General features: G+C 41.8%; 1 protein-coding gene across 1 annotated transcript; it reads left to right on the plus strand.

Annotated features, from left to right (window-relative positions):
- Positions 1-32445: 32445 nt before the first annotated feature.
- On the plus strand, positions 32446-34350 carry LOC147607408 (uncharacterized). The gene has a single exon (XM_086790747.1). The coding sequence runs from the start codon at positions 32446-32448 to the stop codon at positions 34348-34350; it is 1905 nt and encodes a 634-aa protein (XP_086646873.1).
- Positions 34351-72089: the final 37739 nt, after the last annotated feature.

Consider the following 72089-nt stretch of genomic DNA (forward strand, 5'->3'; position numbering starts at 1 on the left):
GTTAACTTCTTGGCTAATGGTTTTCCAAAAGGAATGGAATTGAGGAAAGAGTTAGCAAGGAAGTTTCTAAAGAGAGTGAGCCTTACTAACTTATTGCCAGAACTCTTTATAGAAGAGGTAAGGATGACATTCTTAGATGCTACCAAGGGGAGGAAAAATACCTCATAATCATGGAACAAGCACACCAGGGGGTGGTAGGTGGACATTTTGCGCAACAGAAATCAAAACCATGAAAATACTCCACTCAGGGTATTAGTGGCCTACACTTTTCAAGGATTGTGCTTTAAATTTGTAAACGGGTGTGATGATTGCCAATGTTGTACCAAGCCACAAAGGAAGGATATGATGCCACTGCATCCTATTAGAGTGGACCAACCTTTTGAAAAATTGGATTAAGATTTCATTGGTCCCATTGGTCTCTTTGCCCATGGAACTCAAGCACGCTTCGTCATTGTTTCCACACAGATTATGTTACCAAACGGACCGAAGCAAGAGCCTCAAGAAAATTGAATGTCATGGAAATTGCTAAGTATCTTTATGAGAATGTCATTACACACTTTGGATGTCCATTTGAGCTAGTGAGTGATCAAGGTAAACATTTTATCAACAACGTTATCAAACATCTCATTTTAGCACACTCATGATTGCACACTGCAAGTCAATGCAATATTATCATAGGCAAATGGCTAAGTAGAGAGCACCAACAAGGTTCTTATTTCTATACTAATAAAGACTATTGAGGCTTGATGCACTGACTTAGAGTCTAAGGTCACAACAGCTTTCTGGGCCCATCACACATCATATAAAGTTAGTTGCACACCCTTTAGGATGGTGTATGGACTTGAGGTAGTCATGCCTTGGAAGTTCATGATTCCAAGCTAACCAAGAAGCTTGAGGGGTAATAAATTAACTGAACGATTGTTTGTTCTAGAACAACTTGAGGAGAAATGTGCGCTTTTGCCGCACAGGTCGTAGCTGGGGACTTGCCAGACACCGTATGCGAGCCACGAATGGCTACAAGCATACAACCAGGGAAGGAAGCTCAAACAGAATGCCAAAGGGTGTGTCACTCACCGCTTAACTGCTGCCTTGAAGGATTCCCGCGTCGCAGCCGTGAAGGAGGAGCCGCCGTCGCCGCTCTACCGCCTCTCCGTCGTCTCGCCGTGCCGCTACACAGTGCGCTCGATCGCTCTCTCTCTCTCTCTCTCTCTCTCTCTCACACACACACGCAGGAGAAGGAAACCAAGGAGATAAGGCAAGAACACTCTTCTATTCACAACACATGAGAATGAGGATTTTAGGGTTACATTTGACTCATATAGGTGACTTGGCCGTTCACACTTGGGCGCCCATACATGGCCGGCCGACCCTAACCCTTATCCTACTGATATCCAAGGTGCGCCTCTCATCGGCGATCACCCAATCCCTTCATCCTTAACATATGGTACCGACAAGCCCGGCCCATGACTCAGAATATTTAAATTAATGATGTAAAACATAGTATGTGTCCGTCATGGGTTAACATGCCCCCCTTCCTGATGTAGATTCCGTCCTCGGAAGCTATGGTATGGTAAGCTCGAGAGGGTTGTTGTTGTTGACCGTCTGCAAAACAGGGAAGTAGAGTGAAAGTATGCTGGAATTCAAAAGATATAAAGTGTATAAATTCAAGCATGTTAGACCACAATGGATGTTGTTATGAGAACTTAGTTTAAGGGTCACATGAATGAGCTAGTGTAGCAAATTAACAGGAGTTTAAAATTATTGAAAGTAAATCCAGAGTAAGCAAGGTGTCAAAGGTTAATCAAGGTTTATAACTGGCGTAAGTCAAGGTAAATAACCAAGCTTAATAAATAAACAGATGACCACACTGTGTCTATTCTAAGAACAAGTTAATACCACGAGTCTAGGGACACAAGAAACATTAGAGTTACAGGAGCCTTTTGCCTTTTTTTTTTTAAAAAAATGCACGTGATAATTTTTACACAATGGCGACCTTCCTAAGGCAAAACTAACATCGATCCTGGTACCATGTTTAACACAAGGCATTATCCAGGAATCTATTAGCTCACTTTAGGCAAGGCTACCCCCTACCAACCAAGGCATCGGTTTGGAGTAGAATACTCCTCGCCTACCAAGTGTCAATAAGGCGATAGGCCAACATTGAAGCACATCATAGAGTTGTATTGCCATTTATTGTAGGCTTGTTTTTTTTAAATCTATTTCTTTTGATCCTCGCTCCTGAATTATATTTTGTCTTGCATCTTTTTGACAAAGGGGTAATAGCTATGTCCTAGAGGTCAACACACACATGGCCAGGTGTCAAACATTAAGATGGTTTTACCCTAGACCTAAGACAATCGTATTCCAAGGTTAACTAAAGACGTCATGCTGCCTAGGAATATTTCCAATAAAGTTAAGCTCATTAATGATTTACACTAGCATGCAAGTAACTTCAAAAACTAAGTAGTACATTGACAATTTCCATGTGGTCATGCATTATAGTTTATGCAATTGATTGAACAGTAAAAACGAAAGAGAGTGGGTATGGAAGAATTACACCTGTAATTGGAGATCTCCTTGATTTGACGAGACAGCTTGCAATTTGATGTAGATATATTTTGATGAACGTTGCGGCAGTCTCTGGACTTGGAAGCAAACCCACCTCAAAGTTTTTAACCTGTACAATCAACTAACAAGCACTATACCTCGAAAGGCACATCAGTGTGAAAATTTCAAGACTTGTTTAAGGAATCTGAACTAGAAAAAACTTGGAAACGCTAACCTACCTACCAGTCACCACACTACTACTGAGGATACGGTAAGAGGATGTTGTAGAGTCCTGGCTCTAGCCCTAAGGCTAAGCCTCTATCCGCATCATCCAAACAAATAAAGTCAACCTCAGTAGTGCCATGAGTTTCATCCGTCCATTCATCATTGTCAGATATTTCCTTTTCATTTTCCCATCCACATAAACTCATCAAAAATGTAACCATGCGAGGATAGTCATCTTGTGGAAAAGGAAAGCATTGGGCTATCGGGGATATGTCCTCTACGGAGTAGGGGTCAGTCATGGTCAATAGGCGAATTAGCCATTCTAATTCCTCAACATTTTCTTCTCTGGCTAGTACATCTATATGATCCCATTCAGTTTCAATTACAGGATAGCACATGTGGAATATCTGAGAAAGGTATAGATGATACCTCTCACCAAAGGTAGGAGTGGATGAAGTGTATGATGATCGGGCATCTGCCATATCTGCAAACACAGATATAGCATCAGTAGGTTTAGACAGGTTAATCTAGTTCTTGATTGTATACGGATATTTCTCTTGTTTTGTGCTCTTGCTCTTTTTACTATTTTTTGTTTTTCTTTTCTCTGTTTTTTATGTATGAAGCTATATATATACATCCCCTTGAATTTGGCAATTACATGGTCAGGGGAGAAGGTTAAGGAGGAAGCATTAAAATGTCAAGCGTGAGTACATGCTCCCCCTTTCCTTGGGCAGATCATATTATTTGCAATGATGTTGCAGCCTCTTGGAACCAATTTGCCCAGCGGGTCATAGGTTGTGATGTGGGCAGATAGCTCTTTATGACCCTTGTGGCGACATCCAATTGCAGAGATGGTAGTGTACGCTCCCATTGACGAATGGAGGAAATGGTTTCCGACGATAGTATTACAAGGGGAGACGTAGACTTATCGGTTTTTTGTTGGGTGTTGACAAGAGTAGGTGTAGAGCATGTAGAAACTTCTATATGAGTGTGTGCGTGGCATGAGGAGCTAGAAGCTTCATGTGGCTCCCCCCTTCCTGAGCTAGGTGGTAGTGATCGATATCGTTTGGGAATCCAAACTAACTCTGGAAGAAGTGGTATGGAGCACTCTGTTACCTTTCCCTTACCACGATCTTGAATTATCGTTGGGGTGGCAACAATTGGTTTGCAAGGTTTTACAGGTGATGTAGAGGGATTCAGCTTATGTTTAGGGACCCAAATCTGGTCACTTTCCTCGTAGTACCCTTGGGCTACTAATAATTTTTTAGGGATCCATCGTGATGTTACATTGCCCTTTCTCGGGTGGGTGGCTGCTTTCCTTTTACGAGGCTTCTTGGTGGTGGCTGAACGAGATTGAGCAGGGGAAGTAGCTATTAGCGAAGCTTTGGGGACCCATTTGTATGTACTCTTTGGCATAGTAAGCAAAGCTTTAGGGACCACCTTGCCTGTTTCCACTCTTGGCGTTGAAGCGTTAGAGGGGTGGCCAACAATCGAAGATGGTTTTGCCACTGGACTTTGTGATTTTTCATTATCTAATATTTGAGTGGATGACTTAGGTGCGGGATTTTGAGCGGTCAGACCTAGTGTTGGTTCTTGCGTTGTGACTTGTCTGGTTGCCCAATCGATATTGCACTTGGTGGCCATCATCCATTTGCGCCCTAAGATTACAGTCCCTTCCATGGTACCAGCAGGCATAACCAAAAAGCTTTGAATTATGGTTCCCTTGTCATAAGCAACCGGAGTGTGCAGAATTCCTGAGACAAGGGTTTTCTTCTTGTTGATTCCTTGAACTTGGATAGAACTCTTGGTTAAAGGTGGTTTTCCCAGTTGACACCACACGCCATATGATAGCAAATTATGTTGAGCTCCTGTATCCAATAATGCATTATACAGCACCTCCCCGTAAGGACTCCGTAACTCAATTGGGTATCTTAGAGGTGGGTCAGATTCCAGTGCATCCTCCTCTGCTTCCTCAAAAAATACTTGCGTAATTCCCAAGTTGGCTTCTCGTTGTCTCCTAGCACGCTGTTGACGTTCTTTAGCTTCGACTCTCGCTTGTATCTTTTTAAGCTCAGCTTGTTCTTTAGCTGCCTTCTTTTGATGGATTGCATGTAACTCCTCCTGGCTCAGGGGGTCATAGTATCGTTTGAATTTACTCCCATTAAGGAATCCAATGGTTTCAACTCCGTCGAGAGTCTCCACTCTGATGGTACCTTGCGGGGTAATTTCACATACTCTATATGGTCCCTTACCAGCATATTTGAGCTTCTTCTTTTCGTTTCGCACTCCATACATCAGGACTTTATCCCCAACCTTGATGTCCTTGTCCTTTAGATGGCGATCAAACCATTTTTTCCTTCTATCCTTCTCCACAAGGGCATTGTATACAACCAATTGTCTTTCCTCGTTTAGCCGCTCAAGGATATACAGACGCTCTGCTAAGGGATTACCATCCCATCCCTCTTGAGTAGCAACACGAAGACTAGGAATGACAAATTCCCATGGCATGACTGCTTCTTGGCCATATACCATTTTGAATGGTGTACAATTAATAGCCACTTTGTACGCAGTACGATAGGCCCATAAAGCTGTCGTAAGCTTTAGATCCCAATCCGTGCGATGAGCTTCAACTGTCTTTGTCAAAATAGAGATTAAAGTCTTGTTGGTACTCTCGGCTTGGCCATTCGCTTGCAGATAGTAAGGAGTAGATTTATGATGGGATATCATGAAATTTGTTGTGAGCTCCTTAATCACTTCATTTATAAAATGCGTACCATTGTCGCTCACAAGTTCCAAAGGACAACCGAATCGTGTGATTATATTTTCAAAGAGGAACTTGGCTGTTGTCCTCGCATCTGCCTTACGTGTCGCTTTCGCTTCAGCCCATTTGGTCATATAGTCAGTGGCCACAATAATATAGCGAGATTGTGTGTTTCGGGCCGCTGGACTAATTAGACCTACAAAGTCTAAACCCCACTTTTCAAATGGTTGGTTTACTTTGATCGGATGTAGGGGCATCTGATCTTTCCTCTGCGGTTTCTTGTATCGTTGGCATTCATCGCAACCCTTCACAAAGAGTGATGCATCTTGGAACATAGTGGGCCACCAATACCCTGATTGTAAGATCTTTCGCGCAGTTAAGTCTCCTGAGAAGTGACCACCGGCTACACCCATATGTGCCTCTTGCAAAATGTATAGATACTCATCCTCTCGGGCACAACGCCTAAGAACGTCATCCTTTCCTCTTTTATAAAGAGTCCCAGCTATCAGGCAATAGGGTTCGCATTCTTTGATCAGCTTCCGAGCTAGATCTTTACGAAGCTCCTTGGGTGGAAAGCCATTAACCAAAAAGTTAACAATTTTCTCACTCCATTCAGGCATTGTCTCCACCATGAACAGGGAAGTGTCAGGTAAGTCATCATCAACCCCTGTAGGAGCCTCACCATTGGGTATGCGAGACAAATGATCAGCCATAACATGTTTCTTGCCAGGTCTCACAACAACCGTGAAATCAAACTCAAGAAGAATCAATAGCCATCGTGTGATTCTTCCTGTGGAGCATGGTTTGTTTACCAGATACAACAATGCTTGATGATCCACATAGAAAACAAACTTGGTGGCAAGGAGGTAATAACGAAATTTCCTTACTGCATATATCATTGCCAACCCTTCTCGCTCCGTAGTGGTGTAGTTCATCTCAGCATCGTTCAACTGGCGACTGGCAAAGCTAATGGGGTAGTCTAGCTTGTGTTCTCCAGGTTGAGTTAACACACACCCAATAGCAAAGTTTGATGCATCAATATGTACATGGAAGAGTAAATCCCAGTTAGGCATTCTCAAGATTGGAGCACTCGCCAAGGCCTTCTTTAATAGCTCATAGGCACGGTCACATTCTTCGGTCCAAATAAACTCGATGAGAAGCTTATACAATGGTCGAGCTATCTCGGCGAAGAAGAGAATAAACCTTCGATAATAACCAACGTGGCCCATAAAGCGTTGGACTCCCTTGTAGTTGGTGGGTGGGGGTAATTCCAGAATGACCTTGATTTTACTCTCATCAGTGGAAATCCCATTTTTGGACACTATATGCCCTAAGATAACTCCGTGTTTAACCCAGAATTGGAATTTGAAAGGATTCAAGGAGATGCGATATAATCTACACCTTTCAAATATTTTTCGTAAACACATCAAGTGCTCGTCCCAAGAGGAATGAACACAAAGATCATCTAAGAAAGCTTCACAGAAGTCCCTTAGATATTCCTTAAAGGCCGTGTTTATCAATCGTTGGAATGTTGCAGGTGCATTGGTCAGGCCAAAAGCCATGACGCAAAAGGCAAACACTCCAAACTCCGTGATAAATGCTGTTTTAGCTTGGTCCTCGTCTGCAATTGTGATCTGATTGTAACCCGAGTACCCATCTAAAAAGCTATATGCCTCCTTGCCTGCCACTCTTTCAAGCACATGTTCAGAATATGGCAAGGGGTAATGATCCCTTCTGGTGGCTGCATTAACCTTTTTGAGATCAACGCACACTCTGAGTTTCCCATTCTTCTTTGGTACAATGACTATCGGAGAAACCCATTCTGAGTGCTCAATAGGGTATATGAATCCACATTTTACAAGCTTTTCAATTTCCTCTTGTATAATCTTTGCGTACTTAGGATTCATTGGGTAGGGACGTTGCTGGACTGGTTTAGCAGTGCTAATCATTGGGATCGTGTGTTGCACCACCGAGGGTGGAACACCCTTCATATCATGATATGTCCAGGCAAATATGTCCTTGAATTCTTTAAGAAGCTTCGTAAGTGCAGCTTCTTCTGCCTTGGTGAGGTCTTGAGCAATAAAAACGGGTTTAGACTCCTTACCTGGATCTGCTAAGTCTATCTCCTTAACTACCGCAGGGCCATCGTAGACACCGCTACTCCCATTAGTAGGTGTTCGTTGGGCTTTTGTGTAGACCACTTTACGTTCCCCTGTGGTGAATGATTTGAAATGCTCGGGTGCGGGGTGTAAGTCTACTGGTTCTTGTTGTGCCAGGCTTTTTTCTTTCAATTCCGCTTCCTTTTGCTGTTGAGCCAACTCTTGGTTTTGCCGCCTTCTTGCAGTACGACTTAGTTTTGGATTCTCTTCGATTTCTAATTGGGCAATGTCATGAGGTTGCGGAATACACCACATGACACTTTGGAGGTATTGTCCCCAATTATCCGCTATCTTCCGATGAGCGTCAATGGCTCCTACATAACTAAGCCATTCTGCAGTAGATCTTTCCTTGTTTATTGCAGTGCGTACATTAGCTCGATAGCGTTGGCGCTTATGTCTCGTTTTCTTCTTACCAAGTTTTTGATTTTTGTTTCTATCAGATTCGGACTCACTTGGTCGATCTTCACTTTCGGATGAACTGCAGGAGGTCACTGTCCTAGGCCTTGAGCACCTTGCTTCCACATTTGGGTGAATATTTGATTCATCCCTCCCATCAGGCTCAGGGTCAGTTTCTTCTTGAGATTCATACTCAGAGTCGCGTTGGTCAGAGTCTTCGCTACTTTCAGTGTCAGTGGAGTTGGCCACTTTCTCGCCATCAGGGGTCAAGTGCATAACACCTATCATGTTTATTGGCACTAACGGTGGCATATCTTGCCCCTCAGGTGTTACCCAACTTGTACCTCTATTTCCCCATGTGTCTATGGTTGCCGCTAGGTGTACCCAATCCACGTTATCCGACTCAGTCATACCCGGTAGGACATCCATATAAGGAGAATCTTTCCCATCATCAGTCTCTTTTTTGCATGTATAGCAATACCTTAATGGGGCAGAGTGAACAGTGGTATCCGATCGATTATCGATGATAACCTTGCTTCCTAAAGGATGCGCGCGACCATTCTCAAGATCAACTCGAATGACAGAGTCCTGGAATTGTAGGTAGACATGGTTTTTCGACCAGTCATGCACCATTTGTGCTTCCCTCATGAAAGGACGTCCTAAGATCATTTGATATGACATAGGATGCTTGGAGAAATCCATTACAATGAAGGTATGTTTTACCTTGTATCCCAGGACCTTGATCTTAAGGTCCCTTAACATTCCAATAGGTTTAGCTATGGTTCCGTTTGCCATCTTAACCACTATGTTTGTGACTTCGAGGTGAGGCCTTCCCATAGATTCCCAACAGTTTTTAGTCACAATGCTCACTCCAGCACCACCATCAAGGATTCCCTTTAGAGTTAATCCCTTGGTAGTAATGGGGAGGGTGGCATTAGATTCGTCACCTTCAAAGTACTGTCCCAACTTGTTCACAGGTATTTCCACAACCGAATCTTCATCAAAGTTGGGTTGTAGATCCCAATGCTCCCCTTCATCTTGAAGCGTGTCAGGTCTATCCATATTTGCAAATTGTGGTAGCCCCGCCTTTAGTTCTCCATTGAGAAATGCCCGAAGAGCTAAGAATAGCTCAGGATCTCCGTATAATTTGGATATGATCGTGGTTCTGATCTCGGAGGACATGAAATCCATTAGCTTGGACACATTCAGCGGTACTTTTCGAGACATCGCCCCTTGACTAGGGACTGGTGAAGATGGAATCACTTCCTCCTCGATGGGGTCAGGCATTCCCTCACTAAACATTCGTTCAAGCAAAAAGGGTGTTTGCCCACTTCCTGATGTCCTATCCTCACTTTCTTCCCGAATGATACTAGGTATCGCTAACGGTTTATGGTTCCTGTGAGGTTGAACTTGCGTAGGAAACACTGTGTCTGGAATTTTGATTTTTCTCGGGTTTGGCTCCAGTTCTCTTTGTGTTTCTTCCACCAAACCCCTTAAGTGTTGCACTTGTTCAATCTCCTCAACTGGATTTGGGTAAGTACCAATCTTTTTCTTGAGGGTTTTTGGCCCACGTGGCTTGTCTTGGGAAGTCTCAGTCAGTTTAGGTGGACGAGAGGGCATTAACTGACTTGGTTGTGGGGCCGAGGAAGTTTCCTTCTGTTTCCCTTTATTTATGTACTCGCTTGATTCTCTGTCATTGAGCTCCCGAGTGGGTTCCTCCCTTAGGGTAGTGGCTTTGGTCCCCATGGTTTCTATTGAATCGGAATCATCTTCAGGATCATTCATATACACGGGGTCGTCTCCTGTCCCTATGTTGGTCTTTGAACTGGGCTTGGAGCTCGTGGCATTAAGCGATCTCTTTCGTCGTGTTTTCTTTTTCTTTGCCTGAGCGATTGATGCAGTATCCCTCTCTTCAAGAATGTAGTTTTGATTTTGAAGCATTGACCGTGTAACTACATTCACGGGTACAATGGGTGTGGTTCCTCGTGTTTGGTTGGTGACCTCAACCAAATTCAATGGCGTAATCTTGGGTGCATTAGGATTATGTGGACATTGAGCGATCAAATGATCTATGCCACAACGATTACATGTAAGTACCGGCATTCCCGATGTGCTCCCTTGATTTGGTTGCATCTGAGTAGCGATCTTTTGTAACCTATTAGGGCACTCTGCTACACGATGCGGTCCACCACACTCATAGCATTGAAGAGGTGGTCTCCTCGCCAAGGTATTAAGGTTTTGCCCTCTTGTGGCGAGAGCAGCCGCTTGATATACAGGCTTAACTTGCCCGAAATGATCCTCCATGTAGTACTGGGGAATCATTTCAAACGTATCAATCCCGTATGGAGCAGTAGGGTCTATCTCCTCTTCATAATCCCCACATGCACTATGTGACTCACAACCCATCTGGTTTATTGGGGTAATCCTTGGATGTGGAGGTTGTGGTCCTAGCACTGGCGGTGGTAACGGCACAGACTGGACTACATTCGGATTCCTTGGAACTATGTGCTGTGACGGTTGCTCGATAGGTTGTGCAGGCATTAGCGCGGGTACTTGAGGTGTGTTTGACCAAGCTAGTGGTGCCTGGTTTGCCAACATTCGCTTAAGTGTTAGGCAATCTTTAGATTGATGGCCATACTTACCACATGCATTGCAATTTCCATTGAATTTGACTCTAAATGTGGGACATTCACTCGTGCTATGTGGTCCTAAGCACACCGAACACCATTGTTGCTCTCTTCTTGGGTACATATGGCTATTCTGAGGAGCTCGATTACCCCTAAAGTATTCTTGGAGAGCCTTAGTAAGGTCGGTCACAGACATTTCAGATATCTTGGGCTCCTTGGCAATTGGTTTTATCGTCATTGGCTCGTGCCCAGATACTTGCGAACTAACGGATTTTGTTTCTGAAGACACCTTTTTACCTGCAATCATCAAGTTGTCTTCTAACTGGATTGCATTGGCAGTGACTGCTTCCCACGTTGTAAGACCTCTAATGACTAGGCCATTGTAAATGTCCTCGTGGCGCAATCCTCGGATGAATCTATCGAGGAGTTGGTTGTTATTGAAGCGTTCATCGGGAGTGCAGCGAGAATTTAGATGCTTCAATCGACTTATAAAGTCTCTCACTGACTCCCCTTCCTCGCGTTCAGCTTTTTGGAGTTGAGATGCTACCCCCCAAAGCACACCCTCATGTATGTATTCCTTCAAGAACAATCTCTTGAGAGTGGGGTAGTGAGTGCGCTCTTCAACCCTTAAGGTTCGATACCAATCTCCGGCCTTCCCACTCAAGGTTAAGCCTAAAGCTTTACACTTATGCAGCTCATTGTGCTCTTCCAAGGAATCACACACGTGTTCAAAGACTTCAATGTGCTTCCTAACATCCTCGTTACCACTGAAGTTTTGAGTGAGCTTAGCCACTTGTACTGCCTTGCTTCTAGGTTCTCTCTCAGGTATACCCCGCATGTTTTCTGCAATGGATCGTCCGATCGTCTGAGCAAATGCTGCGAGATCACCTAAGTGAGCAGGCATAGTTGGTGGAGGCACTTCTAGGATAGCCTGGCTGATAGGAGTTGGCGTTGGTCTGAGTAAGTTGGCAAATGACGTAGGATATGATATGTGATTAGGCCTAGCTCCCCTTGGATAATGGTTATGATAAGGCGATCGTGGAGCATACGCCATTGGCATACTAAGAGGCGTAGGAGCTACCTGAGCATGAGTAGCGATAGGTACATAAGGCCGATAGGCACTGGCACGCACTGTTGTAGGTACTGTTCCACTAGGTAGCGGTGTCGTACTAACTACAGCGGCAACAGGTGCACTTTCAGCTATGCTCATCATTGGGGTAGGCATTGCAGATTCCCTAATGGAAAGTTGAGCCAAGGTTGGAAAGCTAAAGTTACTGCTCGTGGGCTCAACCTGCATTGAGACTCCAGGCGAAACAACATATGAAGGGTCTATGGGACTCACCGAGGGAGTCTCCAATTGTGATAGGGTTGGTTGTTTTGCCTTGCCCGTATCCAAAAATCTCATAGGGCCAGTGGAAACTAAGTTCACTCCCCTATTTTGCCTCTCAATTTGGATAATTCTATGAATCACCTCACATATCATGTGTTGTTGCTCCTCTAGATTAGTGGCGCTAGATGTAGATCGTAGGACTTCTAACCAACCTACATGATATGTGTAACCCGTGTATAGGTCCGTTAGAGTCTCTGTGTGTAGATCATATTCCCAATTTTCATTGAGAAATATCCCATCCAGACTTGGTGTGCCAAACGGTTCTCTTGAAGTGGACGCAATGTCACTTCTTATGGATTGGCTCCTAGGGACCTCTACTTTAGGAGGAGCATCGGAATGTGGTAGCTCAGTAGGGCCCTCATTGAACGAAGTGGGTAGAATATCCACATGGACACTCTTTGGGAGGGTAGGGTCTACATAAGATGTGAATGGCGAATCTACTACCCCTCCTTCCTCATTTACTTCGCTTGTCGCATGTTCAGAGCGTGTAGCTCTACTAAAGGTCTCTATTAGATGACTAAACATGCTAGATCCGGGTTGTGGGGCCCACACTGGCATGTTTTGGCTTGTCTCCTCAGGGTTCTTGGTAGGGTGCCCTTCCATGGCTTCTGAGTCGGAGGATGAGTCACTATCCACTATTCGTGGATCTTGGGTTGCACTCCCTTGGGTTCCAGCCGAAGGCCAAGATGCCAACGTGGAGGGATGGTGTGAGCCTGCGTAAACTGAAACGCTTTCTAGTGGCTCAGGCTCTAGTACCCGACCAGAACGTAGATGCATGTGACGTGGGTACCCTACGTGCGTTGGTAACTACCCTTGGAACTCACACAAGTGGTTTCTTAGGTGTTTCGCACCCCGTTTTTACTTGTTTTTGTGTTGTTTTTAACCCGTTTTTGACCCCCTTACTTACGGTCGAACTTGGACTAGGGCGTGTGATAGCTCGAAACGAGCGTATCGTTTAAAGGGTCCTAGTGTGCTTTACAGCACCGTGTTCGCCTATCTAGAGCTCCTGTAATCCTCAAAATAGTCCGTTTCCTTTGGGGGGAAAGGGCAAAAGCCTATTTGCTTGTGGAGGAAAGGGTGAGGGCTTTATCCCACATGCTCACTTTACTCCTTGGGGAGTGGGCTACATATAGGGCACAACTTCCCATAAGCTCTCACTTGAGAGAAAGCTATGGAGGCTCACTCTCCTATATATATATATCAAAAGACCGAGACCGAGGCCGGGGCCGGGGTCGTGGGTCAATTGGGGTTCTTTCTTTTCAAAATTTTTTTCTCCAATTAGAAAATCTTTCCTCTCCACATGTTTGGTTCTTTCTTTGAAAATAAAATTTAATTTTTTGTTTTTTATTTTTATAATTTTTTTATTTTTTATTTTCTCTTTTTTTTGTGAGATAAGTTTTCTAGGGTTTCCTTAGGGTTCAGCCTTGGCCGCGGTGCAGTTCGCACACACAGCACAGATCTGGGGATTCAGAAATCCCTCTCACACGCGGAAACCAGATAACAGAATGCACGCCCACACGCGGAGCGGAAAAATAACAAAAAGAAACAGAAATGCAGAAGACAACTTGCAGAAACAGAGATTGAAAACCACAGAAACACCACAACAGCAACACAGACTTTCCTACAGTAGTGTAAATTAAACTTCACGCAGCAGCAGCCGAGCTGCAAACTAGAGCTTGGTGCAGGGCAACTCCCCGGCAGCGGCGCCAAAAATGTGCGCTTTTGCCGCACAGGTCGTAGCTGGGGACTTGCCAGACACCGTATGCGAGCCACGAATGGCTACAAGCATACAACCAGGGAAGGAAGCTCAAACAGAATGCCAAAGGGTGTGTCACTCACCGCTTAACTGCTGCCTTGAAGGATTCTCGCGTCGCAGCCGTGAAGGAGGAGCCGCCGTCGCCGCTCTACCGCCTCTCCGCTCCCGTCTCGCCGTGCCGCTACACAGTGCGCTCGATCGCTCTCTCTCTCTCTCTCTCTCTCTCACACACACACACGCAGGAGAAGGAAACCAAGGAGATAAGGCAAGAGCACTCTTCTATTCACAACACATGAGAATGAGGATTTTAGGGTTACATTTGACTCATATAGGTGACTTGGCCGTTCACACTTGGGCGCCCATACATGGCCGGCCGACCCTAACCCTTATCCTACTGATATCCAAGGTGCGCCTCTCATCGGCGATCACCCAATCCCTTCATCCTTAACATATGGTACCGACAAGCCCGGCCCATGACTCAGAATATTTAAATTAATGATGTAAAACATAGTATGTGTCCGTCATGGGTTAACAAGAAAATACAACTTTCTGTGCAAAACGTGCTAATCAAGGAAGACTATCGAAAGAGATGGTTAAAGACAAGGAGATCAAGGAAGGAGATCTTATACTTATGTATGGGGTCCATAGTTGAGAAGAAAAAGCTCAAGTACACCGAAAAAAGGGCCATTTAGGGTTTGTAAAGTTACGCCACAAGTGACTATATGTGTTGGGACCCTTGATGGAGTTGAAACCATTGGTTTTCTTAATGGTAGTAAATTTATAAAATACTATGGCCCCCTCACTGAAGAAACCTTGTGTGCTTCTCATGACAAAAAGCCACCAAGGAACATACTACATTAAAGAAAATCCAAGCCTAGGAGAAGGCACGAGCAAGATAGACCAAATGATGACAACGTCAACAAGAAGCAAACCTTGGACTTGTTGTAGAAGCATATATTGGAGAATTTTTAGATGATGATAAGGAAGGGTACATTCCACCTCTTAGGAAACCCATTGAGTTGCCTAGCTCTCCTATGGTAAAGTTTTCTACAATGCCATGCTTTGACACCGGTGCTAGTCAGAATCTACTCTCCTTTGCTTACATGGAACCAATTGGGTAAACCTCAACTTTAAATGTCTGACAAGAGAGTAGAGAGCATAGATACTAAGAATACCAAAGTGCTTGGATTACTTAAGACTGTATTCTATGGTAATAATGGCCACTTGGTTGGTAACTTTTTTGGTCATGCTTGTAGGAACATTAAAAGAACATGTTGGATAAGCATGGATGATAGTAACTCAATGCGGTATTGACTAGGCCACAAACAGTGTTTCAATGCCAAAAGATTTTAAAGGCCACAAGGAGGAAGCCTCGACCTTGACACAATCTGATATTTTATCCTCCACATCAATATCCACTCTCCAATTTCATACTACTTCATCTGCAATCCTTGCTTCCACTTCTACCTCAACAAGGAACCCACCACCACAAAAAATGCTACAACCTACCTTCAAGTGGGTCCCTAAATCCTCTCCACCAGTTCTCAATTGCCAACCCACTATAAAAAAAACCAAGAGGCCCCATTGATAAAAAATCAATCCAAACCACACGTTACCTCTTTGATGGATTCCAACTCCTCCTTTAAGCTCAAGGCTACTACAAGGATAACACATGGATTTGGGTGTCGAAGAGGACACAGATGTCTATAGTCTCATCATCCCATAGACACATCCGTCAGCCGATCTACAATCTCTGCCAACCCTAATACCAAATCCAACAAGGGAAAACAAAATGATGAATATTCATTGCCAACATCTCAGAAGATTTGGATTTTGAAAGCTATTCAAAAGATGGCATGCCCCTTAAGAAAAGAAAACTTCAACAAAGCCTCCAATTCCCATTAGGCCTCTACGAGTTATTCAACGCTCGACAACACTTAATTTTCAAAAGTACTTGAAGAGAGCCTAGTACCTAAGAAAAGGCATGATACTCAATAAGTTCTTGCATCAACAACATCAACGCCTCTCTTGGAACTTGCAAGTCCTATCCATGCTTTTAAAATCCTCTTACCACCTTTAATCCTTGATTACTCAATAGCATCAACAACCAGGTGCATCCGAAGGAAAGAATACCCAGTGTGGATAAAAGATGGAGAGGGTGGATATAGAAAGCTTACATAAGCCTCCGTGAAGTCCAAGGATTACCTACAATAAGAAGGGGGAAGTTTCATAAAGCCTAAATCTCTACTCCCTAGAACATCTCCACTCCTCGAAAATTCTTGCATTCTCTTGTGTGTGTGTGTTTTCTTGCAAGGAGCTTAAGCTCTCTCTCTACCACCTCACATTCTCTTTATGGTATTCTCTTTATGGTATCATAGCTCCGGTTTGTGTGAGAGCTAAGGAGGAAAGAACAAGCAAGCAAGGAAGCTATACACGAGTAAGAGCATCATCATCTCTTCCGCTTCTTGTTTAGGTACAACACCCCCTCGGTAGCTCCAAGAGCTAGACATCTCCGATTGAGAAGCTCTCTTTGTAGGCTTAGAGGTACATGTACTATATGTCGTACTTTATATTGTAGTTTTGCAACCAGAATCACATTCTGGATGCATTTCGATCTCCGTTCGGGCATCACTAGTTGCAAGATATTTTTGACAATTTCAAGAAGTTCTGGTTGAGAACTGTCTCTGGTCAAAATCTAGTATTACAATGCAACAGGGCATTTTCAGAGTGCAGATAGTGTTTGCACATATATTGTTGATATTAGGTGTATGTACATGTACTCTAGTAATATTTGGTAACATACAAGTTATGTTGAAGTACTGCTATTGCAACAATCACAGAAGATACTATTGTGTTATAGGTTGCATACAGAAGTTATCTACTTTTGCAAGTTTTTGATTGTTGCAGGCTAATATGTCTGACGAACTCAATCAGATTATAGTGAGAAGATGGAAAAGAAAAAGTTCCATTCCTAGAAGTTTAGAATGACCAATTTCATAATGGGTAAAGGATTTTGGGACTATGTCAAAGAAGGCAATGAGGAGCCTCAAGAGAAATTCACTCTAGCAGATATAACGGTACTCAAGGATTGGAATCAGTGTGCAAGGAAAGTCATGTATTGGCTTTCGATCAGTGTGATATACACAATGATAGGACACATACAGGATGGCCACACTCCAACAGAGTTGCATGGTAGAACTTGGTGCATATGTTCCAAACCAATACAAAGGCAAGGAAACTATAGCTAAAACAAGAGATGCATACTGTGGAAAATAAAACCATGTCTAGAGTATGCTTAAAAGATCAAGGGTATAGTTGAAACCCTTGGGTCTAAAAATGTATCGGTGGAAGATGATGTATCGGTGGAAGATGATGATTTGGTGAGTGTTTATTTGAATGAGCTTGGCAAAGAGTACAAGCCATTCAAGACCTCCATTGCAGTCAGAGAGAATGTTCCCAACTTTCGAGACATGGTCTCTATGTTGATAATAAAAGATACATCTTCAAGTGAGGAATCTTCTCACAAAGCAAGAAGACATTAGAACGTTCCTTCTTCTCTAATTCAGGTAGAGGCCAAGGTAGAGGTTGTGGTTGAGGCCAAGGTGGTGGCTAACAAGGAGACTAGAATTCTGGACAACACTAGTCCAATAATTCACAGCAACAATTATACACTAGTGGAAGAGGCCAACCTAGAGGCAGGGGGAGCCAAACAAGTGGAGGTGGTTAGCAAAGAAATCAGAGTGCAAATAGCATAGAGTGCTATTATTGTGGCAAACCAAGGCACATGGAAAAGGACTGCTATAAAAAGTAGAATCACATTAAAAGTGGAAAGTTGCAGGCAAGGCAACTATGCATCATCTAGTAAAGAGGGTGGTGATGACAGAAATGAGCAGCTGTTTATGATGTAGAATATGCTTACTTCGATAATAGGAGATGTGTTAGGATCTCAAGATATATGGTATGTGTATTCTAGTGCCTCTAACCACATTTAGAGACATGCAAAAAATATAAAAATAAGGTTATGTAAATATAGGTGATAATATTGTGCATCCCATTGCGCATGTTGGTAAAGTGACATTATCTATACACGATGGCAAAATGTACTTGGTAGATGTACTTCTTGTTCCAAATATTACAAAAGAACTTGGTTAGATGGTCGAATAGGGTCTGCAAGTGAGGTTTAATCCTCAAGAGTTTTTTGTGGAAGACTTGAAAAATATGTCTCGCTTGGTTGCAAAGGGTAACAGAAATGGCAGGATGTTTACTTTGGATGTGAATATGCCTGAGGTAAAGGCAGTAATGTTTAAACATGGAACAAGTGTCATTACAGATATTGACATATGGCACAAGCACATTGGTCATGTGAATATACAATGGTTCAAGTCTATGTAGACCCAAAATATTGTTGCAAGTTTGCCAAAGTTTAAGGATGATGGTATACATAAAGTACATGAAGCATGCCAACTTGGTAAGCATGTCAAACATGCTTTCCCACATGAAAATCATGTAAGTGCAAGGCTGTTAGATGTTATACATTCGGATATATAAGGACCAACCAAGACTACAAATGATTGTAGATTGGAGGTATTATGTTACATTCATTGATGACCACACTAGGAAAGTGTGATTTTACTTCATGAGATGAAGAACAAAAGTGAGGTGTTTGTTCACTTTCTAAGATTTAAAAACTTGGTCGAGAAGGAAAAAGGCATGCAAATAAAATTCTTGAGATCACATGGTGGGGGAGAGTATTTCTCCAATGAGTTGAGTGATTTGTTTAGAAATCAAGGAATCAAGAGACAGTTTACATATGCAGGTACACTCCGCAACAGAATCGTGTTACATAAAGAAAAAATTGGCACATTGCAGAAGTGGCATGTGCCTTGATGGCTGAAAAGAATATGCCACATTATTTTTGGGCAAAAGTAGTAGCAAACTATTGTGTACATTATGAACAGGACACCCACTACAATTTTTCATGGTATGAGGCTTGAAAAGAAGTTTACAGGCATAAGATTGGATGTGTCTCACACTTGAAAGTGTTTGGGTGTATTGCATATTATGTGCATGTTCCTGATAAAGTAAGAACAAAGTTGGATCCAAAGGCATAGAAATGCATGTTTATTGGTTATGCTATGGAACAGAAAAGTTATAAATGTTATTAACCTGCCACTCATGAGATGCGAGTAAGTAGAGATGTCTTTGACAAGATGAGTAGCTAGTATGCACCAATAGTAAAGGCAACAGAAGATGCAGATGGTGTAAGAGTTGCTGATGTTGCACCACATGCAGAGAAACAATCACAAGCACCATGGTCAGGTAGGTTGAGGGACAGATGCAGGTACACATGTATCATGTAAAGGTAAGGAAAAGGTATATCAACCTTTTGTGCCTGATCTGTCACACAAAGGTAAGGAATAGGTAGATCAACCTTTTGTGCCTGATCTGTCAGTAGGTCACTCATATATGGATGGTGATCCACGGCTCTGAGAATAAAGCATTGATGAGTAGTATGGCATTCTTTCTTTGGTTACTCCTGGTGTAAGGAGAACCAAGGTTGTTTTGAGGACACCTAGTAGTGATCCAGGTGTATGTAGGTCTATGAGGGTTAGGCACCCTATTGACAGGTTGAGATATGATGGATATACAGCCCATCATTATGCTTACATGGTTAAAACAATATAAGATTTGGAGCCCACTTGTTTTGAGTAGGAACTTGGAAATAATAAATGGAAAGATGCCATGAATGAGGAGATGGCAGCATTGGATGCAAATGCAACATGGGAGATAGTGCCGTTGCTTAAGGAAAAGAAGGCAATTGGATGTAAGTGGTGTATAAAGTCAGGCATAACATTGATGGTTTATTGAGAAGGTATGAGGCAATATTGGTTGCCAAGGGCTATGCGGAGACTTATGGCATTGAGACATGAAGAGACATTCAGCCTAGTTGTAAGAATGGAAACCCATGAGAGCTATCATTGCCATGGCTATAGCAAAGGGTTGGTCTTTACAATAGTGGATGGATGTAAAGAATGCCTTCTTACAATAGTAGATGGATGTAAAGAATGCTTTCTTGCATGGTTATTTTCAAGAAGAAGTATACATGATACAACATGGTCAAACAAGACCGAGAAGTATCTTGCTGCCATTAGATTGCAAATATACAATGTAGATTTTTCACTTTATGTGAAAAAGATAGAGGTGATAGTGATGCTAATATACATGATGTCAAGAGGCTTTTGAAGCACATGTTTGAGATGAAGGACTTGGGTGAGCTATGGTATTTCTTGGGCATAGAGGTGGTGAGATAATCTCATGTCATTGCAAAGGAAGTATGGCTTGAAAATGTTTTTGAAGTATGGTATGACAGGTTGTAAGCCTATTTTAGTGTCATTGGAGCTGAACACAAAGCTTTTCGCCACGTAGATACAGGTGAGACTTTAGAGGAGCCCACTATGTACAGGCTCATAGTGGTGGGTAGCTTGATCTACATGACCATTACTAGGCTAGACTTGAGCTATGTTGTTGGACTTGTGAGTCAGTTTACATAAGCCCCTAGGAAGCCACACTTGGATGTGGCTAGACAGATTCTCAAGTACACACTTGGATGTGGCTAGACAGACTCTCAACAAGTACATGAAGTCCACAGTTGATAATGGACTTTTCTATGAGGCTGATATAGAGATACATCTACATGGGTACAAGATGCTAATTAGATTGGTGGTGTTGTAGATAGGATATCTACCATTGGTTTTATATTTTTATTTGGGAGTGCTGTTATGAGTTAGAACAATAAGAAGTGGCCAACAGTTGTCTTATATCGCGTACAAAGGCAGAGTACAGAGGTGCTCCTATGGTAGCTTATGAGTTAGCTTGGTTTCATAAGCTACTTGTAGATATGGGTGAGCCTATGGATAGGGTATTTATCATTTATTATGACAACATGAGTAGCATACAGTTGGCCAGTAACCCAGTATACTATTAGAAGAATTCGGAGCTCATTTTGGGGCCCTGTAAGAAATTCACTATTTTCTTATTTATCTTGCTCTTAAACTACGTAAAATAGTCACAACAGGTCCAAAACCGTCATCTCAAATTTTGATGCTAAGTTCATAAGCTCTTGCCCTCCTCCTGTGCTCTATAAGCTCTTTCTATGCATTTCTTATCATGTCATCGTGATGTTGTGGTGTCTCTCCTACCATGGACTACAAGAGTCATGTCCCATAGCACCTAAAATAAGTTCTACATTGCCTGCATAAGTAGGACAGTGCATACAACATACAACACTCACAACTAAGACATAGTGTGAGAGGATGAAACTGTAGGTAGTACAACCATAAGTAAGATAGTGCCAGTATAAGTAGGACAATGTGTACAACATGTGACACTCACAGCTAAGACATAGTGTGAGGGGATGAAACTGTAGGTAGTACAAGTCCACAAAGGTGGCTCCACAACATCGATCCCCTAGTGGTGCATAAAAATAGCGTGAGTGGGTTTGGAAAGGAGGAATACGTAGCTACCCTTGATAGTACCAATCTAAGAAATCCGGGTCTAAGATAGGGTCACTGTTGAGATTACAAGCTCGATGACAGCTAGAGCTAGGCACGATATGTGCTGGCATGGTAGATAGCAGCATGTGTGTGGCAATAAATGGCCGCGTCCAGCTGGCCACAATGTGTGGACATTAGATAGGGTTATTTGGTGTGTGAACACAACACATTTAGTGTGTGGTGTGTAGTTCTCGTATATTATGCATTGTGTGAGAGTGGATATGGCTTCCCTCTTTGATTAGGGTTAAACTTAATGGATTAGGGTTTGCTCTCTTGTGTGTGTGATTTCTCTTTATCAGTCTTTTATCATGGTATCAGAGCCTGGTGCTCTCTATTAGGGTTTTGTGAGTGAGTAAAGAAGAGGGAAATTTTCTATTTTGGAGCTATCCATTGGAGCTTGGAGCTTGGAGCTTGGAGCAAAGAGAAGCTGAGAACAAAGAGAAGCTAGGACCACACCTCTACTCAATAGATCTGAAAGCTAAGGACCATAGGTAAGCAAAGGTAAACACCCGTGAGTGGATTGCAGGTGATTTGACACAAGCAAATCAAGATTTGAGTTGCCCAAAGCAAGTGAAAATTCTGGTTTTTTTCAAGCTTTAATAGAAAGCTTGAGATCTTGATTGGAAGAGGCAAATGCATGTATTAGTTGAAGGGCACATGCATATGCAACCCCTTGCTTGATTTGGAGTAAATCTATGTGATATTAAAGAGGTCAAATTCTGGTTTTTGAGCTACACAAGAACAGAGGATGTATGCAAGAAATTGGAGCCATTGGAGGGTCAACCTATGCACATTTGTGTGAATAGGTTATAGCGCAAGGTCCCATATCTCATCCCATATGCTTGCCATGCTCAACCATGTCCTTGTGGAGTAATTAAACCATCAACAAGGGGGCCAGAAATCAGTGTAGAAATCCACTATGGAGAAGAAAAATTGAAGCAAGCCCAAATGGATGCATATCATGCATAATGAGCTTAGCAATTGGACCCTACATATGTATGTGTCTTTTGATAGAACCCACAAGCACTAATTTGGGTGTAATGATGCAAAACAAGCTAGATTAAATAGGTTTAGCAGAGCTATTAACTGAGATTAGTGAATAGAGCTTCACTAAATTAGCAATTACTCTCTCCTCTTTCAAAATTGGACTAATTCCTCACATACAGAGTTAGAGAACAATGATACAAAGCCAATGAATGCCTGGGCCTAAGATTCGGATGCATATCGAGTGAATTGAAAGTGGATTAGTGACGGTAATTAATAGTTTACAAGTTCTCGACCAAAACAGAGAGCTATTTTTGGCATGTACTTGGCACTTTGTGAGCTCGGATAATGTTTATATGCTCCTCAGCGAACATTGTGGTAAACAAAATGAGTGACAGTCCTAATAAAATTTTTGGTGAGAAGCTTGACAGACACAACTTTTGCATTTGGACGTATCATATGACAAATTTTCTCAAAGGCAAAGGCTTATGGAACTTGGTGACAGGCGATGAGGCGGAGCCAAGGGTTCCCCAAATGAATGCAACAGCTGCCCAGCTTACAGCACATGGAAATTGGACAGAGAGAGCCTTCAAAGTGTTGCATTACTTCTCGATATGTGTTACAGAGACCATGTTATGCCATATACAGGACACACAAAATCCCAAGGATGCATGGGATACTTTGGTAAAGTTGTATAATATGACTATAGCACCAAAGAAGATGCAACTGAAGTAGAAGATTCATGGTGTGACTCGAAGCAATAGAAGTGTAAATGATTATGTGCAAGAGATCAAAAAATGTGTTGATGCACTAGCATCTATTGGTTCTCCTATGGATGATGATGACTTGGTAGCCATTACATTGAATGGCTTGGGTAAAGAGTACAAAGCATTTGAAACCTCTATCAGGGTTAGAGGTGAAGAATCCCCAAACTTTGATGAGCTAATTTCATTACTTATTGGAAGAGATGAAACTTGGAATAGGTGCCTCATCTAGCACAAATAAAAATGCAAGGGATCAAGCATTTTACACGTTTATTGTGGTGCTAGAGGCACGGGGAAATTCAGTCCAAGAGGACGTGCAAGTGGCCGTGGTTGGGAGGATCGATCACCACCACAGTCTCAACAGAATTTTCAGCTATCATTCGGTGCTAGAGGTGGTCGTGTTATAACCCTCAAAGAGGTCGTGGTAATTCTTGTGGAAGAGGACATTAGCAAGGCCAACAATCATCTATGCAGCATGTGGATTGTCACAATTGTGGAAAGCTTGGTCACATGGCACGTGATTGTTATCGCAAACCGCATGATTTGAGAGGGGGTAGAGCACATGGTGGCAATTATGCACATGGTGGTAATTTTACATCCAGCAATCATGATGGTAGTGCAAATCATTTGTTTGCAATGAAGCATGTAATGGGTTCCTTGATGACACATGGAGATAGTGATGATACATGGCATATGGATTCAGGAGCATCAAAACACATGACTTGCCATGGTGAATGGTTTGAGCATATGAAACCAATGGATAAAAAAGGATATGTGGAGACATGTGATGACACTCAGCATGCTATCACTCATGTTGGGAGTGTGCCATTGGTGATGCATAATGGTGAGGTGAAATCTATGTCAGATGTTTTGTATGTGCCTTCCATTACAAAGATTTTGGCTTCTATTGGTCAGATGGTTAAGCAAGGATTACAGGTACGCTTCAATGAGCATGGATGATTCGTTGAAGACTTTAAGAATGGTTGTAGAGTTATTGCCAAGGGCAAGAAGGAAGGCAGGTTATTCAAATTAGATGCAGGTATTCCAGAGTTGAAGTCGGCTATGTTTTCTAAAAGCCATAATGTGGTACAAGATATTGAGATGTGGCACAAACGTATTGGGCATGTGAACATATAAAAGTTGAAGAGTATGCAATCAAGAGACATAGTTCGTGGGCTGCCCATATTCAAATATGATGGGAGTATGCATGTATGTGGCGCTTGCCAATTTGGAAAGCAAGCAAGGTTTCCATTTCCTAGAGAAGGCAACATGAGTAGAAGGCCACTTGAGATTGTTCACAATGATGTATGGGGGCCTACACAAAGCCCATCCATTAGTGGCAGCGGGTACTATGTAACCTTCATTGATGATTATAGCAGGATGACTTGGATCTACTTTCTCAAAGAGAAGAGTGAAGTGTTGGCAAAGTTTATGGATTTTAAAGCATTTGCAGAAAAGTAATATGGTTTTTGGATCAAATGCTTGAGGATAGATCGAGGTGGTGAATACACCTCACATGCATTTGAGGAATTATTGAGGAAGAATGGCATTAGAAGGCAACTTTCATGCAGGTACACACCTCAGCAAAATGGTGTTGCTGAGAGGAAAATTAGGGTCATTAGTAATGTGGCTAGGGCAATACTAATGAGAAGAGCATGCCAAACTTTTATTGGGTAGAAGCATGAACCACAGCAGTGTCTTTGCTTAACAAGACACCTACAGTTGCCATAAATGAGAGTATAGGCCAAACATTGGGCATCTAAAAGTATTTGGTAGCATTGCTTATGTGCATGTGCCAGATGAGAAGAGGAAGAAGCTTGATCCAAAGGCAGAAAAGTGTATCTTTGTTGGGTATGCACATGATCGCAAAGCATATAAATGTTACAATCCACATACTAGGCAAGTGCTTATTTCAGGAGATACGGTGTTTGATGAGCTTGCTAGTTGGTACAAAGCAAAGGATGAGGATGCCAATGATTCTGGTGATGATGATGTTCTTGGACTTGCCACAAGCAAGTTCTACTTCTATGTCTAGGGGCCACAAGAGTCAAGTGGTAGTAGTGTACGTCCATGGTCAGGGCGTTTGAGGCATGATGGTACAAGCACTAGTAGTAGTGATGTAGACAAAGGAAAGAAGAAAGTTGAAGGTATTGGCATTACAGGATATGAGTCATCTAGTTCAAAGAGTTTAGATGAGGAACTTGGCATACCAATCTTACGCACACCAGGCGCAAAGCAAGAGAGATATGTGCCTCCACATGCTAGAGTGACAGGTATCCAGAGTTATTTAAAGGTTCTGAGGAGATCATAGAGAGTCACGTATCCAGGTTGACATACCTTGGTTATGCTATGCATTATGCATATATGACTTCCTTGGTAGTAAAGCATGTGGAACCTACATGCTATGCAGAAGCTATTGGAAAGCATGTATGGGAAAAGGAAATGGATGAGGAGATGGACACATTGGTTCATAATGATACTTGGGAGTTGGTTTCCTTACCCACAAGGCAAGAATGTCATTGGTTGTAAACGGGTTTATAAGGTGAAATGCAAGTCAGATGGTTCAATTGAATGTCATAAAATGCGGCTGGTTGCTAAGGGTTATGCACAGACCCAAGGCTTGGATTATGATGAGACATTTAGTCCAGTGGCAAAGATGGGAACCGTGAGGTCAGTTATTGGCATGGTTGTGGGAAATGGTTGGGAAATGCATCAAATGGATGTCAAGAATGAATTTCTAAATGGTGATTTGCAAGAGGAAGTTTTTATGGAGCAGCCAGAGGGTTATGTACACCCAAGGTACCCCACTCATGTATGCAGGTTGAAGAAAGCACTTTATGGGCTGAAACAAGTACCTCGTGCTTGGAGTGATAAGATAAGCCGATATCTTGTCTCTATTGGTTTTCAAGTTTCTATGGCAGATTCTTCACTATATGTGAAGAAGACAGATCATGGGATTGTTGTGGTTGTCATCTATGTGGATGACTTGATTCTGATAGGTGATCATACTACAGATATTATGCATGTCAAGAAGGCATTGAGTGGGCAATTTGATATGAAAGACTTGGGTGATTTGAGGTATTTTCTTGGCATTGAAGTGGTCAAAGATCATGGAGGAATATGGCTAGTCTAGCATCAATATGCATTGGATATGTTGGCTAGATATGGAATCTATGTACAGGAAGATAGTTGGTAGCCTCATTTATATGACTATTACACGGCCAGACTTGAGTTATGTTGTTGGGCTTGTGAGTCAATTTATGCAAAGCCCTAGAAAGCCTCATTTGGACATAGTGAGATGGATCATGCATTATGTAAAGACCACAGCACATTATGGTCTTCTTTATGAGCATGGTAAAGGCTTAGATGAACATCACTACACAGATGCAGATTGGGCAGGTAGCTCTTATGAGACAGGAGATCTACAAGTGTTTATGCCTTTACATTTGGGAGCGCTGTGGTGAGTTGGAGTAGCAAGAAGCAACCCACTGTTGCTTTATCCAGTACAGAGGAACAGCCATAGCTGCATGTGAAGGAGTATGGTTAAAGAAACTCCTAGTTGATTTGGGTGAGTCCATTGAGGGCAAGGTTGTCATACACTATGACAACATGTGTAGCAGAGAGTTGGCCAATAATCCAGTTTTTCATGTGTGGACCAAACATATAGAGGTCCACTATTACTTTGTCAGGGAGAAAGTGTTGGATGGTATAGTGGATTTGAAGTATGTGAAGAGACTGAAGAGCAGGTTGCCGACATATTTACAAAGCCACTTGGGAGAGAGAAGTTTGAGTACTTCCATACCATGTTGGGAGTACATGCGATGAGCTTGAGGGGGAGTGTTGATAGCCCAAGCTCATCTTCTTCATCTATGGTTGTACATCAGGAGCTTGAGAGGGGCTGTTGAGATTACAAGCTCGATGACAGCTAGAGCCAGGCACGATATGTGCTGGCATGATAGATAGCAGCATGTGTGTGGCAATCAGCTAGTCACAGTGCGTGGACATTAGATAGGGTTATTCGGTGTGTGAACACAGCACATTTAGTGTGTGGTGTGTAGTTCTCTTCTATTATGCATTGTGTGAGAGTGGATATGGCTTCCCTCTTTGGTTAGGGTTACACTAATGGATTAGGGTTTACTCTCTTGTGTGTGTGCTTTCTCTTTATCAGTCTTTTATCAGTCACTCCTATCAAATCCACAAAAAGTCCTTGCTCACGGCTTGTAGTAACAACAGAGTCGTACTTCATTCTCTTATTTTGACATGTGCTCTTTCTCATCATCATTTTTTAAAATTTTTATGGTTAGTCAGATTTTTTGTATATGTATAGGTGCTATATTGTTGTACATGTTGGTGCAAGCTATATTGTCATGGGTTAGCTTTTTCTAATACGCTCCCTCCTGATATGGATAAGGGTTCTAATCTAGCCTGCAGATGTCAGTTGTGGATGGAGGACATGCCTAAATAATGTATTTCTTTTGTTAAAAAAGATTTTTAATATTCTTGATGTAAGTGATGTTTATAACATACATCTCCATCATCTAACGTAGCTACTATGAGGTTTCTGCCAAAACATTTCCCTTTGTGTACATGAACTTAATTTGCACAAATATAATCCGTTGCACGTAAAACAAATTAGGACCAAAGATATACAAAAATTTATTTTTGTTGTCCATGATCGTGCAGAAGAAGAGATGAGACATGGGTAGGTGAATTCGCAAGGGAAGCGGAAGAGCGACTGCGTCAGTAAGAGGAACAATACCAAAGGGATATTGAAGCGCACCAAGTTGCTATTGAAGAAAATGAAAGGGGCATAGTTGAGGTGGAGGAATGGATGGAATCTAGGAGGTAGGTTGAGATGGAGGCCCAGAGGCAAGCACATGAAAGATTGTGGAAAGACATGAAAAGTGAAGAAGAGGGCCTTAATCCAAGGCCACCCCAGTCATCACAGTCACATTCAAATTCACATTAATGTTTTCAATCACACATGTCACCACCATCCCCCCCACAATCTTCTTCTTATCGTGGAGGAGTCAGTTGAATCTATTTGAGAGGTTTTGAGGTGTCCGATTGTGTCAGCTAAAGAACTTAGGATATCAGTGTTTACATTCAGTCCCTGAAATTCTCCCATGTATACACAGAGTGACACACATGTATATTTTATGAAATATATGAATACATCAGCTATATTTCACAAGATATTGAAAATTGTTGTCTCTTTTTTTTCATTAGAAACATGTCAAGTATGCTAACAATTGGATGGCATACTGCTTTACACAGCTTTGTACCCAACAATTATGCTAAACATTGAATTTCATACTATTCTGTATAGCTTCATGTACCTCACGGGATAGGACAAACATATTTTTGTTAATTGCATGTGGGTCCATTGGAAATTTGATTACTCGTACAAGATGTGTTGCTATGAAGGCCTCCGACTTGTCATCCCACAACTCATAGGTTTTCTTGTCTTTAGGTGCATAGAAGAACCCTTTCACAATAAACAAACCTCATGCAATGGCATTCCCCCATTCGTCCTTTGTAGGTCTCTTGCAGAGCTCTTTCTCCTTTATGCATTTCAAGATGTAGAAGTCCGCATTCTTTGGATTTCCTTTTTCAGGTCACCGTGAAATTGTCTCCTACAAGAAGAACATCACTAAGGGTATCATGGTGCCCTTCGTAGGTGGCCTCCTCAATGTTTGTGATGTTAACATCAATGTCAACATTATCTTCTTTATCTACCAATGGTTTAAGGGTAATGTGGTCCCAGCTATGAATATGAGACTGATTGCTGCATCTACGCCATAAGTGTTCCATACAATTACTACAATAACATGATAACTGATGAACTCTCAATGTTATTGGATCGTGCTGAGAGTATGCAAAGATTGAATGTAGTGATATTGCATTTGTTATAGCCTCTGGGATAGAGGTCACTAATAAACAGCTTTCTGAGTGGGCCATTGAAAGATTTCTATAAAAACTTAAAAAATGGGAAGGAGTGAGATTGTCATTCCTTGACAGGCTTGCTATTTGCAACATAGTATTGCATGCCTACATTATGTTCTTAGCTCTAGCGATTAATTTTGGTAAAGCCCAGTGGAACATGATTATAAGCCCTATCAGAGACTTTTTGTGGAGAAATAAAGCCAGTGGCAAAAGAGTAACTGCTTGGTTAGCCTAGGACAAAATAAGCCTGCCTAAAGTGGATAAAGGTTTTGGGGATTCTGCATCTTCCCACTCATGATTTTGCCAAAATTACTCTCCTTCTCCCCAAATTTCTATCTCGAGAAGAAATATGGGCCAGAATGCTTAGAGAGGTGGTTGAAGGTTCTCCTGTCTCTCAGAAGGTTATGTGGATGGGTCTCAACTAGAGAAACAAGCTTTTTTCTTTTGCCCCCCTTAAGATCACAGACTCCTCATTCTATAGCTTTTTATGCGACGGCAAGGGGAAGGAAATGCCGACTCTGTCACATTGGGATGGTTGTTCAATAGTCATAGGCAACTCTTTCTTTAATCTTGGGATTTGGTGATCCCACAACTTCAACCCTCCTTTAGCTTTGTTAAATATTAATATGACCAAAAAATTGAATAACAAAGGATTGGCAAGACGTGCAGATTGTTGGGATTGGTCCTAGGCAGGTTGGAAAGAGCTTGATCAGCTAGCCACAGAGTTTGGGTTAAAGTCCAGAGAAAGACTTTTGGTTAGTTAGGTGTTGGGGGAAAATCTAGAAAGTCTGGGTTTTTGCTGCATTTGATGATTCCTACTAGCTTAAAGATTGGATGTGGGTTCAATGGGGTTAAGCTAGACAAAGGATCAGCTAAAACCTTGTATTTAGCCATTGAGGAAAACATATCTAAATACAAAATATTGCAATAAAGCGTGCAAAGTAAAATGGAGAGCTAGAACTTGGAGGAAGAGACAGAAACTCATCTAGGAGTCTAACATGCCTTTGAAATTTCAGGTATTCTTATGGAGAGTCTGTTTGTTAGCACTACCAATTGGATCCAAACTCCTTCAAAGAAACTTTACTTCAGGCTATTGCCCAAGGTGTAAATCAGCCTTGGAAGATGGGAAGCATACCTTCTCGGAGTGTCCTGCTATCAGCGGATTTTGGGCCAGAATGCGAAAATGGGTGGCCAGGTGCTTGGGAGTTCAGGGTTTATGGGGAGATTGGGTCTTAGGAAGGGGAGTGGAATCAAAAGACGTTACTAACTTGCTATTTAGTATTATCAGATATGGTTGTTTATGGGAGATATGGATATCTAAGAATATCTTAGTGTTCAAAAGGGGGGAGCTAGAACTTGTTTGAATGTCCCTGAAATAATGTATAAATGTGTTGATTTATGCAGGTTTGTATAGTATATTAACAAGCTGAATGATGATAACACACTTCAACAAATACAATCCCTACATAATGGGATCAGATGATCTGTAGTGTCGTAGACTTTGGTACATATTAGGAATTCCTAACATATGACTGTATGCAGGTTTGTCTAACTGAAGATGTGAAGATCAAGATGCCCAAGTTTGGACCCAAGACCAAAAGATGGTATCTCAAGGAAAAACACCCCATATATACATTTGTGGCATTTGTGGAAAATCCCTTGGGAACTAGACCTTTGATTAAGGTTTGGACAGGCAAGTATGTCTCTTGGAAAGGCTCTCACCTAAAGGTTTCACCACCACTGAACCCATGATGATAGCTTGTATGCAGTTGGGTTACCATGTGTCCTGGAGTCAATCTTCATTTGTTTGGGAGGATGAAAGATGGGATTTGCTTTGCAAATTACTGAATTGTAATAAGTATGATTTGGAGTAGCCTTGGGATACAAGTACTTTTGGTGGAGCTTTTGTAAGTCAATCCAGTATTGTAAATATGGGCTTTTAGTTTTAATATTATAAATATTTTCCCAAAAAAATAAATAAATAAAAATGATGTGTGTAGTTTTGTAATGATACATTCCATAGCACAATAATATAGGTCTCAAATTTTCTTTGGCATTAGTTAATTAGTTGAGGCAAGAGTATCACATAAAAAGTTCTATTTTGTGGGGGAATTGGGTTTTGGAAAAGGGGATAGAACATAATGAGATTACTAACTAGTTATTTAATATTATTAGACATGGATGCCTTTGGGAGATCTGGATTTCTAGAAATAACTTAGTATTTGATAGGGGTAGGGAAACTGGGTTGAGTAGCATTGAAGTGATGTATAAGTGTGTGTATCGCTGTAAATGTGTATATTATGCTAACGAGCTGAATGATGCTAACACACTCCAAGCAATTCATTCTCTATAATCAGATGACTTGCTCTTCAGCAGACCTTGGTATATACTGGGAAGCCCTAACCAAAAGCTTGTATGCAGGAATTCGTCATCAAGGAGGTAAAGAACAGGCTGCCCAAATTTGGACCCAAGACCAAGAGGTGGTACTTGAAGGAGAAGCACCATGTATACACATTTGTGGCATTCATAGAAAATCCAGTGGGCACTAGACCTATGGTAGTAAAAGTGTCTTGGAAAAGCTTCCACCTAAAGGCTTTACTAACTACTGAATCTATAATGGTAGCTTGTATGCAAGTGGGTTATTATGTTTCTTGGAGCCATTCTTCCTTTGTTTGGGAAGATGAAAGATGGATCCTCCTTTGCAAACTATTGAATGCTAATGAGAAAGAATTGGAGGAGACATGCAGGGCCTTAGGGCAGTGATAAAAGGCTGGACATTTTGAGAATAAAGAGTTGAACAGTTTGACTTTGACTGGAAGTGTAAATAGTGTGAAAGATCTTGATATGAATATGAACAAGAACTTTGTAAAGGTTTTCTTTTGTTAATACTATATATATTTACTTACCCCAAAAAAAGTGTCATTTTGTAATTGTAGTTTATATAGCTTTATTACATTATTGATAAATGCTTTCTCAAACTTAATCACAGCCGGCACCGCCTCCAATTTTAACCTTGATTCTTTATCCTATGTGGCGGTTGATCGAGTCTTTTCATAGTCATGGGACGTGGTGGTAGGGGACTGCAAGATCCAAGGTAGAATCCTCCATATGATAACACGGACACAACACGGTATGGGGGACTGCAAGACCCAAGGTAGAATCCTCCATATGATAACACGGACACAAAACGGTATGATGATCCGTGCTTTTTCTACAACGAGAACTTTTTTAGAGACCATCATACCCACCAGCTTAGCTATATAAAAAACAGCACGGTTATACTTTAAAGCATGCACTCGTCTCTAGCTGTCTCCTTCTTCTTCTGTTAATTCTACACATGGAAACACTTACCTCCTCAGCCCTGCAGCGTCTACAGAGGGACATACGGGAGATGGAGAAGGAGGCTCTGCCAGGCATAGAGGTGAAGATTGATGCAAACAACGTCTCTTCCATGTGCCTGCTGCTCACGCCGCTGGAGGGTCCCTACATGGGAATTCGTCTACACCTGTCCGTCCATATCCCGGCGATCTATCCCCACGCGCCGCCGAAGGTCTCCATCCAGACGTCCGTTGACCATCCCAACGTCTTCGGTTCTTCCATCTGCTGCGATCTCCTGAATAGTGGCACTCTTCGATCTGCAGACTGCTACAACGGCGGCTACACCCCGGGCTATCTCTTAAAGTACATCTTCCTGCAGCTATTGAGCTTCTTCTCCGCGCCACAGATCGAGCAGGACTCTGGCGGTCACGCCAATCTGTATCTTTATGCTTCGTCGCCTAGCTTCAACTTTTCCTGTAAAAAATGCGGCTTCGACTCTGCAGAGAAAAGGGAGAAAGCAGATAGATTTCGAAGCACCTCACGGCCCACCAAAACGGCCATGGTGACAAACACAGACGTCGGGGATCAGAAAAGCAAGGGCAAAATTAGCGTAAGCACCTGTTCGAGCTTGCGAGAAGCTGCAGTCGAAGAAGAGGAGAAACACCTCGACGCGCTAAACGAACACGTGTGGTTAATCATATTCGACCACCTCTCCGACCAAGATCTAGTAAGCCTGGGTAGGGCTTCTCCTTACCGGGCGGGGGCCGTCCTGCGAAGGTACAACGTCTCGCTGCGGCGAGAGCTCCTCTGCTTCTTCACGCGTAAAACCTTCAAAGAAGCTGTGCTGGGCGTGGGCGTCAGGCTAGAAGGATCCACCGCCGCCAACAACAACCGAAGGGCTTCCCTCCATGTCGAGGCTTTCGACCTGCTGTCCCTTGAAGCTTTCCAGAACCAGCACGTGCGAGTGGGGATTTGCGGCCACGTTTTCACCCACTTCCTCCCGCTCGCACTGGACAACGACCACTTCGCACGCGCGCTCCCCGCCTTGAGAAATTCTCTGATTGGTTTCAACATGATTACCTCCGATACATCACCGGCTGGGTTCCTTCACGTGATCCCTAAGCTTATGAACACCATGGTTGTCAACATGATGAAGGTGTGTGACGCTCGATATGATGCGGGCAGCAGCACGCTGGATGCTAAAAGAGCAATCTTGCAGGCCTCCGAGAAAGCCTTCAAAGGCTACTGCCTTCTCTTTCACCTGCTCGTCAAGCTGTCTGGAAAAGCTGATCTGAAAGCAAAGGCGCGGGCAAAGCTATCTCTGTTTCTTTCAAGCAAGAAAGCATGCAATAAGCAGAACATTCCTGACTTGGGAGAGTTTCTGGCCCTTCTACCACTAGCGCTAGAAGACGGCTATGAGTGGCCGAGGCTTTGCGCAAGCATCGTAGAGGAGCTTCTCACGAGAAAGGTGCTGTGGGTACTTCGAGAGAGGCCCGAGTTGGCAGAGCTGCGCAGCCTGCATCAGACGAGCACTCTCAGCCGTCGATCATATATTATCCCAACCCAAAGGCGCCTGGAAGAAACCTTCAGTGCAAGCAGGACCGGATTAAGGTTGATGATGCTGCAAGCAAAATTCATGAGAGCTCTCGTGAAATGCCGGAACAGACTGTCAGAGACTTACGGATATCCTCCGGACAGCATGGCCATGCAGCTGGTTGAGCTTGTGAAGGGAATATATCGAGTAGGTGAAGGGAGAGACGCTTATCAAAAGGGTTATGGGGCTTGGAGGGGCTTCTTTACCCTCCTGCAGTGCCACCCAGTTCCAAGCGAACATGAGACGGAGGAGATGCTCAGGAAGGCAATCATAGACAGTGAGAGCAAAGGTTATCATGATCCCGGCAAAATCAAGTGGAGGAGATGCTAAGAAAGGCATGATAAGGTCTAAATCAGGGCAGATAATTCAAGGCAAAGGCCCTAGAAGACCCTAGAGAGAAATTTTGATCTAGATTTATATATCATATAAAGCTTCAATCATAGGCCTCGATTCAGCAGTACAGATCTCACATCAAGTTTTGGCCATCTTAAAAATGGAAACTTTTGTTTAAAACAAGTTGCTAGTACTTCTGCATTTCTTCTTTGCACTTTCATCTACGTTCTGGAGGTAGTTTTGAGGAACTAAGCAATGTGTAATTGGGCTTTATAGTGTTGCTTTTGCTCTGGTAGTAGGTCCATTTCCGTAAGTGGCTTGTGTTGAACCTTTATGTAAGCGTGAACACTCCATGTGCGCAGAGGCATAATGTTTCGTGGCTACCTTAGTATAGGGAAGTGATTTAATTTTTTAATGAAATTTCAAACCTTAGGTGTGTCAAATATTTTTTGAATGATTGGATTTTAACGATGGGCCTTTTGAAAATTTTAATTTGCTCTCTTTTTTTGAGGCGGATAGGGTAGGAGGTCAATGCTGTGATCGTCCGAAGGGCAATGCTGTGATCGTCCGAAGGGGTATGAGGTAGTGATCGTCTGAAGGGGTATGAGGCAAAGAGAGAGAGAGGAGAGAGAGAGAGAGAGAAGAGAGATGCTAAGAGGGGGAGAGAGAGAGAGAGAGAGAGAGAGAGAGGCTGAGGGAGAGGCAAAGAGGTTGATGCTTGCTAATAGTGAGGTTTAGGGAGAGGCAGGCGAGGAGGGTGGAAGGGGTATAACATTAGCTTACCATTAATTATAATACCTTAGCTTGTCCTAATTAATATCTTCCACAAGCAATGAGAAAAATAGCAGTGTAGGGACTAGCAGACATCTCTTCACATAGAGAAGAGAGAGAACACATCAAGGTGCAGAATGGAATGATGATGAACGTAATCTTGGTCTAAATGAGAACAAAGGCAAACAGAGGGAGGACTTAAAAAACAAGCAGCGTTCTGCCACTTAATTGGCAAGGGCAGAGTATCCACCCATGCCAACTACGTGTAGCATAGACATAATAATTAGATGATGAGCATGGACAGGGAATCCATCACACTAGCAGGATCGCCAAAAGTGTTGGTGGATAAACCAACACAGTTTCTTGATGATTTTGAGAGCATTTTGACATCTTTTCTGGAGTTTTTTGATTCAAACTACTGCTGGCTACAAGGCACACAACAAAATTGGGGAGCCTTGTCCACCTGAAGGTCGCCATTACGCATACAGTTTGAAAGCTACAGCCCGCCACCACATAGTCGCCGTTTGTGCATGGTACATGACGATTCAATCTAATTCCAGCTGGTCAGACGTGCGCCTCGACTTTCTATACAAAAGCCCTAACAAAATTGGGGAGCCTTGTCCACCTGAAGGTCGCCATTACGCACACAGTTCGAAAGTTGTAGCCCGCCACCACATAGTCGTCGTTTGTGCATGGTACTCAATCTATTTCCAGCTGGTCAGATGTGTGCCTCGACTTTCTATACAAGCCTGTAAAAGGGTTTGAGCTATCCGACGAGAAAATTGTGGTTCTCCAAACCAACCCCCTACTGCCATAGCCATTTTTTTTGGAGGTATTGTGAGTATATTTGACTAAAGGCTTAATCTCAATGGATTAAAGGTTAATCCATGACTAAGTACAAGTTCCCTGAGTCTTTTTGAAGTGTTTTTGTGGAAGGCTTGCTCTAATATCTCTTTGCTTCCATAAGCTCATGAAAAACCATGGTTAAGATTGCATTGTAATGCCTAATCTCACTAGTGGATGTTCTCATTAATGTGTGTGGTACATCTCATTGATGTGGATGCTACCAAGTTGAATTACATTGCAAATGAGTAGTGGATATGGCTGTATGTAAGCTTCTTTCACATTAGGGAAATTGGTCATAATTTGCCTTGTGCTATTCATTGTAAAGGGTAGACACTGCCGAGTACCTCTGCATAGACGGGGACTTGGTAAGACCCCCTACTTATCATGGAACACGATGAAATCATCAAGTTTAGTGGTATTGGATTCCACAAATGGCAATCAAAAATCATGTAATGCACTCTTGAAGAAAAATCTGTGGGGGATAATTCAAGGGAGGGACACTCAAGCAAGCCTAGGAACTGCATGGAATGAGAAGAATGAGAGAGCCTTGGGACTCATAGCACTTGCATTGGATGATGAGCTCATTCATCATATCACTCAGATTGAGAAGGCCAAGGATGCATGGGAAGAGTTAAACAAGTTGTTTGGTACACAAGCAAAACACTCCAAAGTTCATTTACTCATGCAATTGTATCAATTCAACCTAGGTACTAGCCATGACCTAACAAGTCACACATCAACAAGTATAAAAGCATTAAGCAACAGCTTCCACCATTGGTAAGACACTTGATGATGATGAAGCTAAGGCTATCTTTCTTGCTAGCTGCTGTGAAAGGAAAGAAGAGTATGGTAACATAGTTGATATCTTGTCTAACAACTCTACTCTATACTTGAATGATGTACAAGCTTCATTGCTTGAACATGAGCAAAAGATGAAGAGAAAGTATGAAAATGGAGCATCTTCGTCAAAGGAATTGGCACTTTATGCTGGTCAAAGGGAATTCAAGCCTAGACGCAATCATTGTGGCAAGTTAGGCCACACATGCAATCATTGTTAGGCCACACATTCAACACATGCAAATTCAAAGATAAACCAAAGCTTGATTGTACAGTGTGTGGGAAACGCAGACACACGAAAGCAATTGTTGGGGGTCAAAGAATCAACCTCAACAAGCCAATGTGATGGAGGCCTCCTTTCCAAAGGAGAATATGGAAGAACTTTTTTGAAGCTATGGAGTTTTCACCCACCCCTTGTATATTGTTGTATTGTTTCTACCCGCTGGCACCGATGATGTAGCCATGGTAGAATGATGCAAAGGCCAAGATGCCTAGTTGTATGTTAGGTCAAGATGCCTATGATGTGTATCTCACACCTAGATGTGTCCTAGATGGCATGTAATCTCTGTCCCCAACCGCATAATGAATTCAGGGGTGCTAGCAGCGGAAGTAACACTTCTTGCACGGGGCAGGGTCCCACACTCGGGGCCTTGGCCACGGATATCCGGACAAGTGTGACTAATCCATCGGTTCTTCCCGGGGTACCACGGAAAAGAGTTCCCAGGCCCCCTAGCCGGATATTCATGCAAACTTAAAACTAGTCACACCACTTACACACCCAATATGAAATTGCCTTTTTCACAGAATCAGCTATCTTTAAAAACAATCATTTAATGAAACCATTGAGTCACTGATCCTAATCCTCAAAATCTTCCCTTAAATCCTTATTTCTAATCATTCCTTCATCGGTGTACCTATGTCATCATTGGCAACCAGAATGCTCACCACCTGTCCACTCAGGGGCCTTTTCGATAGTTCCTAGCTCATAGTAACCGGCAATATATTCACATATCAAAATGGAAACTCTGTTGAAGATTAGCAAGATCAACCAATGGATCCATATAAAAGAGCCATGGACTCATCCGTTGAGGACCAGCAAGGTCAATCAACCAGATCCATGCCCGAATTCAGAAAACAACTCTTACTCCTTGTTCTAATATCTTCCCCGATGCACGTGTGGGTATCATCGGCGACCCATAACCTAAGCACATCGTATGGTCAGTACCCTCTAGGATCCTTCGTCTCGCAGGTAACCTAGCGCTTCACTCATAGGCCGCTTCCTTGGTCCCTCATCCATCGTACCGGAAGCTCACCATTTTAATCGAACCGAGGCTGGTCAAGACCTCAGTCGACCTTGCTACACGAGACGTCCTCCATTGACTCTCCGTCAGCTGGTTAGGTCATGGCTAGTACCTAGGTTGAGTTGATATAATTGCATGAGTAAATGAACTTTGGAGTGTTTTTGTTTGGGACATCATAGCATAGCGGAGGCTACACTCCAACCCACACACTTTGTCAATCCGTGAATGCAACCCGGTTAGCGCATAGAGGCTATCCCGAATGGGAGAATATTAGTTAACCACACACTAATGACTTCTAGTCCTACTCAATCCTTCTTCAACACTCAAGCAATCAATCTAACATAATCAAAGCATCAAGATTAGGCTACACTTAAGCACAAAAATGCAACTTATGCAAAGAACCTAACATGCAAAGAGCTATCACACAAGCCTCAACTACACATCATTTCATGCACAAGCTTCATCACATACACTCTATAAATCACATTTTAGCATCAAAACATCATTAAGAAATCTAGATTAGCAAGTGTGTAGACCATAACCTCATATCATTGAAAATGTAGAGAATAGAGAGTACAAGATTGAAGCATGAATGGAGATGGAGAGCCTTGGGAGAGTACATGAGAAGGAGCTATGGAGCAAGCTCTCTCTATGAGCCTCTCAACCAAATGACCAAAGAGTCCTCTCTAGCTCTCAAATGGGCCACCTTTTATACAAAAACTCTAGAACTCCCAAAAGTTCCCATGTGGGATTATTGTCAAGCCCTCTCCCACATTCATCTACAACTTGGAACTCTTTTCAAGAGCCCTAAGTGTCTTTTTTGTTGCATCCTTGTATTGATCTTCATTCGTCAATGCAACACTCCCCCCTTCCTATTTTGCGCACGTCCTCGAGCGCGGTAGTAGCAAGAGCTGCAACAAAAAAACAATGGATACAAGTAAAGTCTTTTATTGAAAAAAAGAAAAGAAAAGAAAAGAAAAGAAAAACCAGCAATGATAATTTCACACGTGAGCATACAAGTGCAAGGCTGATTAAAGTTTTAATGAGTACTAAAATAGGTGAGTAAAGACTAGTCAAAGTGAGACTTAAGTGGTAGATAGTGCTATGCAAAGGCAAGTGTGCTTTGTACACCGCCGGTTATGACCGCAGTCTCAATGTCCTACAAGTATGTAAGTTATTCCTAAGTGGCAAACCTACTCCTAAATATGAGCAAAGGTGATTGGAATTCTCTTTTTTTTTTCTTTTTTTTTTTCTTTTTTTTGATGTGTGTGTAGAAGGTGATAAAGATTAAGGTTCCATCCCAAAGAGACCCAAGCAATGGCCAAGAGACCTCCGCCAAGAGAATCTAAAGACCGCTAAGTATCTCAAGGACGACAGACCCTTTTTCTTTCTTTTATGACATAAGGAGTACCCCTTGAAGATGAGGGCATCGGTCTCGAGGGCCCATAGTGTACCCCAGAGTCCTACCAACATCTATCAAGGCGATAGATTCCTCAAAGGTCTTTTTCTGAAGCTTTTAGACACCAGTGTTCATCCCATGGAAACCAAGGCATCGGCCCCAAGGTGCTAAGACAACCCCAGGTTCTACCAAGAATTCCACATGGCTGTAGACACATCATGTCTCAATTTACTTTGTATAAAAAAAAATTTTAATGGTATATTTTCATAAATTTTTTAATTAATCCTAGCACCTAGCTCATATCTAAGAGGTAGCTACCACTAGGGATAACTAATATACCTTGAAAGCATAAGAACTTGGCATATTCCATTGGTATGTATCCTACACTGTCTTTAGATAGAAATATCTTTTACTAAGTCTTCTAAGAGTCTAGAATTCACTCACCATATTTTAACAACTAATCAAAAACTTAAACCAGCCAACATTGTGTGAACATGCAAACCATATATTCGAAAGATAAGAGCACATAAAGAAATAAAGATTAAGATTTGAATACACCTGTTGTAGTGCCCTGTTGATGTTGTTCGTTTGCATTGATGCATTGCTGATTTTGTGCAGATTGCTCCTCCTTGATCTTTGTAGGCGTAGCATGTCTCCCCCCTTCCTAATTTGTGTGCACGGTAGGTGGACTATTGGGGCATGTTTGATGCTCTTTTTTTAGCGGAGATCTCTGTAAAATTTTTATTAACAAATAAGAAAAGAAAAGAAAAGAATAAAATTTGCCATTGGTGCCAATCACCGATTATAGCCGAGGGGAAAAACCCAATGGGAGAAAAGTGCCCTGGCTTGTCGATCTTATTATGGAGTCACTGAGCTTACCCTTGCGCTGGTGGTGGATCTGTGTCCTCGTCTACAGGGACAACCCCTCACAAAAACCGGCCTCTGGAGAAGGTGGTAGAGGAAGGAGTGCTTCCTCACTAAAATATGGCATTGGTTCTATGGGAAGGTTAATCAGACAGTTTCGATTTTGGAACTATGCAATATAGGTACTCATATTGATCCAATATTGACATGTTGAGGCTTGGGGAAGGAGGGCTTGCAAGATCGGTGGTTGCAAGTCATTTAAGCTTGTATCCCTCCATTGTTGTGCTTGAACCTCCTTAGGTAATCTACGTTGATTTGGTCCTCTCTCTGGTATTCTCACATTAAGAAGATTATGGCGTTGGGGTGTAATTTCCACAATTTGTTTCATTAAGCCCATGCCATATCGTCTAAAGTAAGAGCGGCATATCCAACAAATATGTGAAGCTTCTCCTAATACGAGCCGTGCACACTCTTGACAATGTGGAAATGGGTGATGCTGTTGATAGAATAACGTGACAAAGTGATGCCCACAGCAATTTTCACCTAAGGGAGCATAGAAGTACCTAGAATGTGTTTGAAACGGAGGAGCACTATAACCCTCGCGATGATCAGGTCGAGTACTATCAGGGTCAATGCATGGTGGACATGTATCTCGCCAAATATCCATCAGGAGTTATCTGGACGTAGAACAATGAAATTTAGAACACTCATATCCATCATTACAATTCCAATAAGAAACAAGATTATCTCAAAAAGAACACATCTTCTAAAGGCATAAGGAACTACATTATTCAAACATTGATCTACCAAAGAGCTTCAATTGTAGTGTTAATGCCTTATCTTTGGTTTTAGGTATATCCTTTTTAAGAGGTGGGAATTTTAGCAATTGTCTTGGAATTTGAGCAAGATAAGAGGATTTAGGCATTGAAATGCTAGAATCTATGCTCAAATGAGACTCATTTGGACTTGTCTTATGTACACAAGTTGATGGTGGAATGGTGTAACAAGGAGAAATTGGGACAACCGGTGTTTCAATACATGTTTTAGGAAGATCAACACAAGTAGATTTGTAGGTGCTATCATAGCCACCTTTCCTTTCTTGAAGAGTTTGTGTTGATTTCTTTTGCACCCACTGATATGGAAAATCAAGGGTGGCTTTTGGAATCTTTCTGAAACACTCTTTTACCCCTAGCAAAGCATGGCATTTTGGAAGCCAAATTGCTGTTGCACCCTCATAATAGCCTTGTGCTTTAAGAACATGTTTTGGGACCCATCGAGTAACAATCTGAGGTTTAGGCTTGGAAATGATGTGCTTCTTAAGAGGCTTAGCAACTGGACTAGATGGTACAAGTTTGTACGCATCTTTGGGTAGCCACATTGATAATTCCTTCTTGCCTGGCCTTCTTTGAGCAGCAACTAGAGTAGTTGGAACATGCCAGCCATGGCCCTCACTTGAGTACTCATCAATTATCCACATCATTTGTTTTGGAGCTTCAAGAGCATATTTTGAGAGTGGGTTGTGTAAGGTAGAAACATTACCCCTTTGACACAATAAAGCTCGTGGAGTAGCAGATCCCAAGATGCAATCAGAATCAATTTGTAACTTGTATTGTCTATTCTTCCAATCTAATGAGCAATTGGTAGCACTTAACCACGATCTACCGAGAACAACCTCTACTACTGCCTTGGACTTACGTGCCACATAAAAGGGCACTGACATCTGGTGATCCTGAATGGTCATCATAATGACACATTTTTCCTCTATAGGGTTATCTTCTCCTAAGAAGCTTCGTAGGTCCACAAGAATTTGCACAAGTGGTGGTTGACCCAAGGCTATCCAGGTGTCAAACGAGAGAACATTATAATCTGCACCAGAGTCAATTAAGGTAGAGACAAAGTAGGTAGTCTCATGAAGATGGAGGCACACTTGAATATTGAATGGATCGACATATGGTTCATCAGTAACCAACTGTATGGCCAACATAGAAGCTTTGCGACGCTCCTTGGCTTTTGCAACTCTAGCTTTAGCCTCCTCTTGAGCCTGACGTTTAAGTAGGTCAAGTGCTCCTTTCCGTGTTTGTGCAGCATGCATCTGTTGAAGCATGGCTTCAGTTAATGGTTCATTGTATTTCTTGAGACGACTTCCATTAATGAAGTTAGGCATTTGCTCACCTTCTAGTGTCTCTAAACGCACTGCACCACTTGGAGTAAGCTCATTAATCACAAACGGTCCTAGGCCACGTTTCTTGAGCTTTCTCTTATGCTTCTTAAGTGTGTACAAGAGCACCAGGTCTCCTTTTTTGAAACGGCCAGTTGTTACATTTCTATCATACCATTGCTTCTGTCTCCTCTTCTCGGCATACATCCCCATTATCGCCAATAAGCGGGTCTCATCAAGATTTTCCAATTCGTCAACGCGTTGTGAAAGCTCATGACCAGTCCAATCCAATTGTTTAGCTACTCGTAGAGTAGGTACAAGAAATTCAATGGGAAGAATTGCATCTAGCCCAAAAGTAAGTTCAAATGGGGTTGTGCCCACAGATGTTTTATAGGCTGTCCTATATGCCCAAAGAACTGAGTGCAACTTTTGCTCCCAATCAGTCCTATGTCCCTCAACAATCTTTGTGAGTGCTGTGCAGAGAATCTTGTTAGTACTCTCAGCTTGTCCATTGGTCTGGGGATGATAGGGTGCAGAACGCTTATGAATTACCATAAATTCTTGAAGCAAAAATTCTATGACTTCATTTACAAAGTGTACACCTTGATCACTAACGATCTCAATAGGTAAGCCATAGCATGTAAACACGTACTCATACAAGAACTTGGCTGTGGTTCTGGCATCATTTTTGACTGTTGCCTTTGCCTCTACCCATTTGGTCAAATAGTCGATTGCGACTATAATATATTCTGCATGCGTGTGACGAGCTGGAGGTTTAATGGGACCGACAAAATCAATACCCCATTTTGCAAAAGCACGTGTGCTTAACATAGGCCGCAATGGCATATTGTCCTTTGTGATGGGAGGTTTGGTCCTTTGACAATCGTCACAACGTTTCACATATTCTTCGGCATCCATTTGTAAGGTTGGCCACCAAAGCCCAGACCACCTAATCAACTTAGCTGTGGTATTGCCCAAAAAATGTCCACCCCCAACACCTGCATGTGCATGAGTTAAGATTTTCAAATAGTCAGCTTCACATACACACATGCATAAGTTGCCATCCTTGCTCCTCTTGTAGAGTTGGCCCTCTATCAGCATATAGTTTGCCGCTTCAATTTTAACAGCATGCTTTCTATGTTTAGGAATTTTTTGATCCAAATGACCATGCTGAAGATAGTCCACAATATACTTACTCCAACTTGGTGTAGTTGAAATTTGGAATAATGTGACATTATGAATTGGCTTCTGAATTTTACATGAAGCACAGTTACGAACAAATGTTTCAGCATCTGCATGCATGGTAGGCCACCATTGTCCATCCTGAGATATACGTCGCACACAAGTAGTAGCTGATGCATGGATTCCATCGATACCCGCATGTGCCCATTCCAAGATTTCCTCATATTGGTCGGGGTTAGGTATAAGCCGCAACACTCCATCATTACCCTGACGATATAATCTTCCTGAGATTAACTTGAACGGTCGCCATAGGTCCACATTAGGACCCGCTAGTTGTATCTGCCCACTTGTCAAAATTTCTAAAATGGATTCAGACCATCTAGGAGCTGTCTCTACAAGGAAAAGTGTTGAATCTAACATATCATCATCCACACCCATAGGAGCTTTGCCAGAGGTGATTCGAGACAAATGATCTGCCCTAAGATGAGTTGTTCCTTTTCGAACTGCCACTTCAAAGTCAAACTCAAGAAGGATGATAAACCACCTTACAATCCTTCCAGTTGCACAAGGTTTATTCACCAAATATAGCAATGCTTGATGGTCCATAAAAAATATGAATTTGTTTGCCAATGGCGAAACTTTTTCACTGCATATATCATGGACAATCCTTCTCTTTCTGTTGTGGTGTAATTCTTCTCAGCATTGTTCAACTGTCGACTAGCATATGAGATTGGGAAATCCTTATTGTGTTCTCCCGATTGAGCCAAAATACATCCAATTGCAAAGTTGGAGGCATCAATATGGACATGAAAGATTTGGTTCCAATCTGGTGCCCGTAAGATGGGTGCAGTCACTAATGCTTGCTTCAACTTTTCAAAGGATTCCTCACACTCATCAGTCCAATTAAACTTTACAAGAAGAGCATATAATGGTCTGGCTAGGACAGCATACATGTAGATGAATCTACGGTAATAGCCACAATGTCCCATGAATGTTTGTACCCCTTTAGGGTTGATAGGCCGAGGTAATGAGACAATGACATCAATTTTATCCATATCTGTTGAAATCCCATTGCGAGAAACAATATGGCCCAAAATTTTCCCTTGTCTTACCATGAATTTGCACTTGTCAGGATTCAAGCATATACGATAAAGTTGACACTTTTGAAACACAAGTCTGAGGTGTTCTATATGATCATCACGCTCTTGTGAGTGAACACATAAATCATCCATGAAGATCTCAATAAATTGCCTAAGGTACTCCTTGAATACATGACTCATTAACCGCTGAAAGGTTGCTGGTGCATTTGTTAGACCAAATGGCATAACACGATAGGCAAAGATGCCATCTTCAGTAGCAAAGGTTGTCTTGTGTTGATCCTTTGGATCAATTGACACTTGATTGTAACCGGATAATCCATCCAAGAAACTGTATGCCTTTTTTCCTGCAACTCGTTCCAGAACATGATCCGTGATTGGAAGTCATGCACAGTAGCTGCATTTACCTTCTTGAGGTTTACACATACTCGAAGTTTTCCATTTTTCTTGGGCACCACTACAATAGGGGAGACCCATTCAGTGTGTTCAATCTCATAGATAAATTGTGCCTCTAAGAGCTTGTCTATTTCTTCCTTTATCTTCCGTGCGAAATTTTCATTGTAGGTATAAGGACGTTGCTTGGAGGGCTTTGCATCCTCTCGCAATGGAATTGTATGCTGACATATGCTTGGATCAACTCCTTTGAGGTCTTTATAACTCCAAGCAAAAACATCGCGATACTCCTTTATTATTTGTATTAATAACTTCTCCTCATCTAAGGACAAGTCTATGGCAATCCTCACATAGCGAAGCTCTTCTCCTGGCTTAGCAATATCAATCTTTTTTGCATCTTCTGGACCATCGTATGAAACCCTTGGCATGCTTGGTTTTTGTCGCATGGGCTGTTGAAGAACAATCTTCCGATCTTGAAGAGTGTACTGTGTGAAATTGGGAGGAACATTGAGACCTTGTTCTTGTCCACTTGAGTCTTCACTCATTGAAGACCATGTGGTTTTGAGCTCTCCTTTGCTATCTTGCATCGGATTTTTTTGTTCAACCGTTGTCTTTGCACTTCCCACACTCTTTTTTGAATCGGTTTTAGACTTGAGTTTTGGTTTTTGTTTCTTCGTTTTTTTACGATTTTTGCTAACAATTGTTAGCTTTTCCCCTGCTTGGAATCCATCTGATCGTTTTATTTGGTCTTTGATACTATCTTGTGCTTGGACATAGTATAGATATCCGTTCTTTCCTGAGAAGTGAGGTGGTGGTCGAGAGTTTTCACTCTTAGACTCCTCCTTTTCTTTTTGTAGTCTCTCACGTTTGATAAAAAACAGAAGCAAGAGAAGGAGAGAAGCCATAGTCACCATCTCTCTCACACACACAAAGGAGAACACAACATAGTGTTATGTCCACACTAAAAGTAAACCTAGTGTAATGTCCACACCACACATGACCAGCTGGACGCGGTCATAAACACACCACACGATATCTATCTACCATACTGTCAGTCTGTCAGCACCCATGTGCTATCCTCCAGCTGTATACGAGCTTGATATTTCAACACTCCCCCTCAAGCTCGACATGTCCATCTCTAGGACTCCCAATCTAGTACGGAAATACCCGAACTTATCCTTACCAAGTGCTTTGGTAAAGATATCTGCAACCTGCTCATCTGTCTGCACATATGTCAAATCAACATGCCCATCGAGCACCTTCTCTCTGATGAAATGATAATGGACCTCAATATGTTTGGTCCTGGCATGATAAACTGGGTTGCTAGCAAGCTGAATACTACTCATGTTGTCACAATGAATGACAATGCTCATATCACTCTGTAGCTTGACATCATCTAGCAACTTTTTCAACAGCATAGCCTCACATGCCGCTATGGCTGCTCCACGATACTCTGCCTCTGTGGTAGATAAAGCAACTGTAGGTTGCTTTTTACTGCTCCAACTCACAGCTCCCCAAGGCTGAAAACATAGCCACTGGTAGATCTCCTGTCATATGCACTACCGGCCCAATCTGCATCTGTATATCCATAGACATGCATGTTTGTTCCTGCCTCATAGAAAAGACCATAATGCGCGGTAGTTTTGACATATCTCAGAATCCGTCTCACAGCATCCAAGTGAGGTTTACGAGGACTCTGCATAAACTGACTCACCAAACCAACTGCATAACTGATATCTGGCCTCGTAATGGTCATGTAGATAAGACTACCAACCATTTTCCTGTACATGGTGATATCATCAAGCTCATCACCCAAATCAGCCCTAAGCTTCATGTTTTGCTCTAATGGTGTCAACATTGGTTTGCATGCTGTCATACCATACTTTGCCAGCATGTCAAGTGCATATTGCCTTTGCACCAACCATATACCTGTGTTTGTTCTTATCACCTCAATGCCAAGAAAGAACCTTAAATCACCAAGGTCTTTCATATCAAACTCTTTGCATAAGGAGGCCTTAACCTCATCAATGCCTTTCCCACAATCACCTGTGATAATCAAATCATCAACATAAATGACTATCATCACGATACCATCATGTGTCTTCTTCACATAAAGTGAAGAGTCTGCATTTCCAACCACAAATCCAATACTGACAAGATATCTGCTGATCTTGTCACTCCAAGCACGAGGTGCTTGCTTCAAACCATAGAGTGCTTTCTTTAACCTGCAAACAAAGGTCGGATATTTTGGATGTACATAACCTTCTGGCTGTTCCATGTACACCTCTTCTTGTAGATCACCATTCAAGAAAGCATTTTTGACATCCATTTGATGTAAAGCCCAACCTTTTTGTGCTGCTAATGCAATGATAGACCTCACTGTAGCCATTTTAGCCACTGGGCTGAAAGTTTCATCATAATCAAGACCATAAGTTTGTGCATATCCTTTAGCGACCAGCCTTGCCTTATGTCTCTCTAGGCTGCCATCTGACTTGCACTTTACCTTATACACCCATTTGCATCCAATTGCATTCTTTCCTTTAGGTAACTCAGCCAATTCCCATGTATCATTTTTGTCCAAAGCATCCATCTCTTCATCCATGGCTTTCTGCCATACATGCTCTCCAATAGCCTCTGAATAGCATGTAGGTTCCACATGCTTTACCATAGATGTCATGTATGCATAATGCATAGCAAAATCTCTATATGTCAATCTTTCCACTGGATATCTGACTCTCTGGGATCTCTGCAATGCATGCGGGTCACTCTGTACACCTGTAACTCTGGCATGTGGTGGCACATATCTGTCCTACCTAGCACCAGGTGTGCGTACAACAGGTATCCCGAGCTCCTCATCCAAACTCTCTGAGCTAGAAGACTCATAACCTGTGATCCCAATTCCCTCGACTTTCTTCTTGCCTTTATCCATAGCACTACTCCCAGTGCTCACACTCTCATGTCTCAGACGTCCTGACCATGGACATACACTGCTACTACTCTCAGCTTCTGCTGCTGGCCCAGACATAGTAGTAGAACTAGAACTTGCTTGTGATGGCAAGTTCACAGGCACATTCGCCTCAAGTGTGTCAATGACTCCCTCATCTTTGGCTTTATACCAACTAGCATGCTCATCGAATACAACATCTCGTGAGATGACTACTTGTCTAGTTTGAGGGTTATAACATTTGTAAGCCTTTCGATCCTGTGCATATCCAACAAAGACACATTTCTCTGCTTTAGGATCCAACTTCCGTCTTCTTTCATCAGGCACATGAACATAAGCTACACATCCAAAGACTTTCAGATGTCCAATATCTGGCCTGTAACCTGTAAGCCGCATCTCAGGCGTGCTTCCATGAATGGCTGCTGTAGGTGATTTGTTCAGGATATACACTGCAGTAGCACATGCTTCTGCCCAATAGTAATCTGGCATGCTCTTTTCATTGAGCATTGCCCTTGCCACTTCACATATGACACGATTCTTTCTCTCAGCCACACCATTTTGCTGAGGTGTATACCTGCATGTCAACTGTCTTCTTATCCCATGCTTCCGCAAGAAATGCTCAAATGCTTTTGAGGTGTATTCGCCACCTCCATCTGTTCTCAGACACTTAATCCAACAGCCATATTGTTTTTCTACAAGAGCCTTGAAATCCATGAATTTTTCCAGCACTTCACTCTTCTCTCTCAAAAAATATATCCATGTCATCCTGCTGAAATCATCTATAAATGTCACATAGTATAGACTTCCTTTGATAGATGGGTTTTGTGCTGGGCCCCATACATCACTGTGCACTATTTCAAGTGGTCTATTACTCATGTTTCCTTCTGTAGGAAACCTCAACCTTGCCTGCTTCCCAAACTGACAGGCTTCACAAACATGCATATGACCATCATATTTGAATCGAGGCAATCCACTGACAATGCCCCTTGTTTGCATGTTCTTTAATCTCTGTATATTGACATGTCCAATCCGCTTGTGCCACATGTCAATGTCTTGTACAATCCCATTACTCTTTGAAAACATGGTTGAACTCAATTCTGGTATGCCTGCATCCAATTTGAACAACCTTCCTTCCTTCTTGCCCTTGGCAACCAATCTACAGCCATGCTTAAAATCTTCCACAAAACAGCCTTTCTCATTGAATCTTACTTGTAATCCCTGCTCAACCATTTGGCCTACTGATGCCAAACTCTTTGTAATGGATGGTACATATAACACTTCTGACATATTTTTCACATTTCCATCATGCATCTTCAAAGGCACACTGCCAACATGTGTTATAAGATGCTGAGTATCATCTCCTGTGACCACATAACCATTTGTATCCAATGGTTGCATCTTCTCAAACCACTCACCATGACATGTCATGTGGTTTGAGGCACCTGAATCCATATACCATGATTCATCTCGAGCATTCTGAGAATCCATTGTCCCCATAACATGCTTCATTGCAAAAAGATGGTTTGAACTCCCATCATTGTTACTGGTAGATGCATAATTTCCATGTTGTGGTCTTCCATTCCTCGCATCATTCTGCTTTTTGTAACAATCTTTTGCCAAATGTCCAAGTTTGCCACAATAGTAACATTCAATCCCATTCAAATTTTGTTGAGGACCTTGCCATCGTCCTCTACCACGAGCACCTGTTCCAAATCTCCCCCTATGGGATTGAAATCCACGACCTCCACGTGATCCAAATGATGACTGTGAATTCTGAAAATTCTGATTTGATTGTGGTTGAGTAGACCTGTCATTCCAACCACGTCCTCCACGGCCTCGAGGGGTAAATCTCCCCTTGCCTCGAGAGCCTCTAGATGAGTAAAAAGCCTGATTTCTTGCATGTTCATCATTGCTTGACGAGGATGCACCACCTGTAACACTCATACCACCAAGGCCAAGCTTCAATTCTTCCACAATGAGCAATGACACAAGCTCATTAAAGTCTGGCATTCCTCCCAATCTTACTGAGATGGAAGTGTCAAAAGATTTGTATTCTTTGCCTAAACCACGCAATGTGAGAGCAACCAAATCATCATCATCCATTGGGGCATGGATCGATGACAAGGAATCAGCATAACCCTTGATTTCCTGAACATACTCATGTATGCTCCTATTCCTTCGTGTTACACTGTGAATCTGTTGCTTAAGTTGTATTTTCCTTGCACCAGTGTCTATCTCATACATTCGGCACAATATACCCCATGCTTCTTTCGGTGTATCTGCATCTTGGATGTGAATAAGCAAGGCATCTGTTACACATATTGAAAAATAATGCAACACCTTCGAAGACCGCTCTACCCACTGCTTGTGAGCCAGTAACTGAGCATTATTTGGTTGAGGAGGAAGGTATGGCTCCGGGTCTTCCTCCGAGACAAGACTCCATAAACCTTTGCCTTTCAAAAAACTCTTCATTCGAAACTTCCACACTTGAAAGTTAGTGCGATCAAGCTTCTCTCCAACAATCTGTATCGGACCATCTCCCATTGTTGCAAAAAAATAGAGTAGATGTACCCTTTCGATTACAAAGTACGAAGTACCTGTAATGCTCCAAATCTCTCCAAATCACATCAAATTCTTGCAAATTGTGTGCATTAACATCCCACAATGGTTCACCAACAATGTACACTCGATCAAAGTTGAAATCAAATGAAACTCCTTCACAAAAAATTTTCTGGTTTTTTTCTCGCCAGTAAATTCTCGCCAGTAACCAGTCAAGATTATGCTCTAAATCCTTCAAATCTTGTCCAAATGCAATGATTCAACTTGCATTAGCTTCCCAACACATTGCTCCAACATATCCTAGAAGGGTTTGATCCAATTCTTCAAGGGGAATGAGGACCACCAATTTTTGTAACCTCTGGTTTGAATTTTTCTGCACCTGTCAGGTACCACCTCTCACTAAAATTGCTCTATCTCCTTCAAATCTTCTCCAAATCCAAAACTTTTTGATTCAAAAGTTTAGCAACTCATAGGACTCTACTTGTACCAGAGGAATTTGACCAATTTGATATAGACAAAGATTAATGCCTTGATTAAAACTGCTCTGTTTTTGGACAGACTTTCTGTAAACCTGCACACCTCTGATAAATCACTTCAATGAGCTCCAAATACATGAAATGAGCTGCAACCAAGCATCACAAGCCTTAGCAATGTATTTTCTAAACTCTCCAAGCTTTAAAGCATTCAATTTGGTGTCCAAATGAGTGAATTAGACCAAATTCATTGCAAACTTTTCAAGAAACTCTTCCAAAAAGCGCCGCCTTCTCTTGGAGCTCTAGGAGAGAGGGGTAATCACTAATGAGTGGATAGGTCTCTTAGAAATGACCTAATCTATCATGGGTATGAAGGGTTTGACTCAATTTTGAGTAGAATTGCCACAATTGATCCTCCACCGGGCATATGTTCTCTGTTTTTGTAGAGTCCAAAAAACCAGAATTTTTTTCTTCACAAATTGCCTGTAATGCATCAATTTTCATGCAATGGTTTGCTCCAGTGTTGCTAATACATGTGCCCTTTCACAATACATGAGAACCTCTGTGTTTCCTTTGTATTTGAACCAATACTTTTGACAAAATACATTCCTTCACAAGCTTTCCATGAAAGCTTCAAAACCAGAAATTTTCTGCTTGCTTTATGCACTTCAATCTTCACTGAACTTGCTCTTTGATACCTGCAATCCGCAGAGGGGGTCTTGCTACACTCACCAATGGTCCTTAGCTCTCAGATCTGATGCCGATGTGTGCTCCACAGCTTCTCCTTTGCTCCAAGCTCCAATGGCTTCCTTCACAGCTTTTTCTTCTTCTTCCCTCTTCTCTCACTCACTCACACAACTCAGCTAATGAGCTCTTGGCTCTGATACCATGATAAAAAACAGAAGCAGGAGAGAACACACACAAGAGAAGCAAACCCTAATCCATAACCATCAATCATAAAGAAGGAGAGAAGCCATAGTCACCATCTCTCTCACACACACAAAGGAGAACACAACATAGTGTTATGTCCACACTACAAAGTAAACCTAGTGTAATGTCCACACCACACATGACCAGCTGGACGCGGTCATAAACACACCACACGATATCTATCTACCATACTGTCAGTCTGTCAGCACCCATGTGCTATCCTCCAGCTGTATACGAGCTTGATATTTCAACAACGTTGTTCCCGCTCATCTTGTCTACTGATTCTCTTATGGCTCTTACAACATTTACGTTTAGGTCGGCTTCGAGGGATCTCTACTTGAACCTCCCTTCCTCTCAAGAGTAGACGTGCCTTTCCTATCTCATCCTCAGGGATTATCACATCATTATTAAAATCAGAGTCCCAGTCATCTTCCTTATCAGCATCATTAGCAGATTCGAGTGTCAAATCCTCCACTGAGACTTCCTCAACATGCATAGCTGTTGTGGATGTATCCCTATAGTACAAATCATCTAGAAGGGCACGTGGTTGTACCATTCGTATAGGAATAATGTCATATCCATCTGAGTCACGAAATTGAATTGGCTTCGGTAAAGCACATGTCGATAATGTTGCAAGGACATGACTCCATTCTAGTGGATCAATTAAATGCTCAGGGAAGGGTTGTGGAATGTATGCCTCGTCTGATACACTTCGATTCCCCTTAAGTCTCTCAGTGTTGAAATCCCTACATGAGGCTCCACACATCCACAGATCTTCTCGTCCGTCTGACAATGTAACTCTTGAGCCCTCAGATGAAGCAGAATCAAACTCATCTATTGGAGACCTTGTTACATCACAATATGAGTGATTCCTTAGGTTGACCCTTGTGATGACAGAATCATGTCGGAGGTACAAATAATTGTATCCCCAATCTTGAATCATTTGAAATTGTCGCATGAATGGTCTACCCAATATCACTTCATAGTTTGGATATTTTCCAAAATCCACTACTGCAAAGGTGTGCTCATATTCAATCCCACATGTGGTGACCAATATGTTCTCAAGCAGCCCAAGGGGATGTTCTAAGCTTCCATCTGCTAGCTGCAAGCGCATCTTGGTACTCCTAATAGCTGGTTTGCCCCACTTTTCCCAAATGGACCTTGTCACAATGCCCACTCCTGCACCACTATCAAGTATTGCAGTTGAAGATACTTTTCGCACTTCTAATGGGAGGGTAGCATTTCCCTGATCGTCCTCACAAAATTTTCTTACTTTGTTGATAGGAACTGGCATAACATGCTTTGTCTCGGGGTGTATAGTACACTCATGGTGACCCTTTTGTAGCAATACCTGCTCTGACAAACATGTGGCAATATCATTCCACAACTCAAGTCGAATTTTTATCAAATCAAGCAAAGGTAAGGTACAAGCCACTGGTGCTGACAAAATAGCTTGCACCATACTCATATCCTTCTCCTTTGTCAACCTTTTATGCATGGAGGGTATCCTCAAGGTTTGAGAACAGTTCTCATATTCTCCCAGATATGACGGTAAGGTTTTCATTGTATGCTTACTTCTAGGAGAAACAATTGTTTGAACTTCCTCCTGGATGCTTGGGCGTCCAAAGTTGTTTTCCGTGCCCCTGGTAAAATCCACCTCAGAGAATGGAGGCGAACTAATAGAAGACATGTTCTCATTAACTTTCTCATGAACTGCGGCCCACATCTCATTTGCCATGTCCTCATTAGCATCAATAACTTCATCATTGCATGGGAAGACAAGGCTAGGTGGTGGCAGATTACCTCCTTTCAATTGGGTGTCAATTGGTGCAGACCTTTCGCTATGAGCTTGTGAAATGAGCTCACTTTTCATTTCCCGACTTGATGACACTTCTGGTATGGTTTCTAATGTTGGCTTAAGAGAGGTTGGGCCCCGAGGAATAGGTGGTGGTGGTCCCTCAAGTATTGACTGAGCTTCCCTAATGAGTTGCTGATGTACAGCTAGATTGATCTTCTCCTCACGAGGGTTTGGGTTTTCTTGAAGTTTCTTGGGTAGCTCAGATAAAGCTGCAATGCGACTTCTATGAGCATCAATGATGGCCTCTAGAGTCTCATTCACTTTATCCACAAAAACAGAACCCCCAGAACTATCCTCAGTCGTACTAGCCTCATTTTGTTTAGTACTAGGCCCAGGTTGAGGGTGATGTTCCTCATGCACTTCTTGGGATGTAAAAGTTTGATCCCTCATGTTTTGTTTAGAGGCTTCTTGAGAACTAGTGGATGCACTTTTAGTTTGCTTGTTTCGGTTCTTCTTCCTCCGAGTGGTTTTTTTTCTATTGGACTAGGGTCTTGTCCACTAGATTTGTCTTTGCATCCCTAGTTCGAGGTGTCTCATCAGTTTGTATTTCGGCATTTCGTGTCTGTGATCTAGTCATGACTCTAAGTGGCACGACATCCTCATTCTCTCATGAAGGTGGTGATGGAACTGCCCCTACAAGGTTGAGTGAGACCTTTGGTTGAGAGGTGCCTTCCTCATGTGGTTTCAGCAGACAATCCTTTGGGAAGTGTTCTACACAACACCCTAGACAATATCTTTCAATTGGTGGAAACTGTTGTACTCTTGTATTGGATCGAGATGCTTGCCTTGAGCGATGTGGACAATCACGAGCCCAATGGGGTTCTCCGCACTCATAACAGGGGCCCATTGGTTTGGCCTCTACTTTCCTTGGCTGCCATTGACCTGAGGGGCCTGGAGTCCTAGGTTGGTAGCCGCCTAGTAACATTAAAGAGTTTTGTTCCCCTGGTTGAGCCTTCAGTGCTTGGCTTGGGTATGCGAGACTTTCAAAGAGATTTTCCTTGGATGAATATGATGCATATTCCTCCTCCACATAGCCTGGGTTTACCAAGTCTCTACACATATTTGAATTGTCATAATCAACAACCCTCACAGGAGCAGTCCCAGGAGCAGGAGGTTGAGCACCAAGAACAGGTCGTGCTTGCTCTTGTGCCATCGGTGGCTTACGTTCAAAATTAGTATACTGTTGATACATTTGTGGAGCCACTCCACCCCTTGGCTGCTCACGTTCCTGTCTCATTCTCGCAATGCGAGTACATTCCTGCGTGGTATGGGTAAAGTTCCAAGCACAGGCTTGGCACCAATTTTTTGTGGGTTGGTTTGTGACTAGAGGAGAAAAGGTATTACATTCCTCTGTTTTATGGTTACCGCCACATGCTCCACAAAGATGAGGACCTGTAGGAAGTACACTCCTCATTCTCTGTTGCTGTTGTTGTGGCTGCATGGGTGGACGATAGGTCTATCCCAATCTCCATAGTACTAGGTTAGCTATCTGGTCTGGATTTACTAGCGCGCTAGACCCTGAACTTTGGTCATCACCCCACTGATCTCTAGGTTTCACCTCTGGGCTGCCAGAACCATCTTGGAATTTGAAGTTATCGGTGAAATCCATAGCATCATGGCAACACTCATTGAAATTTGTATGCTTCTTCGCATAGAGATGTGTATGCAGTGTTGAATTTTTGAGTCCTTTTAAGAAGAGAGAAATTAATCGACTTTGGGTGGGCTTCTCATCTTCTGGGCAACGATTAATGTACTGCTTCATTCTATTTACACAGTCTCTAACACTCTCATTCTCGCCTTGCTTGAAAGAGTAGATGTGTGCTACCGTGTCATGTTGAATTCCCATCAAGGAAAAAGCAGCAATGAATCTCTCTTCCAAAACTCGTAAAGAAGATTTGTCTGAAGCCTCTAGTGCCTGAAACCAAGCCAGGGCCTTTCCCTCAAGAGTGAGTCCAAATCCTTCAATTTGAGCATGCTTATCAGCCACTTGCTCAGCTCGAACTGCTTGCCTAAATGCTGCTACATGGTCGTATGGATCTCCCAACCCTTCATACTTCTTTACCAGTTTCTGAAGAGTTGATGGCCTTACTTGTCTTGAATACTCATCATAGGGCCTACGGCCTCTCACTCTCAGTGGGAATTGTTCCTCTCTTTGGTAAGATGGTCCACATGCATCCAAACTTGGTGTGGGTCCCCTATTACCAGCCTCACCAAACCCCTCCAAAGATCTTGTCACCCGCATTTCAGGAGGTGCATTAATGGGAGGCCGAGTTGGCTCCCCTACCCTCCGATTGTTATAATGAGAAAGATGTTGTGGTGTGACCTGTGGTCGCACATTTGGTGTAGGACTATATCTTGGTGCTAGAGTTGGGCTACTAGCAGTGGTCCACTTGGATGTTGAAGGTCCCTCTCTAGTGAACTCTCGTAGGGGAGGAGCAACAGTTTCTCCAAGAAAGGCTGTCTCTCCTGGTTTGGCTGTATTTGTTGAGAACACTTCCATGAATAATGGTTGTCCTTTCCACGTGAGTTCCTGAATCTCTTTCCAATCTAAGGTTCGGTATTCATTGGCCCATTTATCAATTATTCTGTTCATGTGTCCTGCAAGCTTCTCAACTACCACCACAAGAGCTAGAGGAAGATCTAGCTGTGGCAATCTAGTTGTGGCATAATATCTCTCTAACGAGTCCTTGTAGACCTCTTGAAGTGGGTCATCCTGTAAGACCTTTGTCACTGGAATTTGTCGTACAAACTCCCATTGGTTCTCAGCCCCCTGATCCATTCTACTCTTGCCTTTCCTATCCCTTTCCAAATTTAGATCTACAAGAAGTAAATCATCTATGGATGGCTTTGAGGACTGGGCATTGGAGGGTCCAGGCATGTCCGGCTCAATGAGCCAGTCATCTCTAGACTCCCTTGCTCTGGAAAGTTTTGATAAGTCTAAAAACTCGATTTTAGAGAGCTCTCCTAATTCGTCTACATTTTCTGGATGGTAGGTAGCGAACACCATCTCCACCCATGTACATGTTACCCTGGTCATTGACTAGAGGTGCTCTATCAAGTTCTGAGAAAATGTCTGCGATCTTAACAAGATACCGTTGTTGTGGGTCCCTAAAGATCTCAGCTCCTTGAGCATTTGTGTAGACATATTGGAGTCTCACATTGAGTGTTAACCCCATGGTGTTAACCTCATGGTGTCGGCTTCAAATGGATTAAAAGATCTTGCGGGTGTCCTATTTGGGGCTACGGACTGACTATTTGACGGCCCGAGATTGTCCATGGACAATGAACTAGTTGTTCTGGAGGAAAGGGTATCGGATTGGGATTCAGAAAGGGTTTCAGCAATATCTGCCAAATTGCCTACCAATTGGGTCCCACTTTCCTGCGTAGGTACTCTACAAGGTGCCCTAGGCCCTATGGCAGAACCTATAAAACGTCCCGACCGCAAGTGCATAAGGTCAAATTTTTTTGGTTTTTTATGTGTTTTTATTTTGTTTTGTTTTGTTTTGTTTTTGTTTTTGTTTTTTTTAAATAAATATATATACATATATATGTATATATATATATATATATATTTTAACCTACCTAATCACTAAATGCAACTAAAATGAGTATGTGTGGCGTAACTATCTATCCTATTTTTTATTATTTTTTTTAAAATGATTTTTTTAATGATTTTATGATTTTATGTTTTTACTTTTTTTTAATTTACACAAAAATTATGAATCACACTAAAAAAATACTAATTATGCACAAAGTTACAAAAATTAAAAAATACAGGTTACACTAATTATGCAAAAAATTAAGAAAAATGAAGAATTACAAAATATGCAAAAAAAGTAGACTCCTAAAAAACATTTAATTTATAGATTTTTTTTTATTTTCTTTTGTTTTTTTGTTTTCTTCTCCTTTTGTTGTTTTTTTTGTTTGTTTGTTTGTTTGTTTTTTAAACTAATAAATTTCGTGCCAATTATAAAAAATATAAATCTACTAATTATGCACGCAATTACAAAATTCTTAAAAAAAATACAAATAAAAAATGCAAGCTACTTTAATTATGCAAGACTTTACAAAAATTTAAAAAATGAACAATGGATTCAAAATACAAAAATAAAAATTGTTTTTTCTTTTTTTCTCTTTTAAAAAAAATAAATTTATTGTTTTATGGTTTTTTTTCTTTCTATCTCTTTTTCTCTTTTTTTTCTTTTTTTTTAAAAAAATAATAATTTATATATATATTTGTTTTATTGTTTTGTTGTTTTTATTTATTTATTTTATTTTTTTTAAATTTAAAAATACAAAAAACATGAAAAATTAATTAAAAATAAAAAATAAAAAATTTGAAAATGCACTTACCTTATCCGCCGCCTCTCCGGATTTCTCGCCGCCGCACCCACTCGGCTTCTGCAACGGCTGCCCCCACGCGGCTTCTGCAACAGCTGCCCCCTTCAGCCAACTGCTGAGGCTCACCTTCCACAGCTCGCCTCAACTGCTCCTGCTTCGACACCACCCGCAGACCTCCTCACCGCCCTTCTACAAGCTACAGCCCGCCTTCCTCTGTCTTGCTTTTGCCAGCCGTCGCATGCTTCAACGGCCCTTTTGTTGCCACGCCTCACCTTTTCTTTTGCTTCACGACCGCCGGTCTCAGCGCTATCGGCCACTACTGCTTCACGACCTCTCTTCACCACCGCAGGCAAGCATAGGCCTACGCCACCTTCGCTCTCAGCTGAGGCCCCTCAGAGCTGCTGTAGGTGCTTGTCGTCTGGCCTTCAGCAACTTCGCACCCAGGCGCCCTCCACACGGCTTCTGCTAGTCAACTTCGCTCTCTTTCCACACCGCCGGCCTTCAACGCCGGCCGTTCTCCTGCTACGTTCGCTTCTCTCTTGCTACAACCAGTGCCGATCGCCTCCACGCAGCTTCCTCTCACTTCCACGGCCACGTCAGCTGCAGGTGCTTCTATTCGACGGTCTCTCCAGGCTTCTACAAAACGGCTGCCCCCGATGAAGACGCCCCCCACAGCCCGCCTTCTGCAACTCCTTCAGCGTATATTTTTTTTCTTTTCTTTTTCTTTTTTTTTTAAAGCCGCCTTGAGCCTGAAGCCTTCGCTTTCTTTTTTCTTTTTCTTTTTTTTTCTCTTTGCTGTGCCTCACCGCCCCTTGGCTACCACCTTCTTTTGCTTTCACTGCTTGGCTCCGCCTCCACCTACAGCCAGCCGAGCCCACATTTGCAACTCCACGCTTCTCTTCCTACGCTTTCCACCTTCTTCTCGTCTGCTCTGCAGCCAACCCTACATAGCTGCAGCCGACCAGTCAGTTTGTGAAGAGACCTGATCCGACTTCAAACCAGTCACTTGCTACTGCCAGCAGCCCACTTCGCTTCCTTCTTTTGTGTGTTATCTTTATATATATATATATATATATATATATATATATATATATATATAACAAAAAATAAAAAACAAAATTTCAACCTCTCCTCTCTTCCTTTCTCCCTTCTCTTTCCCTCTCTCCTCTCAAAGAAAGCATGAAAGCATGAAATGACAAAAAAAATCAATGAATGTAAGCATAATGATGGTACTTGAAAAGAAATAAAAGCAATAAAACATAAAAAACAACGTGGGAGAAACCTCAACCGCTCAATGGATTTTTTTTTTTTTGCTTCTAATCAAAAAACAGAAAACACACAAGGCGCCCTTGAGATCACACACTCAATGCCCTTGCAAACTCTACTCTAATCTACCCTAGTCCACGATTTTACAATCAATGGAGCACTTAGTAAGAAGTAATAGTTAACACCCTTCACTAACTTAGGTGTGCGTTCCCCGGCAGCGGCGGCGACGCCATTGTTTGGGACATCATAGCATAGCGGAGGCTACACTCCAACCCACACACTTTGTCAATCCGTGAATGCAACCCGGTTAGCGCATAGAGGCTATCCCGAATGGGAGAAGATTAGTTAACCACACACTAATGACTTCTAGTCCTACTCAATCCTTCTTCAACACTCAAGCAATCAATCTAACATAATCAAAGCATCAAGATTAGGCTACACTTAAGCACAAAAATGCAACTTATGCAAAGAACCTAACATGCAAAGAGCTATCACACAAGCCTCAACTACACATCATTTCATGCACAAGCTTCATCACATACACTCTACAAATCAGATTTTAGCATCAAAACATCATTAAGAAATCTAGATTAGCAAGTGTGTAGACCATAACCTCATATCATTGAAAATGTAGAGAATAGAGAGTACAAGATTGAAGCATGAATGGAGATGGAGAGCCTTGGGAGAGCACATGAGAAGGAGCTATGGAGCAAGCTCTCTCTATGAGCCTCTCAACCAAATGACCAAAGAGTCCTCTCTAGCTCTCAAATGGGCCACCTTTTATACAAAAACTCTAGAACTCCCAAAAGTTCCCATGTGGGATTATTGTCAAGCCCTCTCCCACATTCATCTACAACTTGGAACTCTTTTCAAGAGCCCTAAGTGTCTTTTTTGTTGCATCCTTGTATTGATCTTCATTCGTCAATGCAACACTCCCCCCTTCCTATTTTGCGCACGTCCTCGAGCGCGGTAGTAGCAAGAGCTGCAACAAAAAAACAATGGATACAAGTAAAGTCTTTTATTGAAAAAAAGAAAAGAAAAGAAAAGAAAAGAAAAACCAGCAATGATAATTTCACACGTGAGCATACAAGTGCAAGGCTGATTAAAGTTTTAATGAGTACTAAAATAGGTGAGTAAAGACTAGTCAAAGTGAGACTTAAGTGGCAGATAGTGCTATGCAAAGGCAAGTGTGCTTTGTACACCGCCGGTTATGACGGCAGTCTCAATGTCCTACAAGTATGTAAGTTATTCCTAAGTGGCAAACCTACTCCTAAATATGAGCAAAGGTGATTGGAATTCTCTTTTTTTTTTCTTTTTTTTTTCTTTTTTTTGATGTGTGTGTAGAAGGTGATAAAGATTAAGGTTCCATCCCAAAGAGACCCAAGCAATGGCCAAGAGACCTCCGCCAAGAGAATCTAAAGACCGCTAAGTATCTCAAGGGCGACAGACCCTTTTTCTTTCTTTTATGACATAAGGAGTACCCCTTGAAGATGAGGGCATCGGTCTCGAGGGCCCATAGTGTACCCCAGAGTCCTACCAACATCTATCAAGGCGATAGATTCCTCAAAGGTCTTTTTCTGAAGCTTTTAGACACCAGTGTTCACCCCATGGAAACCAAGGCATCGGCCCCAAGGTGCTAAGACAACCCCAGGTTCTACCAAGCATTCCACATGGCTGTAGACACATCATGTCTCAATTTACTTTGTATTAAAAAAAATTTTAATGGTATATTTTCACAAAAACATGGCTATGGCAGTAGGGGGTTGGTCTAGAGAACCACAATTTTCTCCTTCTGCTTGTCGGATAGCTCAAACCCTTTTACAGGCTTGTATAGAAAGTCGAGGTGCACGTCTGACCAGCTGGAATTATATTGAATTGCTATGTACCGTGCACAAACGGTGACTGTGTGGGCGGGTTGTAGCTTTCGAACTGTGTGTGCAATGGTGACCTTCAGGTGGACAAGGCTCCCCAATTTTGTTAGGGCTTTTGTGCGCCTTGTAGCTAGCAGTAGTCTGAATCAAAAAGCTCTAGAAAAGATGTCAAGATGCTCTCAGAATCGTCAGAAAACCAGGTTATGGTCTAGCTTTCATGGAACCTTGAAGGGGATAAGATAGGGATTAAGATGTGATTAACACCATATTAGTGCTTCTGGTGCAAGATGATGACTGAGGAGATTGGAATGATTCCCAAGGGCCTTGATGGTCTGATACCCACTTGAAATTAGAGGTGTGAGCATGAACAAATGAGAGGGGAAGAAGCTTTGGTGGATACAAGGTGAAGAATGCCATGATTTAGTGCATGAGTAGGAGATCAGTGTACTAATCACCTTATCAGTGCATAATCAAGGAACTACGACTTGGATAAGGCAAAGTGGTGTTCTCCATTCATTTCAAAGTGGCTCTAATATAGCCAAGGGTTACAATAAGGTGTGGACACAAGTCATGCCACCTAAACATCACAAAATCTCAAATATCTCATCTCCACTAGAGGTTGTTCACACACACCTTCACACCCCCCCCCCTTGATACATACTCCTTGTGCATCTAGGCATCACATTTTCAACACCCCCCCTTGGTTCCATCACATCTAGGTGTGAGGTACACATCATAGGCATCTTGGCCTTACACATGAACTAGGCATCTTGGCATTTACATCATTCTACCATGGCTACATCATCGGTGCCAGCGGGTAGAAACAATACAATAAGATACAAGGGGTGGGTAAAAACTCCATAGCTTCAAAAAAGTGCTTTCATATCCTCCTTTGGAAAGCCATCACATTCTCTTGTTGAGGTTGATTCTTTGACCCATTAGGGAAAAAGGGAGCTCATTTTGGGGCCCTGTAAGAAATTCACTATTTTTTGATTTATTTCTCTCCTAAAAGACCTCAAAAATAATAAAATATGGAAACGTGGCTCAGAACTGTCAGTAAGGACTACCGAACTGTCAGTTTAAAAAGGAATAAGATAATCTTTTGTCTAACTAACACGATTTTGCATTAAATATCTCCTTAGTTTTTTTTTTGTTTCCCGAAGATTCCGCATCTCTTTTGACGACGTGTGCAGGCCTCTCATAAAGAATCCATCACTAAACTTAATGATTGTATGGATACCGCCACACTTCCACGATTCATGTTACAAAAAGACTATGAGATTGACAAGCAAACTTTGCAACCTCTCAGAAGCACAAAAAATGGCCGATACTAGTGAGTCACAATCTCAGAAGAAGCGATTACACCATCTTCACATCGACTTAGAAGAACAATATGCTCCAGCACAAAAAAGATGAAAGGATACTGAATGCTCAACAATGAGAAAATATGAGAAGAGAAGGGCTCCAACATATTGACTTATGGTGTGATGGAAGCATATATCCAAAATGTCTAGTAAACAACTCTACACCTCCATTTGTCAATCCAACCACACTACCGAGGTTTGCGGGCGATGGACAAAATGGACTTCTTGGTTATATTTCAGCACAGTCTGCATTTGCAGAAACATATAAAACGATGTACCTACAAGAAAAGGGGGCCAGGATTCAAGAGATAGCCATTCGTGCAAAATTGGAGCAGCAGTTGCAGAATGAAATTGAGGAGCATTCAAAGAGTAAAAAAGAGTTGACAAGAGCAAGAAGAAAGAGAACCGTGCTTGGAGACAGACAACGAAGCAGGAAGATTAAAAACATTGCAAATTTGAAGGCTGGGACTGGTGGATGCAAGCGAAGAATTCAGGAAGCAAGACTAGTTTGTAATTTTTTATTTTTTATACTCAAAAATGCTCTCAAACGACTATATCTATTTTGTCCATTAACGCAAAACAAGATTGGAAGTGTTGAATAATATAGGCATATTGTGTTGTTACTATAGGAAACTATTGGAGCCTGCAAAAGAAAATCATTAGGACCTCAATGGAAGGCTTCTTGGGCCCTTTTATTTGGCAGTTTAAGGAGTCTAACCTTTTCTCTTAAGAAGAAACGTTTTCTAATTAGAAGCTTCAAAATGGCTACTTTATTCGAATTTGAATTTTGGGAGGGAAATGGAATTTAAAATCTAGCGGACAAAACCATATCATGTAATATATCTATGGAAATCTCTTGATGCGTAGATCACGGATCTATAATCTCTGCTCAAATTGGAGCTTGTATGTAGAAATTATGGAGGTCCAAAAATTGTAAAATTGCCTCCCCCCTTTTTGGGGAAAAAAGTGCACCCTTTGACCACTCTTACACCTCTCTTACAAACCCAACATTTCAGTCCACATGGCAACCCCCCATATGGCTATTCCTTAATCACCTTGATTAGACTTGGGCAAATTAAAGGGCCCAAGAAGACCCCATTCACTTCCTAATGATGGATCCCAACCTTCTTCCAGTTAAACAAATGAAAGGATTGCTTTCTTGTGGTGTAGCAAAAGATTTGATTGAAGAAAAAAATACAAAACAATCAAACGCAATGTTGTAGAGGACTTTATATCCAATAATCAAGTTGATGGTACTACAATCCAAGAGGCTCTTGATGTTAGTGGAGTTAGCAGGAAGGGATATAGTTCGATTTTCCATGCGATATCCTCAACTTTGAGAGATCAAAATTAAACAAGTTTTACTGCCAAATCTAGCAACCGTGTGGAGGATAAGAGGTCATTTGAATGAAAGTATAGATGAGTTTATTGGACAATATATCCATATTGAAGAAATATTTCATGGTGGTAAAGGAACCACTGTGTATGACCCTTAGAACAATATATTTGTAGATCTACAACAACTTCAAAGAAGAATGGTCGAGTTTTATGGAATAACATTTGAAGAGTGCAAAGGCATTTTAAAATTTGTTATCAAACTGGATGAGTGTGAGGTTGTAAAGGAAAAGAAAATGGAAAGGATTACTATTACATTGATGAATGGAGCACTTGATACATCATTGACTGAAGCGAGTTCGAAATATTTTAGTGTGCAGTCGGAGAAACACATATGGTGGTTAGGCTCGTTCCAGGTATGATCATTTTTTGTTTCGTACTTGATTTTAGTTAATGTTTTCAAATCTTTTATAGTAAGACTTTTGTTTTCTATAATCACAGGTGAAGACAGAAGACCATGAAACACTAGATTGGGTGTTTCACCACATGGAAATACCAAGAATAATTAAAAGACAAGTGCAAGGAGAGAATCTCCTTGTTGCAGGAAAAGGTGATTTTCAAGTAGAGTGGCACATGGAGGGGATCTTAAAACACTTAAGTGCATGTATAACGTTAGTAAAGGAGGTAACTCAAAGTCTCCTTGTCTTTACTGCAAAGAATCAGCTCAAGTAATGGATTCCAAATGGTGGAAGAGAGCACCTAATAGAGATAAAGTTGACCCTGACTTCAAGGCCATTCTTGACATTCCACTATGTAATGTTCACATATGCACATTGCATGCTCTATGTCGAATTATTGAGAAATTGGTATTTTTGTATATTGGATTTGCTTGGAAACTCCGTCCCGAAAGAAATAGAAAGGATGCTCTTCATGCATTGGAAAAAGTGTTATCCGATATAGGTCTGCATGGAGGTGATGTTCATATCACAAAGGATTTTAAAAAGTCTACCAATGGCAAGGAGGTACCAATCAAGCCCTCTATTGGTGGTGTTAAGGCAAGAAGATTCTTGTCTCGACCCAAACACAGTAGTAAGCAAGTAAGGCAAGGTAGAACAGTTTCAAGGATTAATTATGGATTGTGGAAGCAAGTCCATAATGCCGTGAAAGATCATGAGGCAGATGGGGAAGCACAAAATGTGAAGGCAGAGGTGTGGAGGTCTCTTGATCAACTCTTCATGTTCTGTGACAATGTAACATGGATTGTGGAAGCAAGTCCATAATGCCGTGAAAGATCATGAGGCAGATGGGGAAGCACGAAATGTGAAGGCAGAGGTGTGGAGGTCTCTTGATCAACTCTTCATGTTCTGTGACAATGTAACATGGACAAAGAGTGATTACAAGAACTTTGAAGAGGCAATTAAACATTTTGGGAAGTCAATGAAAGACGCGTGGACAGCCTGCAATATAACTCACTACATAGTAAAGTGATGTCTTCTTCTTTTACTTAAGTGTGATCCTCTTTTTTTTTTTAACTTACTATGCATTCTTATGTCTCTGTGAAAACAGCATATCATCTACAACCACCTTCCCTATTTTGTCAAAAAGTATGGATGCCCAGCAATTTGGTCTACCCAAGGCATGGAGAAGTCTCACTACATGGCACGTAATGCATTTTTCAGATACACACAACACTATGGAGGGAGTCAAAAGGCAAATAGTCTGAAGGAAGTCTTCCAATGGTTTTACCGAGGCATTCTACAGAGGCTGCATGCTAAAAGGAAAGTTGCTAGTTCCAAAGTCAAGCTTGCTTTTATTCTAGCCCAAAAGCAAAGACGAAGACAAACTTTGGACAATTCAATGGCAGCAGAGAGACATAGACAATGGAGGGATTCGAAGATATTTAGAAACCATAAATGGACAAGTAAACATGAATAGCAGTTTGTAACTTATTGGTGTTATGTCCACATGTTTTCAAACTCAATCAATAGATTTTTATTCTGTGGAACAAGTGACTCTTGGTGTTATGCCTATATATTTTGAGACTCCATCAAAAGTATTTCTTTTGTGAAACATGTGATCTATATTAACAAGCATCAATACATCCATGAGCTACACACAAAAAATTCAATCAATACTACTTAATTATGCTAGACACACTATTGATCCTTACCAATAAGGTACTGAGTGTCAAACGCTTTTAGAAGTGGGAAGAGTACTGAAGTGTCGTACGGTGATGGGACAAATGCAAAAGGGTACTGATCGTCCGTACGGACAAGGAACTGATGAGGATCAAAGACTTTGTATGAATCAGTTCAACTTCAACATAATGTTTGTGCTATATTTGATGACTAAATCCTATTACTCCCAGGGCTTGCCAATCGAAACTCTCTTTTTGAACTTGATTGGACTCTTTTTCTTCCTTGTTGGCTTGATGTCGACTGTCTGTTTATCAATGCTTGCCTCTGTTGCTTGTCTGGGAGGGGTATCCTTGTCTTCAGCTATCTCCACGTGTTCTTCTTCTTGGATTGTGTGGCCTGATGCAATCATGGGTGGCTCTCGAAACCTTATGAGCTTGTGTTTTCTATAGCCCTCCAGACATTTGGGCTCCTTAACACCACATGCTAATGTATAAGAAGTGTAAGACAAAAAGTAAGAGGCCCTGCTTATTCACATAATCCCTAAATATATCTATGGCAGACAACCTCTCTATTAAAATGATCTTTTCCTTTTGCCATGGAAGATCATGTCCACCTAAAACCCTAGACAAACATTTAAAGAAGTAAACAATGGCTTCTCCATTGTTGCTCAACTGCCTATGGTAGATCAAGATCTTAGCACTGCCTAGATCATGAATATAATGAGCTAGGCTTAACATTTTGCCAAACCCAGCCGGCTTGCTTCCACTTGTTCTCTGGAGGAATGTGTCATCCTCAATTTGTAGCTGCCACATATCAAAAGATTGGAGTGAGACAATAATACACAACTACAAAACATTTAAACACAAGATAAAGTATTTGATTTGAAGTAACAAGATCATACCTTCTCATTTTCATTAGCAAAACAAGAAGTTCATCTTTCCAAAGATTTATTCCTCTCCCTTGTGAAGTGCTGAGAGATTCATAGCTTCCTGTGTGAGCTAGAAGGCAGCTTCATCTGGCTCTTGGAAATTTTCAGCCTCTTTGAAACAAATAGTAAGGGCCTTTGCAGGATCAAAAGTTGTTTCCAAAGCCAGTAGAGTGAATGGTCATCCTCTATGCCAACCTCCTTGTCAAGCCTGGGCAATAAGGGAAATGGCATAGTCCTCTATGCCAACCTCCTTGAAGCCTGGGCAATAAGGGAAATGGCATAGTCCTCCCTCAAATTGAACATACACTCTATATCATGGAGGAAAACATAATCTTTACCACCAATCAAGACACCTAGAAGCATGGGCACTACATAGTTGCTGCTCTGAACATCAAAATCTTCAACTGGCTATGCTGCCCTAAGAGTTTCAGTCCTCAGTTGAACAAGGTCAAGAGCAGCCACTTGCAGCCCCTCATCCTCGAGGTTGATATCTTCTTCTTGCTCTGCCATATCTGTTGCCACACACAAGAATATCCTCTTTTTCCTCTGCTACAGATGTATCTTCTTCTTCAGCCTCATGCCCTTTCTCTTCTAGAGATTGCTGATGGAAGACAATGTACATAAGGAATGCCATGGTTTCCTCAAGCACTCTACACTTTCTGGTTACAGCTGAATTTATATTCCTCAGGCAGGCTGTCAAATCTTCTATTCACATGGTACCTCAGCCTGTCAATGGAGACAATATGATTTATATGCACAAAAACCTTTTCACCTTCCATAATTCTTCCTACCTCTGTCAGTTGTTTGAAGGTATCCCAATGGTCTAAAAGAAAATCTCTATGATGCTCCAGTACAGAGCTCATAGTGAACTCCCTGTTGAAAATACCGTGATATATGAGTTCCTCTGAGCCTTGCACTTGTGAAGAAAGTCAAATAGGAGCAAATATGGAGATTTGTCCTCTTCTGGTTCCCTTTGTTTTGAAAGAGAAGACTCACCTTTCTGCTCCAGTCTCTTGCTTTTTCCTGAACAAAAATTTATATATCATGAATTCTATATGCTGACATATGCAATCAGGGAATGTATAGGATATCACCAAACAACTCTCTTCATGAGCACACATGAATCACCTGGTGATTGCTGTGGTCTAAGTATAACAGCAGAAAAGTCCAGCTTCCTCTTGAAAGGAGGGGCCTGAGAATCAACTGTTCCAAAGAAAAAACTTTTCTCATCATCAAGGAAGAAATCCCCAAGGCCATAGAAAGCAAAACAATGAGGAAGAAGTGAAAACCAAAAGGGACACAGGAATTTGCAAGAAAATGCGATGCAGGGCCATTTGAAAAATGTCAAGTACTCTCCTCACATTTTGTTGCAAATTCTCCGTTTCTATTGACATCCATCTCCAATCAAATGCTAGGAACATCTTACAGTGTTCTGGACAGTAAATGATACTAGGAGGAATTCCCCAGGGCCAAAGAGAGCAAAACAAAGAGGAAGAAATGAAAACTAAAACTAATATAAGAATAACACGATTTAGGCCATTTGGAAAATGTAAAGCACTCTCCTCGCATTTTGTTGCAAACTTCTAGATCCTATTCATATCCATCTCCAATCAAATCCTAGGGTGATGTCCCAAATTCCTGGGCAGTAATATTCAAGAATTATATAGATGGAAGAAATATATATCAAAAAACATTGAAAAGAATATAGATCTCTGACCTTTCTTTTCCTCTTCCATACTGTTGGCCTGGTGATTCTCCTACTCTCTTCCAAACTTGAGCTGCAGCCTAGGTAACTTGGAGATCTGGCAGTGGTAGTAGTCTTCAGGCAGGTTGCAGAGTGGATGGAGTGTGTTGGGTAGGAAGTGATCAGAGGGGGAAGGAAAAGGATGATGGGAGGGTGCTAGCAGGGATGGAAGATGGGGAGGGAAGAGTGTTAATGGATCTGATTATGAAATCATGATTGGCACAATTTCCAAGGCAAAAAGTGCCATTCACATGTGTCAAATTTCAAATTCCAAAAGATCTGGGTCCCATCCACACGTGTGAAAAAACGACTACATTCCACACGTGTGGTATTTATTAGCTACTTTATTTGTATTTTGCACTAATCTATTCACTCCTGTTTAATCTCTCCTAACTCAGCTCTCTTGCCTCTCTACCTCCCTACTCTACACTATCAGCATCCTGACCAGCAGCACACAGGTTCATCCCCGGCACAAGGTACTCTCATCACCAGCACAGCACACCTACAGATAGCTTCCAGGTCAGTAAGACACTCTATATCCTTTTCTTCTTGTTTAATAGTATATTAGGATAAGGTACTGAGTGATGTGATGTAGCTTAGATATTATGATAAATATTATATGCATTCCTTAGCTTTTTCCACTGCAAAAACAAGGAGGAAGACTTTTGAATTGGGCTTGTTGAGAGCTTGATCACTTCTTGCCTTCTATAGACTCAATCCATCTTGCACCAAGTTGGAAACACACTGAAATGACTGAAGGCATGCTTCAGTATGCTGCCTCAAGAATTTGCAGTAAAACGCGAGGAGGAGGCTTTAGGAATCTCAAACAGCCCAAATCGCATTTTGTTGCAAATATAAAACTGTTGCTTCATCCACCCCTATCATTGTGATTTTGTGTCTTTCTAGGCTATTCAAGGCTGTATACTCCTTGCATAAACTCAATCCATATTGTTTGTAGTTGTAAAGATAGAGAATTCACTGTAGGAATGTAATAGCATGTTGTTTCAAGTATTTGCAGGAAAACGCGAGGGTGAGCTGTTAGGAATTTCAAATTATCAAAATCGCGTTTTGTTACAAATTTATAAATGTTGCTTTATCCACCTTGTCATTGCCTTCTTGTATCATTCCATGTTCTCCATGGCTATAATCTTTTTCCATTGCTTTGTATGCAGCTTTTCAGAGTGATGGCAAGAACCAAGTCAACTACAAGGAGGGCTGGCAAGGGGCCAGGGCTTGCAGCAGCAGCAGCTGGGGCAGGTATCAAGGAATCTAGTGTGCCTCCAAAGGGAAGAGTTGCACATGGCAGGAAGGGGAAGCCAATGAGCCTGCTCCAGCAAAAGTCCAAGAGATTGAAACATTTTGCAGGTGTGCTAAAGGAGATCAGGAAGCAACAGAAAGCTATAGGCTTTGCAATCCCCAAGGCACCTTTTCAGAGACTAGTGAGAGAAATATGTGATAGTTGGCACCTTGGTTTCAGGTGGAACAAGACTGCCATTCTTTCCTTACAGGAAATGGCAGAGGATTACTTGGAGAAATACTTTGAAGATGCAATGCTGGTAGCAGCCCATGCTCACAGGGTAACTGATGGCCAAAGACTTCAACACTTTGTCCAGAGGGAGATGGAGGTATGACAAGCTGGTCCATCTTGTGGAATGGCAGGACATAAAAATGAGAGACATATTATTAATTCCACCTACAAGAAAATTGAAGGTAGATAAGGTGAAGGTTGTTGAAGTAACCCACTCAAAGAGCACCAGAGGGAAAGCTGCTTATGAGGAGTCACTGAAGTAGCAAATAAAAGAATCCAAATCTGCTATAGATGTGGAGACTGTACAGATGGAGCTGCAGATACAGAGAAGGTTGCAGGAGCTGGGCCCTAACATAGTTGTCCATATTGAAGATGAAACTTCAGAGAATAATTTTGACTTGACAAAACCATGCTTGGCAGCATTGGCTCATAAGAATGAGTATTGCTCAGATGCTATCATTCTTGCAATGCTCTAGTGTCTTTTATTTTATATTTGTTTGTAAAACAATCCTTATTGTACCTCCTCCTGTACACCCTACCCTAATTATTGTTTGGTCCAATGTAGCATGATGAGAAGCTGGCTGAACCATGCTGTACAGCATATAGTTCATATTATTGATCCTGCCATTTCCTTCAAGTTAAGAGATCCAAAGGAAACTCCCATGGATATTTCCAATTGGTTCAGACACTGTGATTTTGATGTTGTCGATATTTTGCTACTTCCATACCATAACAAGTATGTGGGTGACTGCTTCTTTTGGGATTTTCTTCAAGATTGAGAACTCTTGTAGCCTTTGATTTCTTAATGCTTTTTTCCTTATGCAGTGACTACTGGAGCTTTGCTTCTATTGACATCCAGCAGAAGCAATGCTTTTTATTCAACTCTCTTAGAAACACACACAGAGAGCTGAAATTGTAAGTGGTTTGTGTGCTATTTTTAACTTTAAACTTCTTTATTTTGATTTAATGCACACTAACTGAATTATATGTATTACAGTTGTATTAGAAGGCTTCTAGATGCATTGGATCACTGTCCTCCTAATGTCAATCTTTTGGATTCAATAGAGCCAATAGATTTAGAGGTAGAAAGTCGTTCCCTCTACTGATGTCTATTGCATGCTATGCCTTTGAACTTATTGAATAATTTTGTTTTGTTCAGATATTAACAGTTTCTAACATATCTTTCCAACTATCCAGACACCACAACAAGATGATTCAAGTAGCTGCGGGCTGGAGAGTGCTGATTAGTGCCTTATATATACTTTCAAGCTATTTTGAGATAGGACAGCCAGAGCTTGTAAGAAAAAATAATTTTCATTTAGCTTCAAAAAATTTGATATTGGTACAAAGTGTTCTAAATCATCATATCTCATTGCAGATGAGAGAAGATAGCTTCAGCTCAAACTATGTATATAGTTTCAGAGCTGATATAATTTGGAAGTTTTTGAAGTATGCCTCCCCCAAACCTATTGTACCAGCTACTGTCGAGTTGGGTGAGAGCTCTAAAGTCCGAGAAGGTGTCATACACCTTGATGACACAGATGATGCTGATGTGGTGCCACAGGAACAAGGACCTAGTGCTGATGAGGAGAAGCCACAAGAACAAGGA

This window comes from Cibotium barometz, chromosome 55 (assembly GCF_041138505.1).
Source record: "Cibotium barometz isolate CiBa-2024 chromosome 55, ASM4113850v1, whole genome shotgun sequence".
NCBI lineage: Eukaryota > Viridiplantae > Streptophyta > Polypodiopsida > Cyatheales > Cibotiaceae > Cibotium > Cibotium barometz.

Excerpts from the sequence above, each read along its gene's own strand:
- LOC147607408 (XM_086790747.1), top strand. The coding sequence starts at position 32,446 with ATGGAAACACTTACCTCCTCAGCCCTGCAGCGTCTACAGAGGGACATA.